Source organism: Mytilus trossulus, chromosome 4 (assembly GCF_036588685.1).
Source record: "Mytilus trossulus isolate FHL-02 chromosome 4, PNRI_Mtr1.1.1.hap1, whole genome shotgun sequence".
NCBI lineage: Eukaryota > Metazoa > Mollusca > Bivalvia > Mytilida > Mytilidae > Mytilus > Mytilus trossulus.
Window position 1 is genome coordinate 63,231,796 of NC_086376.1, and position 72,089 is coordinate 63,303,884.

General features: G+C 32.0%; 6 protein-coding genes and 1 long non-coding RNA gene across 7 annotated transcripts in view; 2 read left to right on the plus strand and 5 right to left on the minus strand.

Annotated features, from left to right (window-relative positions):
• Window positions 1-1,044: 1,044 nt before the first annotated feature.
• Window positions 1,045-43,394, plus strand: LOC134715730 (arrestin domain-containing protein 17-like). Its single transcript, XM_063578102.1, has 7 exons — window positions 1,045-1,434; window positions 9,289-9,423; window positions 31,203-31,447; window positions 32,667-32,855; window positions 34,743-34,919; window positions 39,766-39,868; window positions 40,835-43,394. Exons 1-7 carry the CDS (start codon window positions 1,320-1,322, stop codon window positions 41,104-41,106), a joined length of 1,236 nt encoding a protein of 411 aa, XP_063434172.1. The 5' UTR covers window positions 1,045-1,319; the 3' UTR covers window positions 41,107-43,394.
• Window positions 10,848-25,611, plus strand: LOC134714088 (uncharacterized). The gene is made up of 3 exons (XR_010106487.1): window positions 10,848-10,971; window positions 24,687-24,793; window positions 25,276-25,611. It is a non-coding gene; the product is annotated as an uncharacterized LOC134714088 (long non-coding RNA).
• Window positions 43,395-46,838: 3,444 nt separating the features above from the next.
• On the minus strand, window positions 46,839-49,516 carry LOC134714089 (uncharacterized). The gene is made up of 3 exons (XM_063575335.1): window positions 49,465-49,516; window positions 48,505-48,649; window positions 46,839-47,800 (listed from the first exon to the last, which is right to left on the minus strand). The coding sequence occupies exons 2-3, from the start codon at window positions 48,645-48,647 to the stop codon at window positions 47,146-47,148; spliced, it is 798 nt and encodes a 265-aa protein (XP_063431405.1). The 5' UTR covers window positions 48,648-48,649; window positions 49,465-49,516; the 3' UTR covers window positions 46,839-47,145.
• A 7,888-nt stretch (window positions 49,517-57,404) lies between these two features.
• Window positions 57,405-59,764, minus strand: LOC134716728 (uncharacterized). Its single transcript, XM_063579730.1, has 3 exons — window positions 59,713-59,764; window positions 58,750-58,894; window positions 57,405-58,059 (listed from the first exon to the last, which is right to left on the minus strand). Exons 2-3 carry the CDS (start codon window positions 58,890-58,892, stop codon window positions 57,405-57,407), a joined length of 798 nt encoding a protein of 265 aa, XP_063435800.1. The 5' UTR covers window positions 58,893-58,894; window positions 59,713-59,764.
• A 505-nt stretch (window positions 59,765-60,269) lies between these two features.
• LOC134716729 (uncharacterized) lies at window positions 60,270-62,658 on the minus strand. Its single transcript, XM_063579732.1, has 2 exons — window positions 62,519-62,658; window positions 60,270-60,666 (listed from the first exon to the last, which is right to left on the minus strand). Exons 1-2 carry the CDS (start codon window positions 62,656-62,658, stop codon window positions 60,270-60,272), a joined length of 537 nt encoding a protein of 178 aa, XP_063435802.1.
• A 2,254-nt stretch (window positions 62,659-64,912) lies between these two features.
• On the minus strand, window positions 64,913-65,968 carry LOC134716730 (uncharacterized). The gene is made up of 2 exons (XM_063579733.1): window positions 65,829-65,968; window positions 64,913-65,570 (listed from the first exon to the last, which is right to left on the minus strand). The coding sequence occupies exons 1-2, from the start codon at window positions 65,966-65,968 to the stop codon at window positions 64,913-64,915; spliced, it is 798 nt and encodes a 265-aa protein (XP_063435803.1).
• Window positions 65,969-71,761: 5,793 nt separating this feature from the next.
• Window positions 71,762-72,089, minus strand: part of LOC134715731 (V-type proton ATPase subunit B) — an 18,075-nt gene continuing 17,747 nt past the window's right edge. The window contains exon 14 of the mRNA XM_063578103.1: window positions 71,762-72,089. This exon is cut by the window's right edge and continues 563 nt beyond it. The gene's annotated coding sequence lies outside the window, so the exon portion shown is untranslated.

The window sequence follows — 72,089 nt, forward strand, 5'->3', positions numbered from 1 at the left end:
TTAACCAGATTATTTGACGTTGATTTAAAATTATAACAGAACTGTGTTTAATCAAATTTTTACATTAATTGTCTTATTTTTCAAATGATGTCTGGTTTCTGAGAAAAATGTTTCGTTATCTGCAAACAGAAACTGTCTTATTATCAAAATTCTTATTCTTTTTACCTGTATTTACTTGTTAATTTGCGCAAATGAAAGGTTTTATTTTTGGCGCAAATGAAATATTGTTTGTGGCGCAAATGAAAGATTTTTTTTAGCGCAAATGAAATGCCAATTGGCACAAAAGCAAAGCACTGCTTTGAACGGTCCCTTTCTTTTGTTGCTTTGACTACATTAACCTTTTCTTGCCATCACCCAGACCTAAAATACCCCAACAAATGCTCCTCTAATTATTTGCATTAAAAAAACTGTGTGCTGTATAATACTATTCTCAACGGCATACGCCTCATATAAATGTTGCACAGTCCCTAGATCTATATAAAACATTTGTTGATTTTTTTTACCACCACGCGATTTACCTAAATGTTATCTGACACATGAATTTGAAGGATGCTTTTATTTGCAAATTATAAATTACAGCATCACAATAAATTAACGGAATGTAATCATTTACAAGCTTAATCATATATCAAATTATGTATATATCCTGAGTTAGCGTTTCTTTTGTTGTTGAGTATCGTGGCTTATGCGTCAAGAATTTTATGACGTAACATTATCCGATTTACATCTATCATGTATTAGCAGCTTCATCAATCCAATATGGAAAACATTGATTTAGTATTGTCACGAAAAGCGACAATTGATTTATAATGGTGGAAGCACCGTACTAAATTATTTCCATAATATTAAGTACGTTAAAACTGTGTGCTATTGACTTTCGATCATTTACACATTATCTGGTCAGTAATGATAAAGCAAATTTATTATTAGAAAATCAATTAATGTGAATAACATACAAATCTGAGCACATCCCTTACTTTTTTTGTATTAATAAAAGCATTAAAAAATAATATTAACATTCAATATGTCAACAAAGAGAGTCGCGTAATTGTCAATACCATTTCTCGTTGACGAACAACCACTGTATCGATCGAATCAATGGCATCCATGTACTGCCTCAGCCAGTAAGCATCCTCTATAATACACTAAAAGAAATTTATTTGTATCGCATGCAAGGAGAAAATTAATTCCCGTCAAAACTGTATATTATCGTCATGTCATGTAACCATGACGACACATAGAGACTTTACCACAATGGCTGATAATACGGTACCCGGAATAAGACTTGGAAATGGTGTAATTAAAAAAACAATGCAGCAATGTCTGTAACGTCTATAGAACTTCAACTGGAAAGTGAAAATTTGGTATATTTCTCTGGACAGCGTGTTAAAGGAGCATTAGTTTTACAAATTGGTCTACCCGTTATTATAGCAGGTAGGTGGCAATTAAGGGTGGGGCATTTGAACCAAAAATTAAAAACATCTGTACAAAAAATCAGATTTGTATTCGAACAAAGTATTTTAATTTTAAAAAACAAATGAAATTGCATTGATTTAAAGTCATGCTACATTTATTTAACGGAAGAATCACGTTTCAAATGTGTTTACCCTATGCAATCATTATACTATTGTGTTAATAAGGAAATCAAAATAGGGTGAGAAATCGACATTCAAATACCAAACAAATAGGAGGGGGGAAATATCGCAAATGATTGGTTGTAAATATCCTGCGAAATGTTCGCAAATAGATGTAGCTTTACATGTATGACGACCATTATCTTATTTATTTATTATAGTATAATTTATATATATATATATTTTCGAAAGCAAATTTACAGATCTAACATTGTTGGGTTGATGTTTAGACGAGTTGTATATATATATATATACATGGCAGTAAAAACTTAATAAAAAATAAATTAATTTTCGATTAATCAAGAACGGTAACTGAAGACAGAGAACTAACAAGTCGTTTACTTTGACAATATTTTTCAAAGCAAATCCAATTACTTAACAGAGAAAGATCAATAAGACATCTTATTTTGCACGGCTTGTATCACTTTGTTGTAATGAGGCAACATAAATGTCTTAAGAGTACAAGTAATCAAAGCCCGAGGTCAAACGAGGAAAAAATTCTGTGAGTGCACGGAATCAATATTCTGTCGTGAATACATATCTACTTTCTATGGTAATCAAAATTAGACAACATTTTTGAGTTTCCAAGAGCTATAAAGATAGGTTTTAACGAAAGAGACTTGAAATGTTAATAAATAGACAGAATCTATGATTTCACTTTCTTATTCATCTTTATTCAACACGTTGATTGCCTTTTCAAAGAAATTCCTTGCAATTAACATCAAGGATTATACTTCATGAAGTAACGAGAAGAATCTAAAACCTCAAAGCACAAAATTTGTAAAAAAAAAAACCAATGATATTTGAAGAATTATTAAAGACGTATATATATATTATATGTTCTGTTAACGAGATCAAATATACATTAAGCTATTTAAGTTTGCAACAAACCATTTAACTGAAAACAAAGCAGACAGAATTGAAACAATGCCAATTAATTTTTTTCAAGATTTTTATCAAAGCTTTGATTGTTGTAACACGTCAAATTCAGTTGTTCATTGGATTTGAAATGCCATGAATACATTTTGCAAGCTTGGATTTTTAAGGAGAAGAATGTCAATGATATCGCTGTATATTTGATATATTGGTTTTTTTCAAAATATTTAGGATATGTAAAATGTCTCTTTTCAATGTGTGACAGGAGCTTGTCTTTGAGGTATAAGATAGTTTCCTGCAAGCCATCATAATGCATTGTGACATTGCGTTGTTATTGCAACATAATCTTTTGAACTGCAACAAGTTATACTATCTATTCTCACAAGAAATACCTTACTAGTTGTTTTACATTTGATTCATAAGAGAGAATAAGAATAAGAATTTTATTAGTTTAAAATCCAAACAATAGGAGTGTTACTTATCAAACAAACCAATACAAAACCAAAACTAACAAACAAACAGACAGGCATATTAATTACAAAACGATAGACATAAAACAATACAAACATGTAGCATTGAAAAAAAATTAAATAAGTGCAATATGATCAAACCTTCCTCAAAGGAAATATGTTATAAATATATATACCATTCAAGTTGGGGTCTTACTTTGCTCATTGTTGATGGCCGTACGTTGACCTATAGTTGTTAATGTTTGTGTCATTTTGGCCTTTTGTGGATAGTTGTCTCAATGGCAATCATACCACATCTTTTTTTTTATATTTACTGTATAAGATGCGTTCTAGTGTTGCATGAAATATGATTCAAATATTCCAACCGACAGTCACAGTAGTGCTTCAAATCTAATTATATTAAATTTCTGTAATAGTGCTGCAAATGTGTACTCCCTCGTTGACAACTCACCACATCTGACATGCGTTTAATGATCAACTTTATTTTACACCAAATTCCCAAAAGCTAGAATAATGGTTGAAAAATAAGCGTAGTTCTCAAAAGCATAACCTTTTATATAAACTGCAAGCAAATCTCGCATGAATTCCATTTCAGTTGTATTACCTTCTTAGATAATGCTTTTATGTGGTTTTATAAATTCGTTTGATATATCACGATTTTTTGTTGTTCGTCATGTTTTATCCATCTTAAGCTGCCAGCATTTTTTTTAACTTCCTGATTATGTTTAATCCTGGCAAATGATGTATCACCATCATTTTAGTACTTTGACTTTGTAATCTACACACATATTCACTCAGAAATACACGAGATGTATGAATAAGGCGCAAGGTCAAAAGGAAATTAACAAACTGGATGTACTAGGGTCAAGATTCTCGAGTCAAGATTATACTAAAATTGAAAGAACAATATAACATTAATCATGTTAAACGCATTTATTTATATATCCAGCATCTAACACGATGTGCAAAGAATCGAAAAGCCCATTAACTATAGAAATAAATCATTTAAAAATATCGTAGCCTTAACACGCGCTTTAAACAAAAAAAGTGATGGGGGGGGGGGGGGGGGGGGTGGTGTAGCAGTGTCGTAATCAATCTGCAAAGATTTTATTCATATAAGTATTTCACATAGGTCATTTATTCAAGTTTATTCACCGAATGATAGTAATGAAAACCTACGTTTTACATAGTCCCATGCAGAGTATTTATGAAAACTTGATACACACTATTATAGCAACATGAGATACAACATACCAATGTAGATTTAGTACATTATATGATAAACTTGAGAATGGGAATGGGGAATGTGTCAAAGAGACTACAACCCGACCATAGAGCAGACAACAGCCAGAGGCCACCAATTCAATGGGTCTTCAATGCAGTTAGAAACTCCCGCACCCGGGGGAGTCCTTCAGCTGACCCCTAAACAAATTTGTTACTAGTTCAGTGATAATGGACGTTATACTAAACTCCGAAATAATACACAAGAAACTAAAATTAAAAATCATACAAGACTAACAAAGGCCAGAGGCTCCGACTTTAGACAGGCGCGAAAATGCTGCTGGGGTTAAACATGTTTTTTTAGATCTCTACCCTACCCTTAGACCTGTAGCCAATGTAGAAAAAAACCGCACAACAATTCACAAAGTGAAACTCAGTTTAAGCGCAGTCCAATGTCAGAATAGCCTAGGTAACAAAAGAAACTAAACAAACTGACAATAATACATGAATTAACAAAGGACTACTAGCAGTTACTGACATGCAGCTCCAGAGAACCCATCTTCTGAAAAATACACAGGAACTACAGAACAGGGAACACTCCATGAAAAGTAAATAATTATTAAATAATTCTCAAGATAAAAAAGAAAGAAAAAAATGCTTGGCTGAAGATTATAAAGGTTAGTTGAACTGCAACACGGGTATCAATTTCGAATAGCATTAATAATTGTTATAAAAAGCATTGTTTTAAGTTACTGAATAATCTAAACAATTTTTTTTGGAACAGAAGTTCAGTCCGGTGGAGTTCTTGTTTTGTGAACTTTGTTCTTTTTTTTGCCATGGTAAAGTCAGTATTCTTTGACCTATGAGTTTTGATCTTCCGTCTTTATTCTCCACATGCAACTAAAAGGACATAAACTAGCTGCGTTTATTCTAACCATTCAATTAGATTTGTTAGTTTGAATTTATTTGTTATCTGTTATTTATTTACATTTCTTTAAACGTTTATACTTCTGGCATTCCAGCAAATTCAACCATAAAATAATTCTATGTCGTTTAATTACTGCAATTTTGAGTGCTTGTTTTTTAATACTAAAAGCCCTTGCGTTGAATTTAAAGATAACATTAACTACATAGTTTTCGTAAAATCAATACAAGCCTGTTGCATAACGCTGGTAATGAACAGTAGCTGTTGGAACAAACTGAGAGTTTTATTTGAACCTAGTACATTTCTTAGGAATCCGGACTAGATTAGAATTCAATAAATAATACAGCCTCTCTATTTCATTTAAACTTAATGTGTGAACAGGACATCTAATTAGATATATTTTGAAGAGCTATACAAACAAATTGTCACCCTCGTTAAAATCTTACTTAATTGGAACATTGGAGTTATGTATTGACAATTTCACACTGACATTGTATTTGACAAGCAAAGTGCGTCACCAAAAATATCAATTTTAATTAATTCAGTGTTGAATTTTCTAATATGTTAGAACGGTAGTATCGATGTTATGCAATTCCAAAAGTTAATTGAAACACAGGTTTTTACAAAAACAGTCCGATTGGATAGTTACAAAATTAGCATATTCCTTCTTTAAACTTATTTTATTGTTTTTTTGTTTTAAATTGTGGTGTTTTTTTTTTTTTTTTTTTTTTTTTATCTTTATCAAACTTAGTGATAATACAATTTGCAAGACAATTAATTTAGCTGCTAACAGTGAAATAATGACATATTTATGACAAAAAGTATAATCATATGAATTATTAAAAAGAAATTAAAACGTGAACATTAAACACAGGCTTCATAGTAACAAACCGCTCATCTATCAGTCATGTTCATCATGATTGGCTTGAAACCAACAAATAATGAAAGGGATATTTATAGAACAATGTCTCTCGTTTATATCGATTACACTTATCACTACTAAGTTTTTTTTATGAAATTATACAAAACGTATTATCTTGATCATAATTGAATGTTGAAGACAGAAGGCTGCCAGTTTTGATGCATTAGATTATTGTAATCTCATTATTTGTTTTTCTTATAGATATAAATATACAGGAACATATGTCCTGCCCGCAACCGAGAAGAAATAGCTATCAATATTTTAAAGCAGATATAATATATGGATATGAAATGAACTAGTTCAATGTTAGTTCTCATTAACCAGTTACATAAACATTATGTATTTCCACAACGACGTATCATATTGTAAATAATAACAGATTGCATTAGTCACCTGTAACTTGATCGTGTCATACTCTCTCCCCCCCCCCCAAAAAAAACAAACAAAAAACAGGAAGGTAAATCGGTACGTTTGATTATATAGATCATTATAGCAAGAAGGAAAAAAACCGTCCACCCCTGGTTTTTTTTTCAAATTTCTGGAATCATTTTAATATGATTGTTATCTTCCAATGTTAAATTATAAATGTCTGTCTTTCTATTCACATAGTGATACTACTGTCATTTCCTGGTATAATAATTCGTAAATTTTGCTCACACCTGGAAACAAACGCTGTGATATAACACAAACGTTTTTGAACAACACGAATGTTCATGGTTTCTAAACTGTCATTCGTATCGACGATAGGAATGTCATTTTAGGAAACATGAACAAATGTCATTTTGTATTTACCCTACACTCACAGGCACTTCTTCAGAAAAAATATTAATGTACATGGAATTTTTGTTTCTGTGCCCACACTTCCTTAAGCAGACGTAATCTCAACAAATACATTCTGTCACCAATTTTTTATTACATTAAGGTTTGAAATTAGCATTTGTAGTGACCACAATATATGGGTGTAAAACCGATAGTTCTTCTCTTACGGGTGGCGACTAATAGTACAAATAAGCACATCGAGTTAGCACAAGCTTGCACACCATGTATCAAAATTAACACAAAAACAGAAGGCAAATTGCTTTGAACAAGACGGTTAAAAGGAGTCAAGGATGTTGAAATACAATTTATTAAGATGTTTTCGAATTAATGTTTTCCATATAGATTGAGTCATCAGGGGTATTTGATGACGCCATAACATATAAATCGGCACCGATGACGATGGTGCTGTATATTATAAAACGCATCAATGTGGGTATAAAAAAAGTGTGAACAGCGACACAAAGTATGAAGTGAAGTGTTGCATTTAAGTATAATGTGCAAAACTACCTGCCCCCCAAAACAATCAACTGCCTATTAAAAATAGTTTTAAAGAAAAGTACAATAAAGGGCTGTTTAACTCCGCATTTCAATAGAATTGGCCAAATTATAATTGAATATAAAGTTAGAATAAGAGTTATAGATTAGAGTCTTAATCAACCATTTTCTACATAAACCAAGCCAGGAATATGACAGATGTCGTTTGATGTGTTAGAGCTTTTGATTTTGCCATTTGATAATGTACTCTCCGTTTTGAATTTTCCTCTGAGTTGAGTATTTATGTGATTTTACTCTCCAAGTGGTGGAAGAATAGAGTCAGCTGACTATGTAAACGTTTATCAAACTTTTCTTTTAGTAATAAATATATACATTTATTTTGCAGTTTTATGCTGCTTTTTATTTCGCCCTTTCAGACTACTGAAACGATATTTTATCTATTTGTAATGCTTTCAAATCTATAGGGCCGCAAATGTTTGTCTAGAACAAGAGATAAAATAAAGTCATTAACTAGCAAAACTTGCAAACACAATAAAAAATCTGTCGTTTGTCTTTTGGGATATTTGTTTGTTTGTGAATAATTACTTCTATTGCACTGTGTCCATAACGATTCATTCAAATGTCCATTAAATATACATTCCGACCTCGACTTAATACCATAATCGATAACAGCTTTTCCCATATGACACAAAATGATACTGGCTATCTGGTTGTAAAATATATGATTAAAGTCGTCATACACAAAAATACATTTAGACTGTATATAATACTAAATTACTGTCTTAGGAACTAGTCTGTTTCCTGTTGTACGAACGAAAATCAATGGTCTTACGTAATCAGAGGGTAACATTACGTGCTATTGCCCTGTAAAACAACGAAGGTAACAATTAAATTCCAATCCAATTTCATTCATTTGAATTTTATTCAGTCGTCTGCCAGTCTGATCAAATGCAGATTCCATGTATTATTAGAAAAAAACATTTTGTATTTGTTATCGAGCTAAAGTTATCAATGATGAAGCTTAGAATAATTTTATAACAGTATCAAAATTATTTTCTTACAACAATATTGTATCATATTTCACATTTTCAAATGTAAAATAACTTCTTTTATAGGTGAACTGATATCTTGTGACCACAATGGCTTTTTATCGGGGGAAACATTGCAAGTTTAGCTGATTTATTTTCAATTGACTAACATTGATGCTAATTCCAACTACACAACATTTTGTTGTCCGCACAGGGGTATATAAATAATCTTTAATATGCAAAAATAATACAACATTCATCGACATAGACTCTTTGGTCTTTGTACTAACTTTCATGCAGCCTTTTTTTGTCTTCATTGTTTTGTATTATGATGCGTTTTAGTCTTCGACCTATGATACGTAGTGCCTGCATTTTTCACCGTTTCTTCTTTTTCGTGTGTTTCTAGATCTAATACGAATAAAATAAGTAGGTCAAATAATATCTAGACGGAAACACACGCTCCTCCACTATGAATAGTTGTCTACAATCTGAATATATCGGTTAACAGGTGAGTTCTTGTTGATCAGTGTTTAGTTTTTCAGACTGCTGTTTTCTTATTTTGGCATGCTTCTTCCGATTTCTCCGATTTTGAGTTGTGACTCTTCCTATGGTAAATAGTAAATTCACCCCCTCTTTTTCGTAGTCATAGTCTTTCCGAGTCTATAAACGTTTGAAAAATTCAATAGTGCAAACGGTCTAGTCCACTGATCATTATTTGCCTCATGCAAGATACATAGACATGAACATAATTATCTATAAATGCTTTGTCATTTAGTTGGTTTCATGAAGCATAGTACTTCTCTTGGTGTTTGAAAGATACTGCAATTCGAAGTCCAATTACTAGATTTACTACATAGTTATATCAAAGCAATGTTTATAAAAAAAAATACGTTTACAGGGGTGGAGGTGCGTTTCCGTGGAGCAGCACGCGCAAAATGGCGAGAAACAGTTCAAAATGGTACACATCGAACAGATATAGAACACGAAAAAGAGGAAATATATTTTGATGATCGCTTTTGTTTATGGGGAAAAGGTAAGTATTCATAATATATTAATGATAAAATACAAACGTGCTGGTATCTATTTTTTATGACTATTTACACCACTGGGTCGATGCCACTGCTGATTGACGTTTCGAGGGAATCACCAGCCCAGTATTCAACACTTCGGTGTTGTCATGATAATCAATTATATTGACATTTTTATAAATGAATTTACTGTTTGCAAAAGTATGAATTATTCGAAATACATAGGATTTTCTCATCCCAGGCATAGAAAACCTTAGCCGTATTTTGCACAATTTTGGGGAATTTTGAGTCATCAATGCCCATCAACTTTGTACTTGTTTGGCTTATTTTGATCTGCTTGTCACCCATGAGTCTTATGTACACTACCAACAATTTGACTAGCGTTTACATGTACATTAAATGCCGCTATATAAACAGTACTTTTAGGAAAAATCACTAAACAGTACCTTAAATGCCACTATATAAACAGTACTTTCGGAAAATATCACTAATCAGTACATTAAATGCCGCTATATAAACAGTACTTTTAGGAAACATTACTAATCAGTACATTAAAAGCCGCTACATAAACAGTACTTTTAGGAAACAACACTATTCAGTACATTAATTTTTATATCATTTTAAGTAATGTTGAGAAAAAGTTGTTTTCAGTACTGAAAAATTCAGTCATTTTTCAGTACTGAAAATTTCAGTCATTTTTCAGTACTGAAAATTTCAGTCATTTTTCAGTACTGACAATTTCAGCCGTTTTTCAGTACTGAAAATTTCAACCATTTTTCAGTACTGAAAATTTCAGTCATTTTTCAGTACTGAAAATTTTAATAATTTTAATTTTTTGTCATCTTTATGTACTTCTACACATACAATATAAGGTAATTGTCATAAAAAATATAAAATGTTTTTTATACTGCAACAAGTTGTGTTTATTTCATATAAAATATTGTAACAAAGCTATATTGTGTACGATGTCAATTTCATCATGGGACACTTTCTCCCCAATCAGGGGTCCATTAAGGGATAAACATAAGTCTGTCGTTTGTGTTACGATTTGAATAGCTATCAATTTATTAATTTATGTTGCAGTATAAAAACAATATTAGGTCAATGTCAGAAAAATATAAACTTTTTGTGCTCGACGCAAAACTGGGGAAGTGCTTGGTAGAACCTCTTTGTCCCCCAGTTTCTTAGCCCCTAACAAAAAATATGTATGAGACTGTGAAACTGGGGAAGGGCGATATTTAACTGCGCCCTTCCTTTCCCTTCAGATTACTAAAAAGTTTATATCTTTATGACATTGACATATTATTGTTTTTTTATTGTAACCTAAATTAAAATTGATTTTCAAGTCGTAACTGTTATATATTATTAGCATACTGAATATCAAACTTTTTGTATCCCTTAATGAACCTCTGATTGTGGAAAAAGTATTCCATGATGAAATTGACATTGCATAAAATACAGAAATCAACGACAACGGAAGCCCGCAATGAACGGTGTTTTAATCTTTTGCTGACGACAACTTCCAAATCTACTCAGGACCAGGATTCTTTAAGGTAAAAAATTACGAAATATTTCAAAGTAGTTTACATTTCAGTTGGATAGTACTGTATGGTGATCACGAAATCAAATAAGGTGTTCAAACTTGGGGCATTTTATTTGGTTGCAGAACATGTCCGTCCTGTGACAACTCGGACCGTCTAAAAAAGACAACTCGGACCATCTATAATGACAACTCAGACAAAGTTAAAGTAAAAAAATAGACTTTGAAATAAATGAATAAATGATTTAGGAAAAATAACGAGTCTCGGATGAGAAATATCTAAATTGATACTTCTTTTTTATTCCAATTTTGAGTATATATAAAATTATAACGTAAGCATTACATTTGCCTCAATGTAGTTACTGTCCTGTAATAAAAGTGAGGTAGGCCTATGTGTTTCTGACACAATATAGCTCCAGTTAAATGAAACCCTTTTTCAGACATTTCAAGTATATTTAGATAATATTTATAATTTTATAATATGAAGTTTTCGGAAGTGTTTCACGACTGTTTTTTTTGGAAAAATGAATTTTATGAAGAAACTGTTGCCATCTAATACTTTCGAATAGACCTGCAGAGTTATTTATTTTCAATACATTGTAAGTCAGGTTATGTATTTTGACAATACCACAGAACAAACCATTTATTTTTTGTGATAATTAAGGCTGAGGTTTATTTTCAAAATCATCCTCCCCCAGAATATTAAATAGTTGCCCCCTTTAGAAGAACACTATATGAACAACTAGCTGGATCCAAATAATAAAACACACGGACAATGACAGTAAGGGTACAACCTTTTGTTATTCTAAGGATGGGAATGGGGCAGGACGATTTTCTGCGGAATTTTTTTATTATTTCTAAAGTTTTAACTTGTCGCTAAGCATGCCTATTGTTTCAAGCTCTTGCCAGGCCACAATATTTATATTCGAAGACCTTTTGTCAGGTCCTCCCCCTTTTAACCCCAAAAATCAAATGATTTTCTACTTATTGAACACGAGTTTAAATTGATTGATTGTTAGTTATTTGCTTTTAACTTCAAGCGACTAATATTTCATATACATTGTATGTTTAGACAGGACGCCAAATTTAAAGTCTTGTACGAAAAATGTATACAATATCATAACAAGTAAGGAGATGTGGTATGACTGCCAATTTGGCAACTATCATCTGGAGTTCAATGAAGTAGTATTATCAATTATAACCAACCGTGCGGCCTTCAAAAATGACAAATACCCATACTGTATATTAGTTATGAAAGGCTACGATAAAAAAAAATTGAAACATTTAAGACGAAATAAACTAATGGCCTACGGGACGACATAAACAGTTTTAATGAAGGATAACTAGAGGTTTTTAAGAGCCTGTGTTGCTCACCTTGGTTTATGAGCATATTAAACAAAGGACACAGATGGATTCATGACAAAATTGTGTTTTGGTGATGGTGATCTGTTTGTAGATCATACTTTACTGATCATTCTTGCTACTTACAATTTTCTCTATCTGTAATGAACTTGGTATTTTAGTTACATAGGAACACATTTTGTAAAAACTTACCAAAATTTACCAAATGAATGAAAATTGTTAAAAAAAAAAAATGACCATTTTGGTCATGTTAACTTATTTGTAGATCTTAATTTGCTGAACATTAATGCTGTTTACAGTTTATCTCTATCTATAATAGTATTCAAAAGAATCAAAAACGGCTAAATTTCTTTAAAAATTACAAATTGGGACAGCAACCCACCAACCAGTTGTCCAATTCATCTGAAAAATTTAGAGCAGATATATACATTTACTAGATAAACAAGTTAACCCTTGTAAGATTTGCTTTAAAAGCTTTGGTTTCATAGTTATAAGCCAAAATCTACATTTTACTCCTATGTTCTATTTTAAGCCATGGCGGCCATCTTGGTTGGTTGACCGGGTCACCGCACACATTTTGTTTTAAAATATACCTTAATAATGATTTTGGCTCAGTTTGGTTAAATTTGGTCCAGTAGTTTCAGAGGAGAAGATTTTTGTAAAAGATAACAAAAATTTACGAAAAAATGGTAAAAAAATTACTATTAAGTTACTCCTTAAGGGATCAACTTACCATTTTCATCATGTTGACTTATTTGTAGATCTTACTTTGGTGAACATTTAGTTGTTTACAGTTTATCTCTATCTATAATAAATTTCAAGATAATAACCGAAAATGGACAAAAGTTCCTTAAAATTACCAATTCAGGGACAGCAACCCAGCAACCCATTGCCCGATTCATTTGACAGGGCAGATAGATCTTGACCTAATTAACAATATGACCCCTTGTCAGATTTGCCCTAAATGCTTTGGTTTCAGAGTTATAAGCCAAAATATACATTTACCCCTATGTTCTATTTTTTGCCATGGTGGCCATCTTGGTTAGTTTAGCGGGTCACCGGATACAATTTTTAAACTATATACCCCAATGATGACTGTGGCCAAGTTTGGTTAAATTTGGCCCAGTAGTTTCAGAGAAAATTTTATTAAAAGTTAACGACTACGGACGCCGACGGACGACGGATGCCAAGTGATGAGAAAAGCTGTGGGCCAGATGATCTAAAAAACTAAATTCACATAGTTTTTTCACTGTGGTCCGTAACGATATACAACAAACCCATTCTAAAAACATCAAATATGAGTCGACAGATATGAACAAAATTAATAATAACCACTCAACTACATGCGCATGATAATGTGGCATGATTCAACATGTGTGTGAGCGTTCAACCCCTAAACTTAGACGGTCAGTGTTGTAATAGTATAACATAAAAACAATGTTTAAAAGTCCGTTGCAATTTGATTAACCCAAAAGATCGGTACGAGACACAAAAACAACTAACATTTACTAAAGATTATAAACGTGAAGCACCAAAATAAGAGTATTTGTAGTAACTGAAAACTACTAGTAGTAAAAGGACCATTAAAACCAGCATATAAATCATGCTCTTTCAGACTTAAATATTATACATCTATTGACTGGGTGTGAGGATAATAGCAAGTTTATTGTCCTTGAGGTACCAACTATTGCTCGAGGCAAAGCCGAGAGCAATAGTTGGTATGCAAAGGGACAACAAACTTAATATTACCCGCACAACCAGTCATTATGTGTTTTTATTATACTGAACAAGTGTTAAACTTTCCGTTCTTATAATAAGTTCTAGCTAAAGTACACCAAACGCAAATTCACTTTTAATATACGGAGAGCGAACCCATATTATGAATAAGGTACTTTATTTTAGATCTTTAAAACATTCCCGTGAAGATTTTCTTTTTTTTATAATTGCTTCTATTTGACAATATACGTATAGTGTCTTGAAATTTATTTGTATGAGGCTTAGAAACGGGAAAATGCGAGGTTCATTATTACAGTAGAAATCCAAATATATTCATTTTCTCCATGTTGGATATTTTTAATGACTGTACAATCGCTTGCAAGTTTACTGTACAATCACTCTGAACCTTCCTGTACAATCCTTGGAGCTTTTCTTTTCATCTTTTGGCCAACAGACTACTCCGAAAGGAGGGTAGGCTACATTACCTTGGTATGACTTCATGGTCCAGCTAACACTTAAGCTAGCTTGTCAAAGGTATTACCTTTACCTACACACTCATTGCATTTTGCGATAATAGCTTCTAGTGGCATATTACTAATTATAACTCTTAACTAGATAGATGCTTACTACTAAAACTGAGAATGGAAATTGGGAATGTGTCAAAGAGACAACAACACGACCATAGAAAAAACAACAGCAGAAGGTCACCAACAGGTCTTCAATGTAGCAAGAAATTCCCGTACCTGGAGGCGTCCTTCAGCTGGCCCCTAAACAAATATATATACTAATCCAGTGATAATGAACGCCATACTAATTTCCAAATTGTACACACGAAACTAAAATTAGAATAATAAAAGACCAACAAAGGCCAGAGGCTCCTGACTTGGGACAGGCTAAAAAAATGCGGCGGGGTTAAACATGTTTATGAGATCTCAATCCTCCCCCTATACCTCTAGCCAATGTGGAAAAGTAAACGCACAACAGTACGCACATTAAAATTCAGTTCAAGAGAAGTTCGAGTCTGATGTCAACAGATGTAACCAAAGTAACAAACAAAATGACAATAATACATAAACAACAACAGACTACTAGCAGTTAACTGACATGCCAGCTCCAGACTTCAATTAAACTGATAGAAAAATTATGATTTCATCATATGAATATCAGGCACAATCCTAAGGATTTAGTATCATACTATCATAATATATGTATGTATGAGAAGAACATAAACTGTTTACTACCTCTTCTGTCACATTCATGATCAGTTTATGTTTTCCATTATACTTCTGTCATATAAATATTTATTAAAACTACTGTAATCCATTGCAACATACGTCTGGAATGATTTTTCTCTCCTTTTTCGGTTACAATTTAATATCAGTTAGTTATTGTTATCAATTTTTTTAAACCTAAATGACCCACTCAAAGTTGAGTCATCATTAGCGGATCCGGCATGAGGGGAGAGGGGGTTTTGGTGATTGAAACCCTATTCAAGTTTTTCGATTTTTTTTATTTTGTGAAGTTTCAGGGTGTTCCGTGATTTGGATCCCGCACCTGGTCTGATATCGTCATTGATAGTATTAAACGATGATCCGATCATTGCAACTGATTTTTTTTTTTATAGTGTTGTGATAGTTTTGGGGAGAAATGAGCACACACAGACATTTTTAACCCGCCATATTCTTTATGTACCTGTTTTAAGTCAAGAGCCCGTAGTTCAGTGTTTGTCGTTGGTTCGTGTATGTCATATATGTTTTTCGAAAATTGTATTATTATGAACTAGGCCGTCAGTTTGTGTATTCATTCTTATTTTTCATGTCGGAGCCTGTTATAGCCGACTATAATTGCTTAAATCCATTTATTTTTTAAACTTTGAAAATCATATCACATCTCTTTATTTTTATATTGAAGATATAAATGTGGTTTGATAAATTGTTGTTCTCACTAAAAAAAAACTTTTTCGTTATAGTTTGTCGGATTCTATAGTTGGGAATATTGAAAAGTGCATGATATAAAAAAAAATCATGTTGTTTTCTCTGTCTTTCAGATAACAAGTCCTCTCCAATCCTTTAAGTTAAGCTTGATAAAATTTAATTTTACTGGATCTTTTTCTTCCAATAGCTATAGCTTGTAGTAAGCAGAAATCTCATTGGAAATTATACCACATCTTCTTATTGTAATATCGTGTTTATTGACATATATAATACGTGTCTTTTCTTGGATCCTTGGTTAGCTACCACCATTTCACATTCGAATTCCTTTATCAAGTTACAATATCCCGGTCCTATGATGAAAATTCTTTGTTTTATTGTTCAAATATGTATTTATTATTTTTTTAAATTGCTTGTAAATAACATATTAAGTAGAATTCGAAATATGCAAGTTTCCCTTGCAGAGCATCTAGTCACCTTTTCTATATATAAATATTTATTTTGTTCGAGGATTATTTTGATTTTGATTTAAGATTAGATTCTTAACATATTTTGTACTGTCCTTTTCTTTTTGTCTTGTATACTTATTCAGTGGATGTTTGTTTATGTGTTCAGTTTGTTTTTCGTTCATTTTTTGTACATAAATAAGCCGTTAGTTTTCTCGTTTTACATTGTTATTTCGGGGCCTTTTAAGTTTTATAGCTGACTATTCGGTATGGGCTTTGCTCATTGTTGATAACGTGCAGTGACCTATATTTGGTAGTTTCTGTCATTTTGGTCTCTTGTTGAGAGTTTTCTCTTTTGAAATCATATCACATCTTCTTTTTTTATATCCGTTGTACACATTTTGTGTTCGTCTCTGATATAGCTAACTCAAAAGGGTTCCTTGATAGAATCTTAATTGTTAAAATGACTGGTTTTGTGCTTATTTTCATTTCAAATACCATAGATGAATATAATAGGACAGACAAGGAATATGGAACGCCATAGCTGTCTTCCGTTGTTTATATTTAGTATATATGCTGTGATCATTTAATTATTTTTAGCGTTTGTTTTCTCGATTATGTGTGCCCTTTTCATTATGTTCAGTAGTACATATAACAATTATGTTGAGCAAAAACATCATAATGATCAGTAGAATAATCATTATATTGTGCAGATCTGGTATTATATTCAGCACTTTAATCAATATACTTTTGTCTTCATATTCAGTACTTTTGAAAATATCTTCTGTTAAGATATTTTTATATTATGTTGATTTCTCATTATGTTGATTACAGAAACCGAAATATTCAGTTGTCAAACACACTTTATTATACTGTTATCATTATGTTGAATGAAATAAATATCAATATGTTCTGTAGACTGATCATTATGTTCAGTAAAATAATTATTATGTTCAGTACAGACAACTTTATGATCAGTGGTTAAAATGTTTTATGTTTGGTTAAAAAAATATAATACTAGGTGGTTAATCAATTATATTCAGTGCTTTTTTCATTATGTGGTAGACTTCCGAAAATAACCGAAAACATACGAAGCGGGATATTTTTTTCGGGTTTATTTTCATACTATCAACACCTCGTCTGCTATACAACCTTCCTCTTGCAGAACTTAATCTGCAAAATCTTTTAAATTGAAAAGAAGATGAGAGGATATAGGATGACACTTTTCAGCACCTTACTGGTCAAGACTTGATCAGACTAGGTGTTGAAACTATTCACGGGTGTCATTCGGTTTATCGAGAGAAATGATCGTGAAAGAATATCTAACGGCGGTCAAATATTGAAAGACGATCGTGAAAGTTCTGGTAACGGATCGTGAAAGACATTTAATCGAGAAGACATATGAAAGGTCAATACATATTCTAATTTATAATTTATAACACAGACAAATGTACGACAAAATAAAACTGTCTGTCAAAATGGTTCAACATTATGATCAATATGTGAGAATAACCAGTTTTAAAAGTAACATAGTTATTACAAAACAAAAAAAGGCAGATTGCTACTCGACTTTTTAAGTACATGAAAAATGTAAACAAACATGATTTTTGTCACAAATTCGACTAGAAAACCTACTTTAATATGAATAAAGGCTTTCTATTTGAAATAATCAAATGGTTCTCATAGTTATTTTGTATAACATAATCTGAAACTTGGTAAATAAAGAACTATTTACACAAAAATTGATTTTTCGGATCGTGAAAGATCACGTACCTCATTTTTTGAAGATCGTGAAAGATTTGATGCCACGAAGACGTTCAAATTATTCTTCAATTATATCATCATTAATATTTGTTATTGGTATTGAAAAAAGCTATATAGGTCAACATTCTCAATAGGTTTAAGCTTTTCAAAGTATTAATATTTTCAGAAAATGAAATGTAAAATAGTTGGTTGATTATAGGATGAAGCTTTTTATTGTCATGTGGAGTACTCACTCATCATGAGTTTTAGGATACCCACATTTTGAATATTGGACCCTATCAACTACATGTCCGTCATACAGGATTAACCTGACCCCGAATTTGCCTTATTTTATGGATGAAGATTCATTTTTGTGGTCAAGTCCGTATCGCAGATTCGTTAAGCCTTAGGATAACTGTCTGTTGTTATGATTGTGAGTTGTACTTTTCGACTTCTGCAAGGTTTCAAGTAACATCGAACTCATTATCATGCATCATTCGGCAATGTCTGTTTAAGGTTGTTTAGTCTTTTGGATATATACCTGTATGCTATAGTGCCATGGTATTTCGTGTATGGTGTACATGTCTGTCTGCATGTTTCACATATGACCAAGATGACGTCAATTGTATTTGATATACTGAATGATAGTAAGATGTCTATGTCTGGCTGTCGGTAAGGGTTCATAATACTTTTGACCTTATGTTCGAATTAATTGGCGAAGCATAACTATTACATTTGTCAGTTTCTAATGCATTGTAAACATAGGAACACATTTATTTGGTCTAAGGGATATTTGTAGTGATCTGTATGTCATGGTTCATCTGACCTTGCACTCTTTGTATGAACTATTGACAATCCTAATTTTAAAAAAAGAAGATGTGGTATGATTGCAAAAGAGACAACTATCTACAAGAGACCAAAATGACACAGACATTAACAACTATAGGTCACCGTACGGCCTTTAAAAAGGAGCAAAGCCCATACCGCATAGAGCTATATGCCAATGTAATACAATTCAAACGATAAAAATAACGGCCTTTTATGTATTAAAAAAAAGATCGAAAAACAAATATGTAACACATAAACAAACAACAACCACTGAATTACAGGCTCCTGACTTTGGACAGGCACATCTATTAATAATGTGGCGGAGTTAAACATTTTAGCGGGATCCCAACCCTCCCCTAACCTGAGACAGTGATGAACAGTTCAACATAAGAACGAACTATAAAATTCAATTGAAAAGGCTAAGGTCATCAGATGGACAAAAATACATTGAGCACATTAAGCGCATTTGACACTTCTAGAACGCCCTTGGTATTATAGACGTTCCAAAAATTAACAATCATAAGTAAAGCAGACGAGACATTACAGCATTTGCGCTCTGGTATTCTATAGTCTGTAGTATATATAGTTTAATCAATCCACACCTGCGTTGTATATACAGAACTTAAGAAAGTACTGTTGCACAAAATCGTTCAATCTCAAATTACTGATGAAAGATGCTATTTTGCTGTATTTTTTTGTTTGATGGATATTATTTTGGTTTAAACGTTGCATATCCATATTATTGGCTAAATAATTTCGATCTGCCTGAATTGCACTTGACCGATTCTCAGAGCTGAATCTTTCAAACTTATTAAGAGACGTTTTTTAATTGGTTTTTTTTTAAATTTCGAGGTAAAGTGTTGAATAAAGAAAAATAGCTTTAATGTTCATCCTTATTAAAATACAAAATGAAGTAACAGGCTTCAACCAGTTGGAGGTTTATCAAATGGTAAAAGAAATACTGATTTCTGTCTGATTACTAGTAATAAGTCGTGTCTTGCATTATCTTTCACGATCAAAATAATGCGTTGCCTGATCTATCACGATCAAGTTTTATGGATATTCAACAAATTCAAGGTTTTCATAAACAAATTGATGCTTTTAAGAGAAGAAAATACCTTAATTTTACTGTACAATCAGATACACCAAAGATGAAATTTCAAATATATCACGATAAACTGAAATATGCCCATTATAGGTACAAAAAGCGTGTTATTTGTAATTAATTTCATAGACAAGCATTGCGCCTTTTGTGTTTTTTCATAAGGTACTGCATATTTTCTCTATCTAATTTTACAATTATGTTGAGGAAGTTAAACCATTTTGACAGACATATTTTTTTGTTTTGATTCGTTCTGCGATCTTTTCAAAGATTTTGAACAAAAATGTACATTAAATGTCTTTCACGATCCGTTACCAGAACTTTCTCGATCGTTTCTTAATACTTGACCGCCGTTAGATATTCTTTCACGATCATTTCTCTCGATAAACCGAATGACACCCGTGCTATTGGTGATAGAATAAGATTGAGGGAAGCGATGCGGATGACTCTGTGACTATATGACACTAAAATTAACAACTATAGGTCATCATAATATCCCCAATAATTAGAAAAAGCCCCCGCATAGTCATCTATAAAAGGGAGAGGAAAGATACCAGAGGGAGAGTCCCCGAAATGCTGTGCGGCAGACAGTGTTATTAATTAGTTATTAGCTCCCTTGGTAAAACTTCAAATTTCATAATTAATGTATTTCATTGTTAAATAATTTACATGAAGCTTGATATTAAGTATATATTTGATAATTGCAAAGCTTTTAAACCCTCTTTGTATACATTCAGTGAGAAACTTATATATTTTATAGATCTTAAAGACAACGTCGGTGTTACCGGCCGCTGAAGAGCTGGTCAACCAAAGATTAAAGTAAATAAACATAAAGCTGTAATACTATCCAGCAATTTTAAATTTGGTAAGCTTTTTGATATTGAAATATGTATTTTAAATGAAAAGAAAAGTTACAAATAACATATCATATTAGTTTTACAGAGTAAACACAAGGGACTATATTCGAAGAACAGACATTGTTGTCTCGGTCGTATATTGGTATGACGTTGGCGTCGTCGCCGTTGTCGCCGTCGTCGTCGTCGTCATCCGAAGACATTTGGTGTTTTCGCACTTTAACTTTAGTATAAGTTAATAGAAACATATGAAATTTATACAAAAAGTTTATGGCCATTCAAGGAAGGTTGGGATCGATTTTGGAAGTTCTGGTCCAAACAGTTTAAGAATTAGGGGCAAAAAAGGTCCCAAACAAGCATTTTTCTTGGTTTTTGCACATTAACTGTAGAATAAGTGAATAGAAATCTATGAAATTTTAACACAAGGTTTATGACGACAAAAGGAAGGTTGGGATTGATTTTGGGAGTTTTTGTCCCCACAGTTTAGGAATTAAAGGCCAAAAGGGTAAAAAAATAAACTTTGTTTGATTTCATAAAAAAATGAATTATTGGGGTTCTTTGATATGCCAAATCTAACGGTGTACTTGGATTTTGGATATAAATGTCCAATTTAAAATCTTAAAGTTTTTAGGTTTAAGTTCTTAGACCACATTCATTCTGTGTCAGAAAACTATGTTGACTGTGTCAACTACAAATGTTTTTAATAACACTCCAAATTCAGAGCTGTATCAAGCTTAAATGTTGTGTCCATACTTGCCCCAACTGTTCAGGGTTCGACATCTGTGGTCATATAAAGATGCGCCCTGTAGAGCAGCTGGTTCTTTTAGTGGTCAAAAAGTGTGGATTCATTATCCAGTGAAATAAAATAAAATAAAAAAGTATATCTGCTTTCAAATACTCTTACAAGTCATTATATTTTTAACGTGTCAAATGTATGAGTTAAGCCACAATGTATACTATAGTTTTTTTTATACGACCGCAAACAATTGTTTTGGATCGTATAATGTTATGATGTCGTTGTCGTCGTCTGCGTCGTCCGAAGACACATTTTGGTTTCCGGACAGTTTCTTTAGTTTAAAAAAGTAGATCTTTATGATTTTTTTTCAGAAGGGTCAATACCACAAAAGGAAGGTTGGGATCGATTTTGGGGATGGTTGTCCCAACCGTTTATGAATAAGAAGCCCAAAACAGGTGTGACACAACACATGGTTATTTGGAATAGTAGTTTATTCAAGCCCGTCTGGACCAGTGTCCATAACGGACGGTCTCCCCTATACAGTAAAATACACAAGTATATATACAGAATATAAACAGTGTCAAGGTTTCTATTAATTTGACCATCATAGTCTTAAATTAAAAGATACAGGGATGAATATCTATTAAGTTGACTCTAATTGACATGTTTTGGCCAACCTGGAAATTAATGATCAAAGAATACACGCATGTCCAGTGTTTTAACTAATTGTTATTGCTACATGTCTCCACATGGTATGCAATACACGTATGTCCAGTGTTTAACTAATTGTTACATGTCACCTCATGATCTGCATGTAAATATTTCATATGCAGTAGCGGTCAATTGAACAACCTTTTACAAGGTCATGATTTTCTTAATAGATATTCCCCTGTATTTATTTTATTCAATTTAATAAACATTTTAAGAATATATAATCATCAATATAAATATAAATATATTTATATATATTTATATATATATTTTTCGCCTATCATATTGTCACACAAGGATTTTTCTAGTTTAAGGATAATAACTTGTGTATACGTACTTCATTTGCTCTGAAATTGTACCAAAATGTTTAAAACCACAAGTAGAAGGTTTGGATTCGTTTATTGGGTTATAGGTCCAAAGTTTAGAAATAAAGGGACAAAAAGGGTCCAAAAGCAAGCATTTTTCTAGTTTCAAGACAATAACTTGTGTGAAATTGTATGGACCTGTCTAAAATTGTACCACAATGTTCCATATAACAAAGGGGAGGCTAGGATTAAGTTTTGGAATAATTGCTCAAAATATGTAGGAATTAGGGGCCAAAAAAGGGCAAAAAAAATAGCATGTTTCTAGTTTCCAAACAGTAACTTGTTTAGGTGAAAGAATCTCTCTGAAATTGTAATACAAGGTTCCATCCTACAAGGGAAATGATGGGATTGAGTTTAAGGGTTATTGCTTAAAGGGGGGTTTCTGTACGTTTTTTTTTGTTTGGGTGGGGGGGGATTTAGTTTCAATGTTTTAAGGGATTCCTTTTTTTCAAAATTTTTCGTAAATAGAATTTTGAAAAGTTTCAAAAAGAAGCCTGTAATTTAGTGGTTGTCGTTTGTTTATTTGTTACATAGTTGTTTTTCGTTCATTTTTTTTACATAAATAAGGCCGTTAGTTTTCTCGTTTGAATTGTTTTACATTGTCTTATCGGGGCCTTTTATAGATGACTATGTGGTATGGGCTTTGCTCATTGTTGAAGGCCGTACGGTGACCCATAGTTGTTAATGTTTGTGTCATTTTGGTCTTTTTGTTGTTAGTTGTCTCATTGGCAATCATACCACATCTTCTTTTTTATATATTCAATTGCACAGTATTGTACAGTAGATTTGTTAGATCTCTAGCCACATTTATTTTGTGACCAAAACCTTTATTATGTCAAAAATTCAATCGCAATCCAAATTCAGACAGTATCAAGCTTGAATATTGTGACCAAATTTGCCCCAACCGTTCAGGGTTGGACCACTCCGGTCGTATAAAGATGTGCCCTGCAGAGCACTTTCTTGTTGTTGTAATTATAGTTTGTGTATTTAGATCTATTGTTTACATTTGTATATTAGTAGATTAATAATTATTATGTTTCATTTATGTAGTTGATATTGTATGTAGAGAGCCTTATTGAAAATCGGTTTAATCCTAATGAGTTATTACATGTATTATTATTATTATTATAACTCGCAACTCAACTTTTGAAACTCGCAACTCGACTTTTGTAACTCACAACTCGACTTTAGTTACTCACAACTCAATACTCGCAACCCGACTTTCTTAACTCGCAACTCGAAACTCGATAACAAGTGAATCTCTTACGAATTGCCGAAATGATGCCAGAGGCGGATTTAGAGGGGTGCAGCCCCCCCTTTTTGGGGAAAAAAATTGCTTGCTTATATAGGGAATCACTGAAGCTTGACTAGAGCGGGGCCCCTCTTAGGCAGTCAACGGGCCCCCACTTATGATAATTTCTGGATCCGCCACTGGATGTTTCCATCAAAACTGTGTCACTTAATAACTTGTCTCCGGGTCAATTGTTATGAAATCTGTAACTTTTCTACAATGGTTCTTTTATGGTTGCCATGGTCAGGGTTGTTTTGTTTTATCCTTTGATGGGTTTTTTTTTTTTGGGGGGGGGGGGGGTGACGAATAGATCTAATCATTTTGATCTGTTGCTACGCAAGTTTATATTTTACTGCAGCAAAGCTTCATTTTTACTTTATTTTAATTTGTACACAATTTAGTTCCTGCATTTTAAGTTGCAGAGAATTAATTTTCCTCATGCTCTGGGCATGTTGGGCAAAATAATTTCTTTCAAGTCTTATCAGCCTACAGAAAAATCCATTTAAAAGAATTGGTTGTCTTAATTGTTTTAGCCCACTTTGCTTTATTCATAAATTTTTATCCGTTATCCGTTAACTTATCTAAAATTGTAAAAACTGTTTTCCTTTGCATACTAATGAGCTTAATTATTTTACCAAACTAGGGAAAAAGAAATCTTCATAGGGATATATAGATAAATGGATCCACAGAACTCTGTAGCTCACCTGCAGTTGCTGCTGTTAGTGTAAAAGTGTGATGTTGACTTTAAAAGTGAGTATATTTATCAGTAAAATACAGAATTTAAAAAAAATATATATGTGTATAATACTCGATCCATAACTACGGATAATTAAAGAAAATTATAGCAATAACTAAAATATATTCATAGATCTAATTTTAAGGGTAAAATTGGTTAACTTATTATAGCTCTTCATATTTTATGTACGCTTTGGATTTTAAATATTTTGGCCACGAGCATCACTGAAGAGACATGTATTGTCGAAATGCGCATCTGGTGCAGAAAAATTGGTATCGTTATGTTATTATTAGAAATATCTTGTTCTAGTTTATCATGGAGACTGCAATGATAAATTACAAGTCACAAACATTCCTTAATCTCACCATTGCACATGTCAGAAATGTGAAATGTGTGGACTCATCTTTATATCCCTTAACAATAACCATGATTGGTAAGGTTACCGTAGTATTTGATTATTATTTTACGAAAATTGTACCCTGAATTTTATTTCTAGATTTCAGCAACAGAATGAAGAATTCCAAGAGTCTAATACGGTTTATTTAACAGGATTTTATCATTGAATCTACATCCTACAAGACTATAACATACAAATAAATGAAAGAATCCATGGATACTTATAGTAATTATGTGCAGGGGAGAACATTTAAACAATACTGTAAGAGACATACAGTGGTGTTTTTTAAAGAGACCGAAGGAACCTGTAATAACTTGCCATGAGTGTATATTTTCCAAACTAGACGCTCGTTCATAATAATATACAATTTAAATTAAAATTAGTGTATGAACATTACAGATAAATTCTAAAAAGAGAAAATTTATTTTTAAATGAAACATTAAAGTACAAAACATTGAAATAGTCCTTTCCATGTTGTGGGACATGTAGAAAGTTTATGCTAGCTCATTCATGTAGCTCCATATAGAGGACTGGGTCCCTGTCCCTCCTCCAAAAAAACCGCATTCGAATCCGACAGCAATCAATCGATAAAAAAACACCAAACAAAAATCAGAAGGGAAACATAGTTCGTACACTTGATACATGTAGCATGCTCTGCATTGTGAATGAAAACTAAATCAACAGATTTTTTTTAATGTTTTTTTGACATGAGACAAGCAATGAGAAGGTTCCTACCTTGGTGCAGGCGTTTGAATAAATTACTTTTAGAATATTAAGTTGATAAATGGATAAGAAAAAAATCATAAAATAATGAACATCTTTCGTTCTGTCTTTTGCAAGTAAGACCCTTTTCCCTGAGTAATTTGTTCCAAAGTTGATCAACAAATACAACTAAAATCCAGGATTCGAGTCATCGATGTACATGACATGGCTTGTCTTTTTGCTTTCTTGTTGTGCCTGTGACATGCGAAAGATACAGATAACAATCCTACGGCGTTAGCTATTTGTATTGAGCTTGATATTTTATATGATAATTGACTTGAACTGGAGGCTTCATACCTTGTGGCTTATACATTTATAACGAAAGTCTGTATTATATCTGTTGGACTTGACCTCATTTCCAATGTCAAGCAACTGCTTGAAAACAAATTTCTATTTGTATTATGTTAATTTCTCACTTACATATTAGTGAACTACCGAATTGGACTATTTCCCAGGTTTGTAATAACATAAGCAACAGGATGGGTGCTACATTTATATGTGGAGCAGGATCAGCATACCCTTCAGGAGCATCGAAATCAAACCCATTGTGGGGTTCGTGTTGCTTTATAGTCATTAGTTTTCTATGCGTCTTGTGTACTATTATTTGTCTAATTTGCACAGGTCATTGGTGAATGTTAAATTTAGTGTTTGTCTTCTTTTTCTTTTAGCAATACTAGTAGATAAAACTTTATCTAGTGAAATGATTTTATGATTTAAATGTCTGTCTAGCAGGGTTCATCTGACGAGTCACCTTGACTTTTGGTCAATATGTAATTTTCATGGTGAGGGCTGTTTCTTTTATGAGATAAGCAAAAGCAAAACTATATTACGTGTGTATAATGATTGTCAGCTAAACATGTCTTTCTGACTTAAATTGATTTATCTCACATTGACTTCATTTTCATGGATCTTTGACAATGTGTGATTTATGTGACACCTGTACTAAAACTTTTTCCTTGTTCTATCAGCATAAAATAATTCGTGAATAGAAAAGCAGGCGAGACGTTTCAGCTTAAGCATTCTTGTTGTATCTTATAAGTTGTATTTGAGACATTATTGGTTAGAGCTTACAGGACTGACTTTTACTGTTGAGGACCAAGAAATTTGAACAACAAGAAAGAAATAAAGAAAGGTTGTATAAAACATGCTCAAGACCAAAAAAAATCATATTTAGTTTCTATAATATTATCTAAAATATGTTCAGTTACTGTTAAATTCTTGTGAAGACTCGATTCGTGTTCATTTCCCATCATGTGATAGCTCGATTCACTTTGATTTCATAGGTAGAAAATTTGTCTGTAGTTTAGATAATTCTTTTAAAACTAATCGATTTTGAATGTGCTTTAGGTCAAGGACAAAAAAAGGCATTTTTTTGCAAATGAACACTCTTTTACTTGTAACGTAAAAGATGAAGAAAACCGAATAAGACTCCAATTAGTAATTGACTGAAATATCTTTGGTAGAAGTGTTACTGTTTTGTGGAGATTTAACTAACATTTCTTTTCATATTTAGAATATGTATTTTAATTGGATTCTGCCTTACTACCCTAAAAATTAGTCCAGCTTTCCATTCAAAATCTACTGCTGACAAAATTCTTATGCTATATTAAAACCACACAAAGAACAATAAGAAGCAAAGTTCTTTTTTCTTGCCGTTGAATAGAAAATATCAGTGTTGGTAAAAATAAGGAATGTGGTTATAATTTTCAATGATACAACTATAATAATTCACCAAAGTATTGGGTAGATATACACAATTGTAGTCGACTGTACGGCCTTGATATAGTGAGTAAAAGTCGCTATAAAAGATTAAAACATGTGAAATATGAATATGAAACAATTCATATCAGAATATTAACTGCCTAATGTATAACAAAACAATTTAAAAACAACAAATATGACCGAAATGAACCAACCACAACCACTAGATTACAGGTTCCTGACTTGATCCAAGGTTAATGTTAAAAAAATATCTTGAAACGTGTGCTTATTCTTTTAAATAACTTTGAAATTATTATTGATAACAAACTGTCATGGTATCAGAAGAATCTTTTCTATCTATAGGAGAAACGTGAACTATATTAAAGACTTCACTGCATTTCAAGTGCTCCAAGAAAGTATGAAAGAGTAACAGTTTTGATATAGACGACTGCATATATAATCTACATATTTAGTTCTATTAGTAAAACAAGGAGATGTGGTATGCCTCCCAACTAACAACAACAGAACAAGGATACTATATATATATAACCATAATGTTCAACGTCAGACGTCGACAAAATCGGTTCAAGTCGGACAAAGTCATGTTATAGATTCGTCTTAGTTTGATGAACAATATTCTGACATTGTGCTTTACATCTAGTTGACATCTAATTTTTTTTGTCGGAGCTATTCAGAACTTCGTGTATGGTGTGACTGCTTAATATTGAAAAACTGTATTGGTGACCTCTGTCTGGTGGTTTTGTATTTGTTGCTCATGTGATTGAATTTGACTGTCTTTATGACAGCTCCTTTTCCGTGTTTCACATGAATCAACAATAAAAACATCATTCCGCATGGAAAGCTGTAACAGTCTTCTTGATAACTAGCGAAACTAATCGTCAGGGAAAAAACCAACCCCGCCCCGCACTGGTCTTCGCCAAAAACATTGAATAACACTAATTATAACATACAACAAATAACGACAATCAAAAATGAGAAGATGTGGCTTGAAACAGGCACATAAAGAATGTGGTCATAAAGATCATTAAAAGAGTCCTCTTCAATGTATTAATGTGTTGAAATGAAAGAATACATAGTCATGGAGTTTAAAAATAAAATTCTTGTTTTTATCCCAAACCAACTTATGATATTTGTTGATGATTCATTTTTATTGATTGTTGATTGCTTTATGTCCAGTGGCAAATATTTCACGATAGTAGGTCTTGTAATAATAGAGGCCAATCGGGATGATGATCAGGGGGAATTTCCACTTCCACTGAAAAATAAAGGTGTACAAGTAAAGGACAGAAATTTTGCCGTGCAACAGGAAGAATTGTTGCAAGGGTTCTTAACGTGCAGAGATCTTGTCACTCTCTTTACATGAGGCATTGAATTTAACCTCGATATATGCATTCTGACAGAACGTAGCTGCAAACTTGATACATCTTTCACAGCCCGACGGACGCCCCTCTTTGGCAAGCTTTTTACTGCCGGTCGGAACAGGACCAAGTGAGCATATTTCTATTCCCAACTCACCCTTGGGGCTTGTGATATTTGAGATAGCAAAAAAGTAGTTTTTTATTTGGTCTTGAATTTGACTTCAACTTTCTGTACTTAAAAATGACTGAAATTTTCAGTACTGAAAAATGACTGAAATTTTCAGTACTGGAAAAGTACTGAAATTTTCAGTACTAAAAAATGACTATAATTTTCAGTACTGAAAAATGACTGAAATTTTATAGTACTGAAAATTGACTGAAAAATGGCTGAAATTTTCAGTACTGAAAAATGACTGAAATTTTCAGTACTGAAAAATGACTGAAATTTTCAGTACTGAAAAATGACTGAAATTTTCAGTACTGAAAAATGACTGAAATTTTTAGTACTGTAAACAACTTTTTCTCAACATTACTTAAAATGGTATAAAATTTAATGTACTGAATAGTGTTGTTTCCTAAAAGTACTGTTTAGATAGTGGCATTTTATGTACTGATTAGTAATGTTTCCTAAAAGTACGGTTTATATAGCGGCATTTAATGTACATGTAAACGCTAGTCAAATTGTTGGTAGTGTAGACGAAACGCGCGTCTTGCATATTAAATTATAAGCCTGGTACCTTTGCAATTGATAACAATTGTACCAATTTCCCCTACATTTGATTCAATCACATTGTCAAAGTTGAATATTTATTGAAACAAATCAAATTATGATATTACAGATTCATATAATATATTCATAAGTTTGATTTTAAACACTTTTAAACAAATAATATTTATAGTGAAATTACTTTGGAGATGGTCCGAACTTGTAAAAGATTGTAATACAGATGAATTATCCCATACGATTGCCATGTTGGTACTGTTTATCAAGGTGTTTAAATGTTCATACTTCTATTGAAAATTTTCCTCAGGTAATGGTTGGCCATATCCTTTTTGGTCAGACAACTCACTATTTATTCCTACATTTAAACATACAAACTTATCTAAACAGTTTTTGGGTTGATGTTTCTGATGACGGTACTACCTTGTATTCAAATCTTCATACAACTTTTGCTTTACAAATATTTGGGTGTGAATGATCATGATGGGGGTAAATGAATATAAATGGCTCTGGGCTCACTAAATGTAGAAAACAGTTATTTAACTTTGTAGGCATTCGTTATTGTCGACGATTTTTGTTTCACACATTTCTTTTTTTTTTCACTTTTCCTTACTCCTGGTTCATTCTTGTTTTTTTTACTCAATATTATATGAATGATGATAAAACCCTTGAAGCTAGCGTCTACGAGTTTACATAAACGAAAGGATCCTAACCATTTGACAATTAAGGTCAAAACTAACTAGCCTGTCTGGTTAATTATATTAACAAATATATACATAGATTTGATAGATCATCATTTATATATTACAATGCCGAAGAGGACATTGACTGTGATTCTGGAAACGTCACAAAATCAATATTGCATCTAAAATTCAAAAGATACTAATGAAATCTTGAAAATCTAATGTTAAGTTGACAATTTGATGGATGTGTTGCTCTTTACGATTGGTCAATAAGGCTACGTCGGTTAGAGAATATTCCAATTAATTCTAGCATGGAGGATAATAGCCATTATTTACTAGTTGTCAGTCGTATAACTCGATAACCTGTTGATAATGTTTTATCCAATGTTGTCTGACAGACAAATTACATCGTCAGACACTGAGTACACATCTTTCTTACTTATTAGTTCTACGAGTAAGCACGATTGGATTTGTATTTCAAGGTGTTAAACATTAATATATATTACAACAAAACATAAAAAAACAGAAGTTTTACGCAAATGTCCTTAATGATAATCCTTATATCTACAATTGTACTTAAAAACATGTTACTACTTCATTTTGAGAAAAATAAATCTTAAACAATCAGAACCGGTAGTAGCTATCAAGTACTTGCATCAAGCTTAATCATTTACACCTTCAACTTCATGTACAAATAAAGAGACGACAGGGATTTGTATGTTCAAATATTGTGAATATATTAAATTTTCAATAACAAATGTTTCATGTTTCTCTTAAAAGTGAATCATACAAATAGATGGGAGGGACGTGAGGTGCTACAAAGAGGTCGTCATATGTTTCCGTTCCAGTATAAAGTACCCGAATGTGTTCCATGTTCATTTGAAGGTCCGGATGCTCATATTCGGTATAGTGTCCAGGGAATTATCATACGATACAATGGAGAGTGCATTAGTTCACAAAGAATTATTAACGTGCTCAGAGAATACGACCCTAGAAGAGAACCTAAGGACTCGGCAGCTAATTCAGTAAGTTACGTTATTAAACGATTGTTTAAACATCAGTGCTAAATTGAACCGTGGAATAACTAAGGTGTCATTTCAATTTTGTGTAATTTATTTGATTAACTTGATCATTTTCATTATAATATAAAAATGAAGATGTGGTATGATTGCCAATGAGACAACTATCCACAAAAGACCAAAATGACACAAACATTAACAACTATAGGTCACCATACGGCCTTCAACTTCAACAATGAGCAAAGCCCATACCGCATAGTCAGCTATAAAAGGCCCCGATAAAACAATGTAAAACAATCCAAACGAGAAAACTCACGGCCTTATTTATGTAAAAAAAAACAACCCAGAAAACTAATATGTAACACATAAACAAACGACAACCACTGAATTACAGGCTCCTGATAAGTCCATATAATTTTATTACATCGAAATTTAAAAAAACAACTGTTTTGTTCAATATTTCTCTTTTTTAGGCAAAAATGTCTTCAATAGACACCACATTTATATTGTTGATCTATATTAAAACCTTTTCGAGTCAATATTGCAATATCAAGTACTAGTATGTCAAATAAAGACAGCAGTAGTATACCGCTGTTCAGTATTAATTAGTAGATTAGGCGAAAATTTAATCGGGTTACAAACTTAAACCGATAAAAAAAACCACATCATCCTTAATAGAAAACAACGGAAAAATAGAAAAACGAAAAAATATAAAAAAACGATCTTCGAGGACATTTTTTAAACGAAAAGTCCTTCAACAAATGGCAAAATCAATAGCCCAACCACATCAAACGAATGAATAAAAACTGTCATGTTCCTGACTTGGTACAGGCATTTTCAAATGTAGAAAAAGGTGGATTTAATATTTTTATAGCTGTTTTATAGCTAGCTTAAACTCTCAATTGCATTACATTGACAACGATGTGTGAACAAAACAAGCAGACAAAGTGTGTATAATGTAAAAAATTGGGGTACAGCAATTAACAATGTGTTAAAACACTGAAACGCCACAAAAACAACCGCCAATATACATAGAAATGGACTATTTGATAACAATTGTCATATTTCTGACTTGGCATATGAAACAAAATGACTACAACAACCTAGCTGAACTTATTACGTTACAGGGGCAATATTAAGAAATAAAATCAACCAACACATTTTCACATTCATTATGTATATATGTAACTTTTAGTTATTATAAAATAACCTATATTACTTGCAGTCACCTCATCGGTTGGAAGATCATGCTGAAAGGTCAGTTAGCACTCTTTGTTGTCGTCCAGGGAGAGTTTCATGTACTCTTTCTTTACCGAAGCGTGCCTGTGTTCCGGGTGAAATTCTCAGAGCCGAAATACTCGTTCACAACATGTCCATAAGAAAATCTGGTGCTGTTAGTTTACAATTAAAACAGGTATGAAATTTAACACAACGTTATCATATTCGATTTAAAATAGTAGCTTCGATGCGTGTTACATGTTTGAGATAGAAAACTCCTCATTTCTATCACTAGTAAATATAAGAAGTTATGATATGAGTTCTATATAGTCAACTCTCAATCCTTGTCACAATTTGTAAAGGTAAACCATTAAAGTACGGTTATCAACAAGGAGCCTTGACTCACATCGAACAGCAAGCTATAAAGGGCCCTATAATAAGTAGTTTAAAACCATTTAAACCAGAAAACAAACGGTACCAATTATATATATATATATATATATATATATATGAATATAATTATTTTCTGTGACTGTATCTTACATTAATTTGTAGGATCCTTTACTATAGATAATTTAGCTGATCTGTAACAATAACATCTTCATGCCTTATATATCATGTACTGTAGTACGCCGCTAGATTAAAACTGACGTGGAAAGGTAACATATGGCCACCGTAAGCTCTTTTTTTTTTAGAGCCCAGGTGGTCGTATGGTCTAGCGGGACGGCTGCAGTGCAGGCGATTTGGTGTCACGATATCACAGTAGCATGGGTTCGAATCCCGGCGAGGGAAGAACCAAAAATTTGCGAAAGCAAATTTACAGATCTAACATTGTTGGGTTGATGTTTAGACGAGTTGTATATATATATATATATATATATAACTCGTCTAAACATCAACCCAACAATGTTAGATCTGTAAATTTGCCTTCGCAAATTTTTGGTTCTTCCCTCGCCGGGATTCGAACCCATGCTACTGTGATATCGTGACACCAAATATATATATATATATATAAACAAGTCTAAATTGAAAACTACGTTCAAACTTATGATTGCGTTGGATAAAAACCGCAATTTTTATACGTGTGCATGTAAAACAAATTTCGTTGTAGAAGGGTCTAAATACTGCACAAACAACATTTTCCAAAAGACCAAAAAAGTGAAAAAGTATATTTAAACAAAACGCATTTGACTAACAGGTCGAACAACTGATTTTCTTTAACCCTGCTTACTGCCTTTGGCGATTTTCAAATAAAATTGATCACGAGATGTTACAAAATGGATCTGAATATAAATTTAATACTCAACAGAAAACAATGAACGTGTGAACAAGATGTTATGCCACAAACACTAGGTGTCAATATTTTTTTGTACACCAGATCTAGATTTCGACAATATATATATATATATATAAATAAACACTTATGAACCACATCAACACACAACAACCACTGAACAACAGGTTACAAAGGTCGGATGTTGAAAAATGTGTTCTTGGTTCGGTAGTCTTATTAAACACTTCCTTTGATGTGCCTGCATTACGAAATCACATAGTATGCTTCATAATTTATCAAAAAGCTGCCGTCAGATTGTTGTAAGTCTTTTAAAAGATACTGTATTTTACTACACAGCATAGTTTTCATACAATCCTCTTCCCTTTCATGAATGTGACCTACCGAATAAGACTATTTACCGGATTTGTAATCACATAAGCAACACGACGAGTGCCACGTGTGGAGCAGGATCTGCTTACCCTTCCGGAGCACCTGAGATCACCCCTTGTTTTTGGTGGGGTTCGTGTTGTTTATTCTTTAGTTTTCTATGTTGTGTCATGTGTACTATTGTTTTGCTGTTGGTCTTTTTCATTTTTAGCCATGGCGTTGTCAGTTTGTTTTAAATTTATGAGTTTGACTGTCCCTTTGGTATCTTTCGTCCCTCTTTCATTCAAACTAACCATGACCATAACTAACATACTGTACATTGGACGTTTAGTGTCAAACAGAAATTGAAGTATGTTGATACTGCAATTACTGCATTTAACTTTTATCATAATTGTTGATAATATTAAATTTTATTTGATCTAGATAATTACCTACGGTGGAGTCCAAACGAAAATACTTCTACTGAAAGAGTATAAAGTTTGTGATGGACTTAGACCTGGTCAACATCGACAATGGAAGGAATATCCACTTCGTGTTCCACCTCTATGTCCGTCGAGACTACATATGTGTAAAGTCTTAGATGTTAGATATTGTATATCAGTGAGTACAACCAATAATTACATCCATAGAGATAACATATGTGTAAAGTCTTAGATGTTAGATATTGTATATCAGTGAGTACATCCAATAAATACATCCATAGAGATAACACATGTGTAAAATCTTAGATGTTAGATATAGTATATCAGTGAGTATAACCAATAAATACATCCATAGAGATAACATATGTGTTAAGTCTCAGATGTTAGATATTGTATATCAGTGAGTACAACCATTAAATACATCCATAGAGATCGCATATGTGTAAAGTGTTAGATGTTAGATATTGTATATCAGTGAGTACAACCAATAAATACATCCATAGAGATCGCATATGTGTAAAGTCTTAGATGTTAGATATTGTATATCAGTGAGTATAACCAATAAATACATCCATAGAGATAACATATGTGTAAAGTCTTAGATGTTAGATATTGTATATCAGTGAGTATAACCAATAAATACTTTCATAGAGATCGCATATGTGTAAAGTCTTAGATATTAGATATTGTATATCAGTGTCATTTGTTTGCTAGGAATTTTAAGAATTGTTAAATTAAAAAGGAAAGGTGTTAGAAGTCACATCATAAAAAAAGTTTATGTTTTGAATTAAAATCGCCCCATTGATATAAGTTATAGTAAGTTTAAAGGAAAATGTATTATATAGCAATTTTATATTCCTGGAATTCGCAAATAAGACACCATTTAATTTCTATCGTCAGGTGTTCACTGTAAATAATTATATATCAAAGGTACAAGTCTTATAATTTAATACGCTAGACGTGCGTTTCGTCTACATAAGACTCATCAGTGAAGCTTAGATCACAAAAGTTATAAAGGCAAACAAGTACAAAGTTGAAGAGCATTGATGACCCATAGTTCCAAAAAGCTGAGCCAAAACGGCATAGATTATTTATGCCTCGGATATTAAATCACTCATTATTTTGAATAGTTCATGCTTTTGCCAACAGTAAATTTATAAAAATGACCATGTAATTGATAGTCATGTCAACAACAAAGTGCAGACGACTGGGCTGGTGATTTCCATAGGTACGAAACGTCCACCAGTGGCATCGACCCATTGGTGTAAATAGTTATCAAAAGTACAAGGCTTATACTTTAAAACGCCAGACGCGTATATACATGTTTCAGTAGTTATTGTTCTTATGTACTTGATTTAGGGCTTCAAGCTTCTTAAAGTAATGCAAAATTGTAAAAACTGTCAAAAAAATCTTATTTTGAGATCTTGTTATTATTATGACAAAGTGCGTCAATTTTATCAACAATCAAAGCAAGCAAGGATATATCGAAACTTTATGTTCTAGAAGCGGCTTGAAACAGATTTGGATAATAAAAAAAATCTATCGATCTTTTTCAGTACATTCAATTTCAGACTTTTTTTTTTTTTATCTAGCAACAATATAAAAGCATTTGATTTCACTGCATTTTTTACAAATCCCTCTTTAAACTACGTTAATGTCATCAAGACAAATTGAAAGAGTTGGTCCTGCTTATTTTCATTAAAAAAATATAACCAACGTAGATCAAATATATTGTGTTAGGGAGGGATAAATACTACTTTGTAAAACTCATATTCATATTTTTTTAAACTGATATAAGCAAAATGCTTGATTTCTTGATTGATGACAAATTTTTTACATTTTGAAGATATATTTTTATATTTTAACATGATAAATCTAATATCGTTTCAAATATGCAAATCTTCGGCCACATTTGATATTGAAAATGAAATTCAGATTTAATAATATAGTCAATCTAGCATAAATTTTACCCTAACCCGAAAGTAATTGCAACAGAAGATTTTTAAGTTTTAATCTTTAGAATTATACCCCAAATATACACAGAAAAAAGTCCCATAAAATCTAACTTGAGGAAGACTAGAAAATTCACCAATTAAAATTCCTATAGAGATTTGCATTGAAAAGGGAGATAACTCTTGCAAAAAGGCAAAAATATCAATACAAATTGATACAAAATTATAACTTTACCGCTTCTATTCACCAGAATGTATTGATTCTTGTTTTTTATCTGTCTTTAGAGTATAACAAACAACTCTTAAGGTGTTTTCATATCTTTTATCAAGCTATAATCTAGATTTCGTAATTCATTAGTTGACCATTTATTAAATTTTTCAACATGTCAGGGTAAAGAATCTCAAATTTGATAAAAACAATGAAGCATGTATTCTTCTTTTTTTTTAGTCTAAAGTTTCTTTTTATAAGAAAGTTGCTAAAAAAAATATAGTATACAGATTTAAACAATACCAAATTTTCACATTACTTTTTCAAAAGGATCAAAAAGCTTCAAATTTGCAATTTCTTTAATGCCAATTGCATGAAAAAAATAAAACTATAACACTTCGGTTTTGTACATATCATGAAGAGAAAATTGTACAATGTAGTCAAATATAAACTTATAACCGCATCAAAGTATCATACTTTACATAAATTTCAAGAAAAACAACCAAAAACTGACAAAAAAGACTAATTTTTGCAAGAGTTATCTCCCTTTCCAATGTTAATTTCCGTAGGAAATTGGAAATGCTGATTTTGAGTTTTCCTCAAGTTACATTTTATGGGACTTTTTTCTGTGTATATAAAGGGCATAAAGCTATAGATTAGAACTAAAACATTTTCTGTTGCAATTAGTTTTAGGTTAAATCTTATTTTGACTAGACTATAAGTAATTTCGAACCTTTAATGAAAAGAGGTTTGAAATGGTAGATTTGTTCCACTATTTTTTGTTACAACCTTTTTAAGTCTTATCGAATATACAATTGTCTTTTGTTTTATATTGATCTTTACATCATATAGCTTAACTTTCATAAACACTTTTTAAACTAACATACTAGAAACAAGTTTTAATTTTGAAAAACATTTTGAAACAATCTAGCTCACTGTTTGTATATCATGTATCATGACAGACTGATATTTATTCAAAAACAAAACACTGAATAATGATGTTTTAATATACAATTGGTGTTAAGTATTCATGCTTTGAACATCCTGTTGGAGTTGTTGACAATTGGTGTTAATTATTCATGCTTTGGACATCCTGTGGGAGTTGTTGACAAAGATAAATGTTTGAATGAATAGAAAACCACTTAATCCTCATGTAAGGAACTAATATACTGTAAATAGGTCTACATATATATTAATAGTTAATTAGTTTTTGTAATATTATGAATGAAGGAGTGCAATCCTAATCATTCTAAACATTTCGTTAAAACAAAATAGTTGCAGTCATTATCATATTAATAGAATGATACACAAAGTATACGTCGATGATATAACAATATAACTACAAATAAATATTCCCCTAAAAGTTATTTGGATGTTTGTAAGGGGACCTCGAAACTAGACAAGTGTCTGTACAATATTTAACAAGTGTCTGTACAATATTTAACAAGTGTCTGTACAATATTTAACAGACAATACAAAATAAACCATGTTAACTCCATGACCGATAGTTTACGAATTAGGTGATCGATTAGAAAAAGTTTGATCAGAGTTAATCACCAAGCCACATTTAAGTGATGCATTATCTCTTTTCTCCCAATGCATACTGTATAATAAGGTCCATCTAGAACTTTATAGTTTTAATCAAAGAAAAAGTGTTTCATACTACTAAAGTAGTTTACGTTTTGTTATCCCATGGCTTTAATTTATAGCTTCTAAAAGGTATGTAATTTGTTCCTATATTAATACTTTCTTTACATCATTGTCCCTTGGTCTTTAATGACTAATACCACATAGCATAATGTTTATAATTAGCATTAGTTGTTCAGAAACGCACTTGAAAACGCACATAATTCTGACCATAAAGAACAGGTATACAAGCATAATAACTATGAGTAATATCATATCATAAGTTACTTGAATAAACAAGGTCAAACGAATATAAAGGCTGATGTAAAATCATTCAATGCTAAACTGTTTTGTTTTTGGGTTACCTTTCATATGATAATGATAAAAAGTAAAATAACAGAAATACCGAACTCCGAGATATATAGAAAAAAAGAAAGTTCATAAGAAAATGGCAAAATCAAAAGCTCAAACACATCAAACGAATGGATAACAACTATCATATTCCTGACTTGGCATACTCATTTCATAAAGTTAAGTTCTAAATAATATATAGGAAATAAATAGTATTGTTTAATGATCGAAGTAAATTTATACCGAGTCTCATTCACAAATAAGGGAAATGAACATAAGACAGAAAGATATTAGTCCAAAAATACATCATATCTAATGTATTTGTTGCGTTGATTGATTTGGTCGAACGCTTGTTTTTTCAGGTTTCCTTTTTTTTTTCTTTAAAGAATTTACTTTGTTGTTGTTTTTTAATACGTATGTTTCAAGAAATATCATAGTATCATGTATATAGGATAATGTTAAGTTTGTGCTTTAACATTTAACTTTGTTGGTCTAATTGTTTCTATGTGCATAATTTAAATATATGCGTGAACTGAAAATGATAAAAATGAATGATTTGGTAACAGGAGATATGTGACCTGGATATTAAGATTAGGGGTTATCTTACTCATGTATTAACACCGTTTTCTCATTACCCGGTTGTGCAATACTGAGCCGTTTCCCTTATAGCTTGGGTATATGCTTAGAGCTATAATGGTATACATAGATATATAACACAATCTCTCTTTTTTATACAATAGAATGTTAAAATTCTTTAATGATGATCACATATGTATATCTTGAGAACATTAATATAAGATTTTTTTTTGCCAGCAATTACAATTCTATATAAGATATAACAAGTATTCATAAAATAAGTTTTAAATACTGTTGTGTTGTTTTTCTAGGTAGAAGCAACTTTCGCTGATATTATTTTATATTCTGCGGTGCCAATCATCATAGCGACGATTCCTGATAATTATTTAGAATTTTCTAAGTGGTCTTATAAAGGTAATATTGATTTAAACAGAAGTTATAATTTTTTCCCTCCATCTTCGGTATATACATCGCAAAAAACCTTGAGATCATTACTATTGAAACACTATTGCAGTATTTTACCATCACGCAAATTAGTTTTATGATATATATTATTCAATTTTTTTCATTGTATTGCTTTGATCATACCTGGGCCACTTCTGTTATTTTTACAAAAATTGTATATTGCTTTTACAAAAAATAATAAATTATCAATCTCGGATACATTTTTTACCATTTTGATATTTGTGTATCGAAGTTGGTGGTAAAAGTATGACCCCGTCTTCGAATAGCAAAATTTTGGTTTAGGAAAAAAGACATTATCCCCCCTTGCTTTTATATAGTATGAACAGGTCATGTGCGAACTAAGATCACAATAATTTTAATATTTTATAATTCAATCTATATCTATGACAGATTGAGATGACGTGTTGTCATCCTTGTTCTCATTTCCCCTTAGGATTGTCGACTTAATTGAATTTTTCAAATAATTTAAAATCTCCTCACCGATTACATTGTTCTTGTTGTAATCTCTATGAGCTGATTAACACAGATCATTTCTTGTAAGAAATGTTAATGCAGTTGTAATGGAAATAAGTTTTGATGATCATTAACTCTTTTTTGTTCAGTTTATGTATCAATATAAGAGAATATATTCCTACAAATCTCAACATTGAAAATCATATCATTGGCTAATACCCTAAAATCGGCTTTAATTTATAGTTTTACATCTGAAACTACCTATATATATGTCATTCAATTTGTCGTTTGTTTTCTCAATCATTTAATGCAACCTAAGCCATATTTGAATATAAGTTTTTTTTATTGTATTCTACGTTTCAACAAGTAGATTTCATATTACTTAAACAATTAACGATTTTGCTTCATTCTGTTATTCACCTAACTTTGAATTTCATCGTTTTTTCTCATCGTTTTTTTCAGTTAGTACGCCTTCTTTAATGATGGACGATACATTGACAGACTGTTATATTTATGGATGTACAAGAACTGAATCCGAAGAAGACGAATTTAAGCCAAAATATAAATACTTCGAGAATATACGAGACCTGAGTAGAGACAAAGATATAATAGTGAAATTTAGGTACAGTCCCAGTTTGAAAAGAAGAAATAAGGAAAAAGAAAAGAAACAAGAATTGGCGAGACCAACCGTTAAGTTGAAATCTGAAGAAATTACGTCATCATCATTAGCATGATATATGTTTAGAAGAGAGCTATACATATTCTACGTTGTTCCAAATACATTCCACGATTGACTTGGAAGAGATTATCATTTTCAGCAAACATGCAGAATATTAATTCATTCCATAATATAAGAAATATATATATAAAAGTGGTGTGGCCAGTATCATGATTAGATACAGTATTCTTTACGTCTGTTTTCTATACGCATGATTACTAGACTTTGATTATAATTGGCTGTAAACTTTAGAAAAACCTTTGTGCCTGTAGTTAAACAAAACTAGTGAATACAGGCTGATCTTTGGCGTAAAACAACTTTGATAAGTAATATCTTTATTACATTATTTTATGTATTTAATTCCATGCCTTTCTAGAATATACGCATACAGCATTATTGAGTATCAAAATATCCATGCGCATACTAACAAATCATATGCAGCTAATTTTACAACTTTAAAGTACACAACGAAGTTGTAATACTATGAAACTGTCCTTTTAAGCGTTTTCCCTTATGAAATATGTCCAATCTTGGCATACTATTTGAATAAATAAATTTCTATATTTTAACTAAGATTTGAAAAGTCTTTTGAAGATAAATATAAAAACAACACTACGTCATTGTTTATGAGCTTTGTAAATTGAACTTGCGTTATTAAAGATAGAGCAAATGATACTTATAATTCAAAATTGTGTACGAAATATCAACAATATATGATATTCGTCCATAAAAAGTATGATTTTTTTTCAGTAAACGTTTAACAAACATTAGTCATTCAACAGTAATCTAATATGAAATGATAAATTATAATGTAAAAAGACCATTTGTTTTTATGTAACCATTGAATCGTCGCACAAGTTTTATTTTGATCGCTGGCGATCTGCGACGATTTGTCTGAAAAAAAAATATAAAAACTTCATAAACAAACATTTTAACTAAATATATTATAATACCATAGATCAAAACCAAAACCAAAAACCACGAATTTTTTTTCATCACCGTTCTGATCAACTGAAAAGGACAGTCATAAATTAAAGGAACATGTATATATTTAAAAACATAAAGTCGAAAAGTAAACAATTAAATACCATCAACACTAAGAAGACGAAACATAGATTTTGGAGCACAAAACCATACAACTCAGCTTAGTTACAAAGTATTTCACAATTTCACTGTTAATAGTAGAAAGCCGGTGTTAATTGCATGAACGTTTTCTTATTTCCACATACAACGTATGTACCAGTTAATTATTTTTTTTTTTTTTTTTTGGGGTGCAACATATTGAAATATTATTTTATTTCATGGTAATGTTATAAGACATTCGAAAATGTTAAAAGGAATGTTTTCAGTTACAAGTCAGTTAAGTCACATACAAGTTAGCAGTAACTGATAATGAGTCATTCCTGGATTTGATTGGTAATTGATAAAGTATATAAACGATTGTATAAAGTCCCAAACTGGTGACGTAAAATAATCTCTTTTTTTGCACTAAAAACCAATTTTATGCTTGCTGTTTTTAGTATCAACGTTTTAATTCTTTACAGTTTAAGAGACACTGAAAACAATGTCATGTAACATCTTAGATGATTGATTGATTGTTGGTTGCTTTACGCCGCATTAGCACACCAAGGCTATATCGTGGCGAAAGCTAATTCGAATAATTTTTTTTTGCAATTCAAAGCATATTCTTAAAAACAGACAAAAGGTCCTTTATTAACCTAAAACTCTAGATTAAAGCAAATTGATTATTTACAAATAAAAATGAACAGAAAGATAACGTGATAAAAATTAAAATCGTTTTAAATATAACAACTTTTTTATATATGATAATATATTCCAACTTCTTTTAAGAATGAAACAATATTTGTAAATGGAACATTATTAAAAAAAATCATACATATTATTGACATTGAAATGCTTCCTACGAATATCAGCAAAGTCAATACAATTAGTTAAAACATGTTTAGTGGTATACTTGCAGTTACAAGGTATACACTGTGGTAACATCTTAGACAATGTCACCGAAAATATACGATCATTGAAATGTAACAACTGGTTTTTTTCTATGTTTTATGCCTTATGTGTATAATTAATTTTTAATTAAGATACATTTTCCGGTTATAGGTTTATACAATTTTATCTGTAAAGAGAATTTTATCTGTATGAGATTGTCTAACAAAATGTATAATCTAACAGTAACAGATTTTTTTATTTTGAATGTTGCGATGGTGATCTAATTATAGTACAACTATTACCAAAAACTAAACTGAAGTGATCAAAATAATAAAATATTAATATGATTTTAAAGAGGTATTTTTGTTAAATAAATGTTGTTTATTTAAATGACTTATTTATTTATCTTCCGTCTTAAAATGTATTCTGAAAGCAATTGGATTCCATGTATGGACAATTATATGTGATAAAAGCGAAAAGAATATTGGGTTGATTCTCTAAAACAATACACATAAGTGGCTACTTTTAATAATTTTGACAGCTATAGGAAGGTAATAAATATGAACTGAAGCGTGAATCTTAATCTGCCTTACAGCTCTAAGCGTCGAATAGAATTGAAAACTTTGGGATTCATATAAATGCGCTACATAATTATGTCATTTAAGAAAGATGCGCACAAAATTTTAAAAATAAAATTCAACAATCATACAAACCAAAGATAAGCTTGCAATCATAGGACAGCATCAAGTCTGTTATATACAACTCACCAAAGATGAGCTTACAATCATGCATAGGACAGCATCAAGTCTGTTATATACAACTCACCAAAGATGAGCTTACAATCATGCATAGGACAGCATCAAGTCTGTTATAAACAACTCACCAAAAATGAGCTTGCAATCATGTGACAGCATCAAGTCCGTTATTTACAACTCACCTAATATAAGCTTGCAATCATAGGACAGCATCAAGTCCGTTATATACAACCCACCAAAGATGACAGGCTTGCAATCATAGGACAGAATCAAGTCCGTTATATACAACCCACCAAAGATGACAGGCTTGCAATCATAGGACAGAATCAAGTCCGTTATATACAACTCACCAAAGATAAGCTTGCAATCATAGGACAGCATCAAGTCCGTTATATACAACTCACCACAGATAACAGGGTGTAATTTCTGTCTGCCAGATGCGAGTTTCGTCTACCTTAGACTTAACAATAGTACACAAATAAAAAAAGAGTTATAGGATATAAATCAAGCACAAAGTGTAAGGGCATCGCAAGTCTTAAGGCTTTTCTACCTCAGGCATAGATTACCTTAGCTGTATTTGGCAATACTTTTAGGAATGTTGATCGTCAATGCTCATCAACTCCGGACTTTATTTTGCCTTTTTTAACTTTTTTGTGATTCGAGCGTCACTGGTAAGTCTTATCTAGACGAAACGCACGTCTGGCGTATATACAAAATTTTGTCCAGAAATCTATGATGAGTTTGTCGCAAGTCACATTTAATAAGTAATGTACAAAAATCCACTTGGGCCATCCATACCTTAGGGTAAAAATACCTTAGAGAAGTAAATATGACCATTTCAATTATGTTTCAAGTCAACACAAAAGGCGTGACTATTTTGCTGGTAACACTTGTGAACAAGCAGTCTTGTCGACCTAGTTTACACTTATCAAAGATACCAGAGGCTCTTTTCACAACAAAATGATTTGAATTAAACGTACGACATACTGAAATGTATTATTATTTTTTTATGACAAGTATTTTTCTCCTCGTATTTTTTGGTTTTTATAAATTGGAACAGAACGAGGTGGGTTTCTTCTACAGAAGACTCGTCAGTATCGATCTAGTCATAACAACTGGAGGCCAAATCAAAATTAAAAGTTTTGTGCAATGTATACTGTTGAAATGGATTTTAGAAACAAATGAAATTGTTTGTTTTTTTTCCCTTATTGACTTATTCCACATATATCTTTTCAGTCATAAGCATTTTTGATTTTCAAAGTACAACTTAGGCTGAAATTAATCGTTCATTTTCTTTTCTGATCTAAAAGAGAGAAATAGTTTATGCTTGTTTTTGGTTTTGGTTTTAAGATAATGCTTAAGTAATTTCACATTGCAAGGAAAATGAAAAGTGTTTAGCATGTTGATATTTCTAAAGAAATTGCCTGCTTAAATGGACTGACTCATTTTAATCAAAATCGCCTTGAAAAATACGCATTGAAACCACGAGAACCTATAGCGGGCGAGATTAAGTGTCCAACTATATGCAAGTTGGCCTGTCTATATACAATAAAAAGCCCTTAAACGTCTAGAGGTTATATGAAAAAACAGGTACGCCTAATTCACCAAAAATCATTCCGATACGACAGAAAACAACTACTAACGTGGTTGCTCACTGTGTAGCGGGTGTCTGCAGCATCCTTAATGTATCACATATTAACAGACACTAAACAAAATTGCTTTGAATAGAACTCATCGTGAAACTTGGCGTAAAGACTATTTTCTCCCGGATGTGACATATCGAATTAGACGATCATCGGGCATGTCCTTTAATAAGCAACACAACGGATGCCACATTTGTATAAGGATCTGATTCCCCTTCCAATGCACCCCTGAATATCCCGGTTTTTGATGGAGTTCGTATTGCCCTTGCTCAGTCTTTAATTCTTTCATGCTATGAGTTTGAATGTCCCTTTGATTTCTTTCGCCTATCTTGTATTCCTCTATTCATAAACAGAGAAATACAACTTTCGGGTTTACATTATCCCTTTTGTGATTGTCTCCCTTAGAATTAGATGATATATTTTATATATTATTAAATAAGGAAGCATCATACCTAAGTATATTTTCATCATAAACCAAGGAACGTAGATAAGTAGATGTCTATAAAGTCCAAATTGCATAAACTTATTTCGCACCAATTCTAGTCAAAAGAAATTACATAAGTTTTGAATCGATTGATTAAAACAACAGTGTTTGCAATTTCAATGTCCAATGATAAAATGTCTATTTGTAATATTTCTCCCATTTGCTTTTCGTTTATGATTCAGGTCTTTATTGTTAAACTATAGATTAGCTGCAACAAAAGAACAAAAGTTATTTTAGTTCAAATCTAGTAAATCCATTTAGAATACCCAAATGAAAAATGATAAAAACTGAGGCAAACTCAATACAGAGTAAACTGATCCATGAACAAGGTCTTCACCAAACAATGTTTCACTTAGACAAAATATCACATTCAAAAACGAAATACAATCAGTTAATGTACAGATTAGACACCCATTCTGGTATTAAAATATCTAGGACCATGAAAATCATGTCGCATCAGATGCGTAGTGGGAATAACTATACGTCATGTGATTCAAAGTCATACATAGTAAATAGCATGACCAATCTAGTAGAAATGTTAGATGGGTGATAGTGAACATTTGTTATGTATTAAAAACACACAATATCTATCATCTATGGGATTCGGTAACGAGGAAGCAGTTTGTGTCGTCGATCGAATGAGATTAAAATATTTCAGTAGATATGTAAGAACAACTTCTCTTCATAACGATTTTAGAAATATAGATGAAAATTAGATAATTTACCACGATTATGAGGACTAACAAGTCATCATTTCAAAACTATTTCAAAACTTTTCAAAACTTAAGTGCGAGGTTTGGCTAGTCACAAACCCATGTTCAACCTACTATTTTTCGTAAAAAAGTCCTGTAAAAAAGTCAGGAAAATGGCAGTTGTTATCTTATAGTTCGTGTCTGTGTGTGTTGCATGTTTCTGCTGTTTCGTTGTTCTCCTCTTATAGTTTATGTGTTTCTCGCAGTTTTAGTTTGTAAGCCGGATGTGTTTTTGTCATTAGATTTATAACTTTCCAACGGCGGTAAACTACTGTTGTCTTTATTTACAATAGTCATGACGAACTGGTACAACATTTAATCATTGCAAATTGTTCATTGTCTTAGACTGATTAAATGATTATCCCAACCTATTTTCAAATGAATTTTACTTTCAATCATTTAAAGAAATCTCATTTTTCCAAAATTTCCCATACCTGGAACGATGTTTATTGTTTATTTTTTAATTCATTACATGAAGTTATTGTAGTATTGTCCAAGTGTTGTCAGTGTCGGGGAATGTTGATGGAGGAGACTAACAGCTTTTGTTGTATGTGCGTTTCCGGTTCGTCTACTATTAAACCACGAATATCGGTAGACATAGGATGCAGCTTCTAATTGCGGAAGAATCTCCTTCATAAAATGCAGTTGAGTAGTAGTTGAAGTACTATATTGACAAGCGAATTCCGTCAGCCATATGGGTTTGTGATATCTGTCCCATAATTGTTTAAGATATGTCATGATCTGATCAGCGTGACACCAATACGCGTGAGTAGAAATATGATCAACTTTACAGCCATTGCAATGTTGGAAAAATTGATCCAGCCATTCAAACGGATTCATATTACAATGAGTACAGGGCGCTACTGCTGGAGCCACTAACACTTTACCATGGCCTTTATTTTCTATTGTCTTCCAATGAGTTGCTGCATCTTGTGGAGTTATATTGGACTGTTGCGGAAAGTTCGGTTCGTTGAAGCCTAGTACATAATGAGCTTGATCCAGTATGTATACTGGAGTATCAACATGTGGACGAATTCCCCATACCATTGGTACGTAGCCTGACTTTATAGTATTTGAACAATTTAGTTTATGATGTTCCCATGGTGACATGTGCCAGTCGTACCTAAAATTAGATAAAATTTGAGACTTGTAATAATTTGGAATTGATCTCGAAATGCAAAATTGAAATAATCCTGTACATCTTCATTTAACTATTTCGATGTTTAACCTTGTATTATTTACACAAATTACTGCAGATAACCAAAATAAAAATTGCCACAAACTGCTACTGCAGCACCGGTTGCTTATCGTTTAAAACTAATTAATCCATTACCAGAAATAAATTGCATATTTTACTATTCAATATATGGCACGAGATCAGTATGTTATCTATTACCAAAACCAAGAGGAGATTTCGGCATAGAAATATGAATCCTCATAACTCTTCTAACCAACAAACACAAGTGAGTCAATCGGTTCTGAAGAAGATAATGTTTGAGGCTTTGGTTTTGCCATTTGATTGAGGACTGCCCGTTTTGAATTTTCCTCTGAGTTCGGTAATTTTGATATTTCACTTTTTGCAATATTTGTCGACCTGTGGCAATTTTTACTTGATATATTATATGGACATATGTTTATTGTTGACCTTTAATATGATACATTATGTTTTACCTAAATTTTATGATTTAAATGTAAAAATTGGATTATGTGAACTATGCTTACTTGGATAATAAATGCGTACGTTTCGATCTGCAAATATTTAAAAGAGATTATCGAGATAAAAATAAGTATTTTATAAGAAAATATTGTTTCCAATTCTCTACTAACCACCAGTGCACATTGGTAAAAGCAAACTCATCTCCGCACATGTATGCACTACCACCGGAAAGTGCCAACCCCTTCTTTGAAGAAGCATTAGATATATCAAATATCAAAAGTAAAAGTAAAATGGTGAGCATTAATCTCTTCATTTCTGGAGAAAAAAATTCCTACAAATAAGATAATAATGAAATGTATGTTGTATTTTTGGTTTTGAAGATTTGATTAATTCGTCAAAAAACAGGTGATAAAATCATGTTAATATTTCAACTTTACTGTTATACGTATCCACCAATGAAATTTGTATTTTTCTATGGTTTTCCTTTTTTTTTATCAAGATTATAACACGACTGCTGTGTCCCAATTTTTGACATTTTTACCTATTATATCTGTTTGTTTTGTTCACACATCGTTGTCAATATAATGGATTTTCATACAAGTGAGAGGTTTAGCTAGCTATAAAACCAGGTTGAATCCATCATTTTCTTCATAAGAAAATGCTGTACCAAGTCAGGAATATGACAGTTGTTATTCCATTCGTTTGATGTGTTTGGGCTTTTGATTTTGCCATTTTATTAGGAACTGTCCCTTTTGAATTTCGGTATTTATGGGATTTTACTCTTTTCTTATTCATTTAGGCCTACAGAGCTTAACTAAATTTTGTTTGTTTATCCCCGTATCTGCAATTTTAAAATTTCTTAAGTTCAAAATATATATAAAAGTTATAAATGCAATTCGTGGTTCACATGATACGTGTTTCCGGACTTATCTTCTACCAGTATTATCACGGGCAAAAGCAAAGAAAGCAAAACAATATATCGAGTTTTAGAGCCCAAAATATAAAAGGAATAAACAGTTAAATCAGAATCATTTAAAATTGCTTGCACGAGGGAGTAAAACAAAATTCTTTTTACGCTAAAATGAACATATGTTTTTTTAAGTTAAGAATGAATGCCACGAAATGCTTACCATCACAAAAGTACAAAAACTTACCAGATTTGAAGATAGAAATTTCCCTATGTTAAAGTTTATCATAATTCTATAATAAGAAGTTTGATAAGCAAAGGTCACTTCGTGTCAAACTGTTCATACTTGTATCAGATGACTCGCGGTTAACAATAAAAAAAAATCAAAATTAATATAACGTTCCTTTTATATATTACCCATGCCTGCCTCCATGACCATTTTGCAATTTGTAACCTTGTATATATAATGAGTTTATTCATATGACATTTCTTTCAAAACTATGTTTATAAACAAAAACATCTTTAATGTATGAAATTGTTATAATATTTTCCAAGAGTTGTAAGCGTTGAAGGATGTTGATGTAACAGACTAGCTGATGATGTCACAAAACCATCTCCCGGCCACCTACTAACAAACCAAGCGTATCGAAAAACAAATGGTGCAGCTTCCAATCGAGGTAGTATTTCCCTCATGAATTGCAACTGTACATTAGCAGAATGGGTATTCATGCAGGCAAATTTCGTGAGCCATATTGGTTTATGAAATCGATCATATATCTGTTTCAAAAACGACATAATTTGATCTGCATTGCACCAATAAGCATGTGTAGCAATGTGGTTTACTCTACAACCAGTGCAACTGCTTAAAAATTCATCTAGGTAATAGTTTCGAATGACTATGTCCACAGGGAGCAGCTGCAGGGTTTACCAAAACCTTGCCAGGGGCTCTGGTCTCAATAGCTTTCCAGTGTCTCGCAGCTGTATATGGAGTCATATCAACAATTTAAGGATTCGGCTCGTTAAAACCTAAGATATAGTGGATTTCGTCTGTAAGATTGAACTTTTTGGCAGCGTTTTGATTATGTCCCCAAACTAAAGGAACATATCCAGGCTTTGGTTTATTTGTGCAGTTCTTTAACTGACGTTTGTCCTGGTGCATACGCCAATCATACCTGCAAAGCTAATTTGATTAAAGCTATAAAGGCACATAAATAGTAGTAGTAGAAGTAGTAGTAGTAGTCGTCTTATCATAATAATAACATTTATAATATGTGTGCTTTTCATGCGCTTTTGTGAATTAAGAATGTATTAAACAAAAACTCAAAAAGTGCTATAATTCCTAAATAATTCCCAAATTTATTTACGCTTAGCTTTCCAATCCATCAGAATGAATTTGAATATTTGGATACATATTATGTTTAAATTGTTGATGTCATAAATAATGTAGTTCTTTCATTTCTTTTATATTCTTGTCTTTTATCTATTTGGATTTGAGTGTTCCTAGTGAGAGTTATACAAAAATGCGCTTCGGGCGCGTGGAATTCATACACTTTTTTTAAGCACTGTGTCAATACCTTTGCTGGGAGACTATCAGCCCCTATAATTATCATCAGTTCGATAGTATTTTTTTCTTTACTAACATGATTAATGTTGTAAGAAAATATAGAAATATCGGTTACAAGTACATATAAAATGACAAAAACTAAAATTTGTATAGATGTTTATGCTCTTATATAACGTTTCCAACAATGTTCACGTTTACCGGGCCTTAAATATACGTTATATTCTATATGATCTCAAAACTCCCTCAGTCATAGTTGAACTTACATGAATTTGGATATTTTTTTGGGTTCCCATTGGTCATCGGTCTCATGCATTCATAGCTTTCAAATAATCGGCTTAGAGCATTTCTTATGAAGGTAAATCCAGAATAGCGCTTCGGACGCATGGAATTTATAGTGTGTAGTTTTTCATGTTTTGCTTGCGTCTTTTTTTAACATTTACAAATTCTTTATTGCATTATTTAAATGTTAAAAAAGGTCTATTAAAGAACAATTGTTCTTTATAGATTTATATAAATCTGAAATATTTGAAAGTCGTCAAATAAACAATGGTATATGATTTTTTTTATGGACCAAATTGTGGTTTATTTTGTTAGAGATATCGTTGCATCAATATATTTTTATAACATTGGGGATACTATTCCCTCTATTTACATATAAAAAAAAAGATGTGGTATGATTGCCAATGAGACAACTCTACACAAGAGATCAAATGACACAGAAATTAACAACTATAGATCACCGTATAACGTTTAACAATGAGCAAAGCCCATACAGCATAGTCAGCCATTAATGGCCCCAAAATGACAAATGTTAAACAATTCAAACGAGAAAATTTACGGAATAATTTATGTAAAAAAATGAACGAAAAACATATATTAGTAACACATCAACAAACAAGAACATATTAACGAACTAAAAAAAACCGTTGAAAAAGGCTTTACTCATCAGATGATACAAATAGAAGTACATGTAACAAAAACTCAGAGTGAACATGTCCGGATACATCCGAACAACAAAAAGACGTCCTGCAACGCGATAACGTTACGATTATTTCGACGTTTTGTTGGATTTTTTCACAAAGAACGCAATTTTGAATGATGTATACCGTAAAAACAAAGTCGGTGACCCTATCTTTATTTTGCATCATTATATCGGAAATTTATGTATCAACAAAATATAGTTTTTTAAGAAAAATCTATGGAGTAGAATTAGAGATTTGGCGATTTTAAGATAAATTTTAGAAGGGTTTTCACCAATTTCATGTGCTTTCTATATAAATGTCCACCCATTTTGTAAGAATTCAATCAGTAATATTTCAAATGGTAATTGAGATAAATGCAATATTTTTTCGATTTTCAGTTGAAGTTCATCGAGCCAGAGTTGTATGCCAAATTTTACTGAAATCTGTGACATAGCCCATTTACTGTAACTTGACCTTAAGAATGAAACAATATTTGTAAATGGAACATTATCAAATAAATCATACATATTATTGACATTGAAATGCTTCCTACGAATATCAGCAAATTCAATACAATTAATTAATCATGTTTAATAGTATACTTGCAGTTACAAGGTATACATTGTGGTAACATCTTAGACAATGTCATCGAAAATATACGACCATTGAAATATAACAACTGGTTTTTTTTCTATGCTTTATTCCTTATGTGTATAATAATTTTTTAACTAAGATACATTTTCCGGTTATATATTCATACAATTTTATCTGTAAATGATTTAGTATGAGATTGTCTGACAAAATGTATAATCAAACAGTAACAGATTATTTTTATTTTGAATGTTGCGATGGTGATCTAATCGTCGTACAACAATTACCAAAAACTAAACTGAAGTGATCAAAATAATAATATGATTTTAAAGAGGTATTTTTGTTAAATAAATGTTGTTTCTTTAAACGACTTATTTATTTATATTTCGTCCTGAAATAGATTCTGAAAGCAATTGGATTCCATATATAGACCATTATTTCAGCAAAAAGCGAAAAGACTATTGGGTTGATCTCTAAACCAATTCACATAAGTGACTACTTTTAATAATTTTGACAGCTATAGGAAGGTAATAACTATGAACTAAAGCGTGAATCTAAAGCTGCCTTACAGCTCTAAGCGACGAATAAGGCGTGACTATTTTGCTGGTAACACTCTCGTGAACAAATCGTCCTTTAGCAGTCGCTTCGACCCAGTTAACACTTATCAAAGATACCAGAGGCTCTTTTCAAACAACAAAATCTTATGATTTGAATAAATGGTTTTTATACGACCGCAAATTTTGAAAAAAAATTCGTCGTATATTGCTCTCACGTTGTCGTCGTCGTCGTCGTCGTCGTCGTCGTCGTCCGAATACTTTTAGTTTTCGCACTCTAACTTTAGTAAAAATGAATAGAAATCTATGAAATTTTAACACAAGGTTTATGACCATAAAAGGAAGGCTGGTATTGATTTTGGGAGTTTTGGTCCTAAAATTTTAGGAATTAGGGGCCAAAAAGGGCCCAAATAAGCATTTTCTTGGTTTTCGCACTATAACTTAAGTTTAAGTTAATAGAAATCTATGAAATTTTGACACAAGGTTCATGACCACAAAAGAAAGGTTGGGATTGATTTTGGGAGTTTTGGTTTCAACAGTTTAGGAATTAGGGGCCAAAAAAAGGGCCCAAATAAGCATTATTCTTGGTTTTTGCACAATAACTTTAGGTTAAGTATATAGAAATCAATGAAATTTAAACACAATGTTTATGACCACAAAAGGAAGATTGGTATTGATTTTGGGAGTTTAGGTCCCAACAGTTTAGGAATTAGGGGCCAAAAAGAGACCCAAATAAGCATTTTTCTCGATTTTCGCACCATAACGTTAGTATAAGTAAATAGAAATCTATGAAATTTAAACACAAGGTTTATGACCATTAAAGGAAGGTTGGTATTGATTTTGGGAGTTTTGGTCCCAATAGAAAAAGGGGCCCAAAGGGTCCAAAATTAAACTTTGTTTGATTTCATCAAAATTGAATAATTGGGGTTCTTTGATATGCCGAATCTAACTGTGTATGTAGATTCTTAACTTTTGGTCATGTTTTCAAATTGGTCTACATTAAGGTCCAAAGGGTCCAAATTTAAACTTAGTTTGATTTTGACAAAAAATGAATCGGTTGGGTTCTTTGATATGTTGAATCTAAAAATGTACTTAGATTCTTGATTATTGGCCCAGTTTTCAAGTTGGTCCAAATCTGGGTCCAAAATTAAACTTTATTTGATTTCATCAAAAATTGAATAAATGGGGTTCTTTGAAATGCCAAATCTAACTGTGTATGTAGATTCTTCATTTTTGGTCCCGTTTTCAAATTGGCCTACATTAAGGTCCAAAGGGTTCAAAATTAAACTAAGTTTGATTTTAACAAAAATTAAATTCTTGGGCCTCGATATGCTGAATCTAAACATGTACTTAGATTTTTGATTATGGGCCCAGTTTTCAAGTTGGTCCAAATCAGGATCTTAAATTATTATATTAAGTATTGTGCAATAGCAAGTCTTTTCAATTGCACAGTATTGTGCAATGGCAAGAAATATCTAATTTCACAATATTGTGAAATAGCAATTTTTTTTTTACTTAGAGTTATCTTTCTTTGTCCAGAATAGGAAGCAAGAAATATCTTATTGCAAGATTTTTTTTTAATTAGAGTTATCTTTCTTTGTCCAGCATCAACTTAAATCTTTGTTATATACAATATACAATGTATATTCAATTTTTACTACCAACTGATAAATTAAAATAATCAGTAAATCTTTACCATTCTCGACAGTGATAACAAACAGTTTTTTTACATCTTAATATTTTATGATGTATTTAAATGAGTAGTTATTGTTGCAAACTCCATTAGAATATTTTAATTGAGATTAGTTTTGGAATAAGGGAAAGGGGGATGTGATTAAAAATTGGGTTCAATTTTCCTCATTTTAAATTTCATAAATAAAAAGAAAATTTCTTCAAACATTTTTTTGAGAGGATTAATATTCAACAGCATAGTGAATTGCTCTAAGAGAAAACAAAAGTTTAAGTTCATTAGAACACATTCATTCTGTGTCAGAAACCTATGCTGTGTCAACTATTAAATCACAATCCAAATTTAGAGCTGAATCCAGCTTGAATGTTGTGTCCATACTTGCCCCAACCGTTCAGGGTTCAACCTCTGCGGTCGTATAAAGCTACGCCCTGCGGAGCATCTGGTTATAAATTGGTACAGAACCAGGTTGGTTTCTTCTACAGAAGACTCGTCAGTATCGATATAGTCAAAACAACTGGAGGCCAAATCAAAATTAAAGTTTTGTGCAATGTAAAAAAATACTGATGAAATGGATTTTGGAAACAGAGGAAATTGTTTTTTTCCTTATTGACTTATGCCACATATATCTTTTCAGTCATATGCATTTTTGATTTTCAAAGTACAACTTTGCCTGGAATGAATCGTTCATTTTCTTTTCTGATCTGAAAGAGAGATTTATACTTGTTTTGTTTTTTGTTTTCAGATAATCCTTAAGTCATTTCACATAGCAAGGACATTCATAGTGTTTATCATGCTGAAATTTCTAAAGAAATTGCCTGTTTTAAATGGACTGACTCATTTTAATCAAAATCGCCATGAAAAATACGCATTTAAAACAAATGAAAGGTGTAATATGATCATGGTATCTATTTGTCAATGAGACAGCAATAAAACGACAAAATAACCACGAAAACCTCTAGCGGACAAGATTAAGTGTCCAACCATAGGCAAGTTGGCCTGTCTATATGCAATTAAAAGTCCTTAAACGTCTAGAGGTTATATGAAAAAAAACAGGTAGGCCTAATTCACCATATAACATTCCGATACGACAGAGACCAACTACTAACGAGGTTGTTCACTGTGTAGCGGGGTGTTTGCATCATCCTATAAATGTATCCGAAATTGACAGACATTAAATAAAATTGCTTTGAATAGAACTAACCGTGAAACTTGGCGTAAACACTATTTTCTCCCGGATGGGACATATCGAATTAGACTATCATCGGGCATGTCCTTTAATAAGCAACACAACTGTGTATAAGGATCTGATTCCCCTTCCAATGCACCCCTGAATAACCCGTTTTTTGATGGAGTTAGTGTTGCCCTTGCTCATTTTTTAGTTCTTTCATGTAATGAGTTTGAATGTCCCTTTGATTTCTTTCCCCTATCTTGTATTCCTCTGACAGAGAAATACAACTTTCGGGTTTACATTATCCCCTTTGTGATTGTCTCCCTTAGAATTAAATGAGATATTTTGTATAGTATTAAATAAGGAAGCATCATACCTAAGTATTTTCTAATTATAATCCAAGGAACATAGATAAGTAGATGTCTATAAAGTCAAAATTGCATAAACCTATGTCGCACCAAGTCTAGTCAAAATAAATTACATAAGTTTTGAATCGATTGATTAAAAACAACAGTGTTTGCAATTTCAATGTCCAATGATAAATTGTTTATTTGTAATATTTCTTCCATTTGCTTTTCGTATATGATTCAGGTCTTTATTGTTAAACTATCGATTAGCTGCAACAGAAGTTGTTTTATTTCAAATCTAGTAAATCCATATAGAATACACAAATAAAAAATGATAAAAACTGAGGGAAACTGATCCGTCAACAAGGTCTTCACCAAACAATGTTTCACTTAGTCAAAATATCACATTCGAAAACGAATACAATCAGTTTATGTACAGATTAGACACCCATTCTGGTATTAAAATATCTAGGACCATGAAAATCATGTCGCATCAGATGCATAGTTGGAATAACTATACGTCGTGTGATTCAATAGTAGTAAATAGCATGACCAATCTAGTAGAAATGTTAGATGGGTGAAAGTTTACATTTGTTATGTATTAAAAAACACACAATGTATATGGGATTCGGTAACGAGGAAGCAGTTTGTGTCGTCGATCGAATGAGATTAAAATATTTCAGTCGATATGCAAGAACAACTTCTCTTCATATAGATTTCAGAAAAAATACATGTAGATGATAATTAGATAATTTACGACGATTATGAGGGCTAACAAGTCATCATTTCAAAACTTAAAAGTCTTTTACAGAACTTTTCAAAATTTTAAGCGCGAGATTTGGCTAGTCACAAACCCAGGTTCAACCCACGATTTTCCCTAAAAATGTCATGTACCAAGTCCGAAAAAATGGCAGTTGTAATCTTATAGTTCGTGTCTGTGTGTGTTGCATTGTCGTTTTTATTGCACTTCAGTGTTTCTGCAGTTTCGTTGTTTTCCTCTTATAGTTTATGTGTTTCTCTCAGTTTTAGTTTGTTAGCCGGATGTGATTTTTGTCAGTAGATTTATAACTTTCGAACGGCGGTTTACTAATGTTGTCTTTATTTACAATAGTCATGACGAACTGGTACAGCATTTAATCAATGCAAAATGTTCATTGTCTTAGACTGGTTAAATGATTATCCCAACCTATTTTCAAACGAATTTTACTTTCAATCATTTAAAGAAATCTCATTTTCCCAAAATTTCCGATACCTGGAACGGTGTTTATTGTTTTATTTTTTAATTCATTACATGAAGTTATTGTAGTATTGTCCAAGTGTTGTCAGTGTTGGGGAATGTTGGTGGAGAAGACTAACAGCTTTTGTTGTATGTGCGTCTCCGGTTCGTCTACTATTAAACCACGAATATCGGTAGACATAGGATGCAGCTTCTAATTTCGGAAGAATCTCCTTCATAAAATGCAGTTGAGTAGTAGTTGAAGTGCTATATTGACAAGCGAATTCCGTCAGCCATATGGGTTTGTGATATCTGTCCCATAATTGTTTTAAATAGTTCATGATCTGATCAGCGTGACACCAATATGCATGAGTAGAAATATGATCAACTTTGCAGCCATTGCAGTGTTGGAAAAATTGATCCAGCCATTCAAACGGATTCATATTACAATGAGTACAGGGCGCTACTGCTGGAGCCACTAACACCTTACCATGGCCTTTATTTTCTATTGTCTTCCAATGAGTTGCTGCATCTTGTGGAGATATATTGGACTGTTGCGGAAAGTTCGGTTCGTTGAAGCCTAGTACATAATGAGCTTGATCTAGTATGTATACTGGAGTATCAACATGTGGACGAATTCCCCATACCATTGGAACGTAGCCTGACTTTATAGTATTTGAACAATTTAGTTTATGATGTTCCCATGGTGACATGTGCCAGTCGTACCTGAAATTAGATAAATTTGAGACTTTTGGTATTGATCTCGAAATGCAAAATTGAAAAGAATCCTGTACATCTTTATATTAAAACTATTTCGATGTTTAACCTTGTATAATTTACACAAGTTACAGATAACTAAAATAAAAGTTGCCACAAGCTGCTACTACAGCACCGGTTGCTTATCCATTTAAAACTAATTTATCCATTACCAGAAATAAATTGCATACTTTACCATACAATATATGACACGTGATCAGTATGTTATCTATTACCAAAACCAAGAGGAAGATTTCGGCATAGAAATATGAATCCTCATAACTCTTCTATCCAACAAGGACAAGTGAGTCAATCCGTTTTGAAGAAGATAATGTTTGACGTTTTGGTTTTGCCATTTGATTGAGGACTGCCCGTTTTGAATTTTCCTCTGAGTTCGGTATTTTTGTATTTCACTTTTTGCAATATATGTCGACCTGTGGCAATTTAAACTTGATATATTGTATGGACATATGATTAGTGTTGACCTTTAATATGATACATCATGTTTTACCTAAATTTTATGATTCAAAATGTAATACATTGGATTATGCTTACTTGGATAATAAATGCGTCCGTTTCGCTCAGCAAATATTTAAAAGAGATTATCAAGATAAGAATAAGTATTTTATAAGAAAATAGTGTTTTCAATTCGCTACTAACCACCAGTGCACATTGGTAAAAGCAAACTCATCTCCGCACATGTATGCACTACCACCGGAAAGTGCCAACCCCTTCTTTGAAGAAGCATTAGATATATCAAATATCAAAAGTAAAAGTAAAATGGTGAGCATTAATCTCTTCATTTCTGCAACAAAGACAAATTCATACAAATAATATAATAATAATATTCATGTTGTATTTTTGTTTTCGAAGATTTCAATGATTCGTAAAAAAAAACAAGTGATAAAATCATGTTTATAATTTAAATTTACTGTTTTATGTATCCAACAATGAAATTTGTTTCTTTCTATGGTTTTCCTTTTTTTATCAAGATTATAACACGACTGCTGTGTCCACAATTTTTGACATTTTTACCTATTATATCTGTTTATTTTGTTCACACATCGTTGTCAATATAATGGACTTTCATACAAGTCAGAGGTTTAGCTAGCTATAAAACCAGGTTAAATCCATCCTTTTCTTCATAAGAAAATTATGTACCAAGTCAGGAATATGACAGTTGTTATTCCAAACGTTTAATGTGTTTGGGCTTTTGATTTAGTCATTTGATTAGGAACTTTCCCTTTTGAATTTCGGTATTAATGTGATTTTACTCTTTACTTATTCATTTAGGCCTACAGAGCTTTGCTTATTTTTTTTTGTTTATCCCCGTATCTGCAATCATAAAATTTCTTAAGTTCAAAACATATATTAAAGTTATAAATGCAATTCGTGGTTCGCATGATACGTGTTTCCGGACTTATCTTTTACCAGTCTTTTCACGGACTAAAGAAAAGCAAGCAAAACAATGTATTGAGTTTAAGAGCACAAAATATGAAAGGACTAAATAGTAAAATTAAAATCATTTAAATTTGCTTGCACGAGGGAGTAAAACAAAATTCTTTTTACGCTAAAATGAACATAAAGTTTTTACGTTATGAATGAACGCCATGAAATGCTTACCATCACAAAAGTACGAAAATTTACCAGATTTGAAGATAGAAATTTTCCTGTGTTAAAGTTTATCATGATTCTATAATAAGAAGTTTGATAAGCAAAGGTCACTTCGTGTCAAACTGTTCATACTTGTATCAGATGACTCGCGGTAAACAATAAAATTTTATCAAAATTAATATAACGTTCCTTTTATATATTACCCATGCCTGCCTCCATGACCATTTTGCAATTTGTAACCTGGTATATATAATGAGTTTATTGATATGATATTTCTTTAAAAACTATGCTTATAAACAAAAACATCTTTAATGTATGAAATTGTTATAATATTTTCCAAGAGTTGTAAGCGTTGAAGAATGTTGATGTAACAGACTTGCTGATGATGTCACAAAGCCATCGCCCGGCCACCTACTAACAAACCAAGCGTATCGAAAAACAAATGGTGCAGCTTCCAATCGAGGTAGTATTTCCCTCATGAATTGCAACTGTACATGAACAGAATGGGTATTCATGCAGGCAAATTCCGTGAGCCATATTGGTTTATGAAATCGATCATATATCTGTTACAAAAACGACATAATTTGATCTGCATTGCACCAATAAGCATGTGAAGCAATGTGGTTTACTCTACAACCAGTGCAATTGCTGAAAAATTCATCTAGCCAGGCAATAGTGTCGTATTGACAATGTCCACAGGGAGCAGCTGCAGGGCTTACCAAAACCTTGCCAGGGGCTCTAGTCTCAATAGCTTTCCAGTGTCTCACAGCTGTATATGGAGTCATATCAACAATTTTATGGTTCGGCTCGTTAAAACCTAAGATATAGTGGATGTCGTCTGTAAGATTGAACTTTGTGGCAGCGTTTTGTTTATGTCCCCACACTAAAGGAACATATCCGGGCTTTGGTTTAATTGTGCAGTTCTTTAACTGACGTTCGTCCTGGTGCATACGCCAATCATACCTAAAAAGATAATTTGATTAAAGCTATCACGTCACATAAATAGTCGTTGAATTAGTAGTAGTAGTAGTAGTAGTAGTAGTCTTATCATGATAATAACATTTATAATATGTGTGCTTTTCGTGCGCTTTTGTGGATTCTGATGTTTTAAACAAAAACTCAAAAAGTGCTATAATTCCTAAATAATACCCAAATTTATTTACGCTTAGCTTTCCAATCCATCAGAATGAATTTGAATATTTGGATATATATTATGTTTAAGTTTTTGATGTCATAAAATAATGTAGTTCTTTCATTTCTTTTATATCCTTGTCTTTTATCTATTCGGCTTTGAGTGTTCCTAGTGAGAGTTATACAAAAATGCGCTTCGGGCGCGTGGAATTAATACACTTTTTTTTTAAAGCACTGGGTCAATACCTCTGCTAGGAGACTATCAGTCCCTATAATTATCATCAGTTCGATAGTCATTTTTTCTTTACTGACATGATTTATGTTGTAAGAAAATATAGAAATATCGGTTACTAGTACATATAAAATAACAAATAAACTAAAATGTGTATACGATGTTTATGCTCTCATATAACGATTCCAACAATGTTCACGTTTACTGGGCCTCAAAACATACGTTATATTTTATATGACCTCAAAACTCCCTCAGTCATAGTTGAACTTACATGAATTTGGATATTTTTTTGGGTTCCCATTGGTCATCGGTTCCATGCATTCATAGCTTTCAAATAATCGGCTTAGAGCATTTCTTATGAAGGTAAATCCAGAATAGCGCTTCGGACGCATGGAATTTATAGTGTGTAGTTTTTCATGTTTTGCTTGCGTCTTTTTTTAACATTTACAAATTCTTTATTGCATTATTTAAATGTTAAAAAAGGTCTATTAAAGAACAATTGTTCTTTATAGATTTATATAAATCTGAAATATTTGAAAGTCGTCAAATAAACAATGGTATATGATTTTTTTTATGGACCAAATTGTGGTTTATTTTGTTAGAGATATCGTTGCATCAATATATTTTTATAACATTGGGGATACTATTCCCTCTATTTACATATAAAAAAAAAGATGTGGTATGATTGCCAATGAGACAACTCTACACAAGAGATCAAATGACACAGAAATTAACAACTATAGATCACCGTATAACGTTTAACAATGAGCAAAGCCCATACAGCATAGTCAGCCATTAAAGGCCCCAAAATGACAAATGTTAAACAATTCAAACGAGAAAATTTACGGAATAATTTATGTAAAAAAATGAACGAAAAACATATATTAGTAACACATCAACAAACAAGAACATATTAACGAACTAAAAAAAAACGTTGAAAAAGGCTTTACTCATCAGATGATACAAATAGAAGTACATGTAACAAAAACTCAGAGTGAACATGTCCGGATACATCCCAACAACAAAAAGACACCGAGTATTACCAATATTTTTTCAACTGATCGGGCGGACCTTATGTTTTAATTTGCATAAGGACAGTCTATTTGAAGATGTGTGTGATAAGGATGATTGCTGTTATAATTATTATTGAATTCTAATCACCTATCAGTACTACCAAACGCATATACAAAAGAACTGAGTGAATGAGTGTATGATATGAGAAAAATAACTGGATACTTTATTGATAAGTTTATCCCAAAACTCCTTTCTGTAGATGGACTGATATTAACTAAGCAAATTTCTGACTTAAACCCCGTCCAGTCAAGTGAAATAAATATAGTAAAACAAACACATATAGCTTGTTATCACACATGGTTATTTTTCTTTGACTTTTTTTACCATGTCGCTTATATTGCTATTTTATATTATGCTATGATACACAAGAAACCTTACCACCAGTGAGCAGTTGTGAACGCCTGTTCGTCATCACAGATATACGTTTCACCGCCAGCTATACCAATCCCTTTCTTATTGGATCCGTCGGTTACACCTAACATAGCTAGCAGTACAGCTACAGCTATTATTCTTCTCATTTCTGTTTTTTATAAACAAAACAAAAAGCTTCTGCTAAAGTTTGAATGTTTAAAAAGGTGGTTGATATATAGCAAACTCTTACTCAAGACTCTTTATACTTGTCTACTGTGAAATTATTTAAGTCCATTTATTATGATAATATGGAAAATGGAAAATAGTTTTCATAATTTTGCTCTACATACTTATTTCAGACATTATCAAGCTTCTGTCTAAAATTCCATGCAGGTATGAAAAGGTTCTTATTGTCCCCCCTTTAAACAAAATTAACCACATACTGAAACTAAATGTTGTCGTCACCGACATCCACATTACATTGGCGCCGACCTTAGAACCTAAGATCGCTATGTCTCTCTGGCTTATAATTGGAACATAGATTAAAGAAATGTTGTCAACTTACCAGTCCCAACTCGAAGGTATACAAAATCATTTAACAATCGATGCATTCTTAAACTTGTTCACCACCCTACAGTATTCGTACAGTAACAGGCAATATCGCGATGTAATTAGACTTCAATCTATATATAAGGTCAACTCAAATTAAGAGTATACGTGACATATAAGACCACGAGTATATTAAAAGAGGCCTCCTTGTCGACCTCGATCTGCCTATTACGTTATGAATCGTAGTTCATTCGGACACATATTAAAAACAAGATGATTAAGGAGACAGATAATTTAATTTCACATTTAGATTACTTGATGATGTTCTTTCCATTAACAACCCAAACTTTTCTGATTGGGTGTTATCAATATATTCTCCACTGCAATGAAATTAAAAAAACAGACACGGCTTCCTCTGTCTCTATTTTAAACTTATACCTCGAATTTAACTAAAGCGGTCATCTCAGTACCAGAATATATGACAAACGAGAGGATTAAATTTTGAAATAATACACCCTCCCCCATTTACCCAATTAGTAGCAATAAACCATTTTCGCCTGCAACTCATACGGTGTTCAAGAACGTGCAGTTGTTACAATGTTTTTGTAAAACGTCACCAGTGTCCGAGCAGGGAGTTGATGAACCAGGAGTATGTCAAAGAACGTCTCGTTTTTCTAAAATAGTTCATCGGAAAATATCGTTGGTGATAAACATCCCGTGTCAACTTCACGAGTGGTTTAGAAGTAAAGATTCTATCCTCTTAATATCGTGTTCTAGTATTCTTTTATGTGTCTTTGTTATCATTTTTACTATTGTATGATACTACTTTTTGGTAATATCCATTTGACGTGGCTCGGTACTTTTACATCCCGTCATTGTGTTATTGTGCTATGGTAAAATTTTGTATTTCTGCTTTTTGTGTGTGCTAAGAACAATAATAAGAAGAAATAATAATAAAAAGTTGGTAAATGAATGATGCCTTACCTTCTCAAATTACTTAATTAGTTATCAAAAGTAACAGGCTTATAATTTAATATGGTAGGCGTCTTCATAACACTGACTCACCAGTGATGCTCAGATCACAAAAAAGTTATAAACCCAAACAAGTACAAAGTTGAAAAGCATTGAGGACCCGACATTCCAAAAGGTTGTGCCAGTTACGGCTAAGGTAATATATGTCTGGAATAAGAAAATATTTAGTATTAAAAAAAAATCTTCTGTAGACCATAGCTTCGAGTCTGTCCCTGGTACTAGTATATTCCACTTGATACTACTATTATTTTAAGGTCATTCGTGTTCCTAAATCTTAGACAATTGCTACAAATTACAACTTTAAATTCATGTTTATGACGGGTGATGCATTCAAAGTATAAACTGAACCACTCGACACATTTCGTTTAATGATTTGGATTATTTTTCTTTACAGTAAATCGTATAAATTCATTAGAAAGAATATATCGTGTTGCTTCATGTGCAATTTTCAGTTTCTTTCACTGAGTTGATACCGCTGCTAGTAGTTCAATTTGTTTCCTTTGTCCATATCTTAATAAAACATTGAGGTTGAATTCCCTAGGTATCAATTGCTTTAGCTTCATTAAGTACAATCTTCTTGGACGTTATTAACTTTGATTTTGCATTTTATCTGGGATTTTTTTGGAGTACCACTGATGAGTCTATTTATAAGAAACGCGCGTAATGCGTAAATTTAAAAGTCTGATATTCATAATGAGTTTTGGTATATCAGAAATAAACCGCTATTACAATTTTCAATATTTAAAGTAAGTGAACATTAATAATTAGTCATATTTGGACTCTTTGATGAACTTTCGAATGTATTTTCAATAAAAGTTTGTTTATTTAACAATCTAACAGTCAATGAATGAAATTGTTATAAAAGTGTCCAAGGGTTGTAAGCGTTGGAGAATGTTGATGTAACAGACTTGCAGATGATGTCACAAAGCCATCTCCCGACCATCTACTAACAAACCAAGCGTATCGAAAAACAAATGGAGCTGCTTCTAATCGAGGTAGTAGTTCCCGCATGAACTGCAACTGTACATTTACAGAATGGGTTTTCATACAGGCAAATTCTGTGAGCCATATTGGTTTATGGAATCGATCCCATATCTGTTTCAAAAACGACATAATTTTATCAGCATTGCACCAATAAGCATGTGTTGCAATATGGTCTACTCTACAACCGGTGCAATTGCGAAGGAATTCATCTAGCCATGCAATAGTATCGTATTGACAATGTCCACAAGGTGCAGCTGCAGGGCTTACCAAAACCTTGCCATGGGCTCTGGTCTCAATAGCTTGCCAGTGTTTTGCAGCTGTATATGGGGTCATGTTAACTTGTTCTGGATGGTTCGGCTCATTGAAGCCTAAAACATAGTGGATGTCATCTGTAAGATTGAATTTTGTGGCAGCCCACTGTCCATGGCCCCAAACTAATGGGACGTATCCGATCTTTGGTTTATTAGTGCAGTTCTTTAACTGATGTTCTGTGGGTTTGACACGCCAATCATACCTGAAACGATAACTAGGTTACAGTATTTATGCTGTATTTGTATATATTACCTTCGTTTTGAGTAGTAGAAGGAGCAGTAGTACCAGAATTTAAAATAAAGGTATCATCAAGAATCGTTATTTTTGTAGAAATTTGATTTGTATGCCTTTTAAGTCTGTTCTTGTCTCTTCTTTTTTTTAAACACAGTTTTCGTTAGATGTCAATATTACTTTTTATATTATTTTAAAATGATAATCAATGATATTAAAGAAACTTTACCACCAATGAGCAGTTGTAAATGCCTGTTCGTCCCCACAAATATACGTGTCAGCTCCAGCTATACCAATCCCTTTCTTGTTGGACCCTTCGGTTACATCTAACGTGGCTAGCATCACAGTTACAACTATTATTCCTTTCATTTCTGTGTTTAATGTAAGACTTTAATAAATATGTAAGATAAAAATCCATGTAGTATTGATTTAAAGTACATGTTATTAATTATATCTGAATTAAATCTGCACATTTCAATTCTCTCGTGCATGGATGTACAGAAAAGAAATTATTTCAGAGATATGTTAAAATTGAAAACTAAGCAACACTATAGAAGTGGGACGAAAGATACCAAAAGGACAGTCAAACTCATAAATCTAAAACAAACTGACAACGCCATGGCTAAATATGAAAAAGACAAACAGACAAACAATAGTACACATGACACAACATAGAAAACTAAAGAATAAACAACACGAACCCCACCAAAACTAGGGGTGATCTCAGGTGCTCCGGAAGGGTAAGCAGATCCTGCTCCACATGTGGCACGCGTCGTGTTGCTTGTGTGATATCAAATCCGGTAAATAGTCTTATTCGGTAGGTCACATTCATAAAAGGGACGGGGAACATATCTGATATCATTTGTGAAACGGTTATTCCATAACGGTCAACCAACTCGTGATGGCGTCCGTAAAATTTACGAAGGGATGATTTCAACTTCACCATTTGGAACTCTTGGTTTAATAGCTTCCTTGTGAGCAGCAACCCTCTATCAAGAAAATCATGATAGGAAATGCAAGCATCAGAATATCGTATCAATTGGGATATATATAATTCGTATGCAGGTGCTGCTTGAATTTTGCTACTTAGAAATGGGGAGTTCACAATTGGAAAGCTGAAATATATATCTTAATTAATCTACACCATTCACCTTTCGATAGAAAGGGATGTGAAATCTAAAATATAAAAGTCAAGATTGAGCGTTTCGGTTGCATGAATAAACAATGCACAATGTTTCTTGCAAGTATGCATACTAAAATAATCGTCATCAGCTACTGATACGATACGCTCTAGTCTTAGAGCTACGTTTTAAATATCTCAAGGTGTAAAGCAAGCATATGTTAACTATAGTATGTGGGGGATTGGTGAAAAAAAATATGGTTCAAATTATATGACATGAAAGGATATAATCGGACATGAAAATGACCACAGTTAAAAGAAATAAAGTCTACTTGACGTTACCAGTTGGAAATTACACAGTTTCTGAAGTAATTGGTGCATTCTAAATATGTTATATTGCACTAACTTACTTACTGTTACAGGCAGGTTATAGTTCTATAATAGGTATTTGGAGAAAAGTTGTAAAGATTATAAATGGATCTAATGTCAAGTGTGAAACTAAATTCAGATCGCGACAGATAGACCTGCAGATAAGACTGCGAGTTCATTTACTAATACTATATATAAGAAGGGAACGAGAGATACCAGAAGGACAGCAAAATTCATAGATTGAAATGATTGAAAAAACTTATGTATCCTTTATACTAGAAGCTCTTATACAGAAAAGTATTTTGAATATTTTATATTGGATTAGATTTCTTTTTTAAAGGAACTCTTTGATGGGTTTAAATGAATAAATAAAATATGTTTCTATCAATCATTCAATAACAAATTAATAGATTCATTTAACATACAACTTATGACAAAACAATGAAATTCGTTTATAAAAGTGTGATTAAGTTTTGGAAACATTTGTGACAATTGATTTCAATACACGTGTTCCAATTAGGTAATTATTGTACATGTGCCTCGACTTTCAAATTATGTATAGCTCATATAGATTGGAGGCAACACTAGTTTACCATTGTTTAAATTTCTTAACTCCACTAAGAATGTGCGAATCAAAGTTAAAAGAAATAAATGGAGAATGCATCCCATAAACGTTATAATGTGACATTTCGGTACCTCAAGAACAGTAAAAGTGACGAAACCCAAATTCGACAATGATCTGTGTGTTTTTGGTAATAAAGATAATAACATTTGGTGGAGGCAAATTTAAGTTGAAAATCAGAATGTAATATAGGAACAAGTCCGCAAGAAGAGCACAGTTAGTTCCCATTCGGATGCCGAATTTTGTTGTTGTTGTTGTTGAATAACTCGTCCTCTAACAGTCACAAACATGTTGTCAATCAAGAAATCAAGTATCTTAAAGTCAGATACAGAAATTATGGTTTGAATGAGATTATTTGTTTACAAAGGATTGACACCTCCCTAAGAAAAGATGTTTGTATCTACATTGGCCATTATCTTTTATTCATTTGAAATGGGAAATTGCTTAGTCTTAAGTTTTCGATGTTGTGTCTTGTGTACTACTATTTGTCTGTTTGTCTTTTAAAGCCAGCGCGTTGTCAGATTATTTTTTATCTATGAGTTTAACTGTCCCTCTGGCATCACTCGCCCCTCAATAAGATTGTATTTCAAAGATCTTTGGAATTTTAAGTAATCATATTTGATTTATGCCACCTCTAGAATGGGAAGTTTAACAATAACTTTGAAGCCAGGCTTTGATTGCTGATACAATTGATGTCAATAATTCAGAAAGAGTTTTCGTTAAGGACTTGGAAGACCCGGCATATCGTAATTTTTAAGGACAGTTATGTAATTAAAGTAACCAATACAGTGCATTGAAAATATTTTACACACAGTAGTGTCATTCTAAAAGCAATCTAGCTTCTAAATGGCAATTGTTAAAATCTATATATTGAATGAGAACTCAATTTTGTCACTGGTTACAACTTATTAAAGTAGTAAAAGGTTGGTTTTAAAATGTCATTTCCTCAAGAAACCACAATTCTCGATCAGGAAAAGGGAAAAACGTAAATTGACCTCTATTTTGTCATCTATAGCCGCAAATTAAAATGCACAACCATTGATTGAACTGTTCTCAGTAAACAGTCAATTAAGGACCATAACTCCAAAACTGCAAAATGTAAATTTGACCTCTATGTGTCAATAGTAGCATTGATTGAACTGTTTTTAATTTATAGAAAAGAACCGACAAAAAGTGCAAGTATTCAAGCAATCAAGACCCATAATTTCAGACCTGTCCAAACGTGATTTTCTTCACATTTATCGAAATTACCGCACTTTGTCATCTATACCTACAGATAAAAATTGTAAACCATTGGTTTAAAGGTTCATCGAGTTTTCCACAAAAACAACTTGTGATGTACAACCCCGATGAATTAAGAGAATTCAGTCAGAAACCTGATTCAAAAAGAAAGGGACAAACATAAATTTGTCAACATGATAGATAGATTTATAATGCTAAAATATTCCTCAACCAAGGTGTAAATATTGTATCTGTATTAGTACATAATAAACCATACTGAACAAAGGGTTCATTTCCTTGTTTAGCCTGACAGAATGACTATAACGTATTGTAATCTTTTCGGTATTGCATACTTATAATACCTCGCTATATAAGTATAGTTGAGAGATGAATATGAGAAAAGCATCAGAAGATAAAGCATGCTCAAATGAAGCTATGCGCAACTTTTTCAGGAAGAAATTATTTTTGTATGTCTGATATTTCCACATGCAAATAAACTCATCATAGATACCAGGATTAAATTCTATATTTTCGTCAGGCACACGTTTTGTCTACAAAAGAAGCGTCACACTCGACAATATTCAAAATGAACAGGCAGACAGATGTGATGGCCAGAGGTGAACCTGTAAAAGTTGCCACTTCTTTAAAGCAGGGCAATAATAAATTAGCAGTTAAATTCTAATAGTCTCCATTCAAATAATAACAGGCATAGATTACCTTAGCTGTATTTGGCAACACATTTTGGTCCTCAATGCTATTCAAATTTGTACTTTATTTGGCCTATATTACTCTTTTGGATTTGAGCGTTACTGATAAGTCTTTTGTAGACCAAACGCGCATCTGGCGTATATACTAAATTTAGTCCTGGTATCTATGATGAATTTATAGTAAACACAAAGAGAAGCAGCAATTTATAGGATGAATGAATTTAATGCCAAAAAAGTCATTTGAATGTCAAGTCACCTTAGCAGCAGTAATGGTATTATAAAACAGCTTATCTTTTTTGTTGTATTTTTGGTTGTAGTTCCACAGACTTCTTTTATATGTATATCTACAGACAACTATTTGAACAGTAAGAAATAAAAGCATCGCATGTACATATGTTTTATTCAATTGTACATATTCTCCTCCAATACATGCAAATATATGAATGCTGAATAAAATGAAAACTATTCAGATAGAATCTTACAACTGTTGCATTATTCTGACCATGATATTTCTGGCACATTATGAAATCAACACTGAAGATCACTCGCTGTTTTATTGACAGTCAAATAACAAGCAATTTAGCAATAACATTGTTCGAACTGATTTCTTTTTTTTTTATCAGCAACAAAAGATGTTAATGTTTAACTCTACAAACAACTGTTTTAAATAAAAAGAAACTTTTTGAAGACAACCATAAAAGTATATGTCTGAACAATGCACAGTTGTAAAACAACCTGACAGTTTATCATTTTACGTTAAGATATATATATAATGTTATAATCACAGACATTTATGTGTAACACACTAACTACACATCCAAATACATTAAACTAGCACTACTGGTACCAGCCTATGGGGAACTCTGATTGTTATGGTCATTTTAAATAAGGAATAATTCTATATTGGTGTATAATTTAACCTTTTAAATGTCATGGTATTCTACACACTTGTGTCTTATCAAGTATGTAAACTCTACTACCCTGAAGATCAACAAATTGTGCAGACTGGCATCAAAAATGTTTGAAATAGTGTGTGACATTTGTATTAAAAATCACAACATTGCTAATGCTCCATGGACTAAATTAATGACAAGGAAATTTGAAGTAATCAACCTTTTTTTTAAAGGCCTACATGAACTATGTGTAACATTTTAGTTTGAAATCAATTATAAATAAATACACTAATCTGAATATATAAACACACTACTCTCAATATAGAGCTTATTTCTATTCAAGTCCGGCACTTGACAGCATACATAACTTTCTTACAAATGTGTTTTATAATGTTTAATTTTTATTAAAATGAATTATGTCTAACTTTTGGATAATGCTTAATAGTAGGTTATAAACAAGAGACGTGAGTCATAGAATAGAACTAATGCTTCAGACATGTTATACAAGACAAAACGTTGATACCATTCTCTCTAAAACTTACTACCTGTAGTACAAGATATAGCCAAGATAATTGTATTTGTTTCCATAACTAAATGAGGATCTTCAAAATGCGTAAATAACTTTTGGTTTTGTTCTCCTAGTTAGCAATGTGTTTATATTGACTGATTAGTAATGAACAATATGCTAACAGTATTTCTGGGACTAAAACTTCAAGATTTAATAACATAACAGAACATTTAATATTAAATATGAAATCACCTTAAATCAGGTTACAAGTCATATACCTTAATTTCTATTATCCTTGATGCAAGAAAATGTTTCAAGATTGATGTTTTATAATTATAATTAGAGGTTGATACAAGAATATATCAAACTGAAAGAAGTATATTTACTCAAAAAGAGTTCAAGGTCAATTTATCCTTGTATGGACCCTAAATGAGACTACAATTGTTATATTACTGTAGTCAGTAAATCAGAAATATAGCAGAAATTTATTAGATTGGCTGTTTCAATACCATCACAAAGTATTGAATCTACAGAACAAACAGTGCAATATCTATTTTTCTATCTGCTTTTTTAGTTTACCTTTATGGGTATACATGTGACTCTTTCTGAACAAATCAAATTAGTTAGAATAAACAAACTAATAATACATACATATATAAACGAAAAGCAAAATATTTCATGCAGGTATACAGTTCTATCAATTTGTTTTTTTTCTCTCCTTAAATTTTAAGATTCCTATAAAGACCATCAGCATAGTGCTTGAGTTCTTCATAAAAAATATCCAAATGATGACTAGAAATTCTAATAAAATACATTATACCAAACCTACCATTAAATAACAGAAGAAACAAATACATATTACTGAAGTCCAGGAAGAATTTATTTATCACTGTTATGAATATTCTTTACATTATCTGCTTAATATATAGATTACAACATAATTTCATTATAACATCTACCTAGAATCTACTTAAATCACCCGCAACAAAAATACCCTAATAACTGATTTTATTTTGAGACAGAATTGAAATAATTACATAGCATGACATA

What these genes read in the sequence shown, in the direction of transcription:
- LOC134715730 (XM_063578102.1), top strand. Translation starts at nt 1,320, where the DNA reads ATGTCTGTAACGTCTATAGAACTTCAACTGGAAAGTGAAAATTTGGTA. An exon ending in CTTTTGTTTATGGGGAAAAG is followed by an intron (nt 9,424 to 31,202) that starts GTAAGTATTCAT and finishes TTCTCTTAAAAG; the next exon opens with TGAATCATACAAATAGATGG. An exon ending in ATGTTAGATATTGTATATCA is followed by an intron (nt 34,920 to 39,765) that starts GTGAGTACAACC and finishes TTGTTTTTCTAG; the next exon opens with GTAGAAGCAACTTTCGCTGA.
- LOC134714089 (XM_063575335.1), bottom strand. Translation starts at nt 48,647, where the DNA reads ATGAAGAGATTAATGCTCACCATTTTACTTTTACTTTTGATATTTGAT. An exon ending in TTTACCAATGTGCACTGGTG is followed by an intron (nt 47,801 to 48,504) that starts GTTAGTAGAGAA and finishes ATCTAATTTTAG; the next exon opens with GTACGACTGGCACATGTCAC.
- LOC134716728 (XM_063579730.1), bottom strand. Translation starts at nt 58,892, where the DNA reads ATGAAGAGATTAATGCTCACCATTTTACTTTTACTTTTGATATTTGAT. An exon ending in TTTACCAATGTGCACTGGTG is followed by an intron (nt 58,060 to 58,749) that starts GTTAGTAGCGAA and finishes ATCTAATTTCAG; the next exon opens with GTACGACTGGCACATGTCAC.
- LOC134716729 (XM_063579732.1), bottom strand. Translation starts at nt 62,658, where the DNA reads ATGAGAAGAATAATAGCTGTAGCTGTACTGCTAGCTATGTTAGGTGTA. An exon ending in TTCACAACTGCTCACTGGTG is followed by an intron (nt 60,667 to 62,518) that starts GTAAGGTTTCTT and finishes TTATCTTTTTAG; the next exon opens with GTATGATTGGCGTATGCACC.
- LOC134716730 (XM_063579733.1), bottom strand. Translation starts at nt 65,968, where the DNA reads ATGAAAGGAATAATAGTTGTAACTGTGATGCTAGCCACGTTAGATGTA. An exon ending in TTTACAACTGCTCATTGGTG is followed by an intron (nt 65,571 to 65,828) that starts GTAAAGTTTCTT and finishes TTATCGTTTCAG; the next exon opens with GTATGATTGGCGTGTCAAAC.